The sequence below is a fragment of the Triticum aestivum genome, chromosome 3B (genome assembly GCF_018294505.1).
Source record: "Triticum aestivum cultivar Chinese Spring chromosome 3B, IWGSC CS RefSeq v2.1, whole genome shotgun sequence".
Taxonomy (NCBI): Eukaryota; Viridiplantae; Streptophyta; class Magnoliopsida; order Poales; family Poaceae; genus Triticum; species Triticum aestivum.
Window position 1 is genome coordinate 843611215 of NC_057801.1, and position 72089 is coordinate 843683303.

Consider the following 72089-nt stretch of genomic DNA (forward strand, 5'->3'; position numbering starts at 1 on the left):
ATGCGAGAGCGATGTATAAATAGAGACGGAGGGAGTGGTTTATTATGATAACAGGAATCGACGCACGTAAATATGCTATGCACGACGTGATACCAATCAATCATCCTCCCCGCATATATGACCAGTATATCATCTCTTCTCTCGCAAACTGACAAATAAACCACAAGATATAAAAACAGTTATTGCTGCGAGGAAGAAAGGAGCGTGATGGTTGTTTTCTATGACTCCTGCAGGGTATACGATCGATGCAGCTAGGCACCGGTATTGGGATCTCATGATGTTGGATCCGGCATGGGTTGTACCGATACTTAAGGCCTGTTCGTCAATCCACCGCTCCCAGAAATACTAGAATCTAGGGAGCATCTCTTTCTCCACTCCGTATTTTCAACTGAAGCTCAGGCCGCTCCGGGAGCGGAGTCGTGCGGAGCGGCGAGACTCCGAACAGACTCCGAACAGGCCCTTACTCATTGTCCTGGTCTTTACGGTGCGCACATATTGTGATGTTTAGGTTTGGCTAGTTCATTCTCCACTCCTAGTCCCCACCCATCAAGTTATCTGTCAGAGGGGCAAAGCATGCAACATGTATAAAACTGGCACATTCGTGCGGCTCTGAGCTCCTGGCCTGATTCACGTAAACTTTAGCTAGGGATGACGACAACCTCCACTTTCTGTTGCATCAAGTTCTGCATCCGTTGTCACCGAGTCGAGAAGACACCACGGGCACTGGCAATGACCACAGTGAAGCTTGAGCCAGCCTACACCTCGATGAATATCACCACACATCAGCTCGCCCACCTCCGCTTTGTCGTTGCTCGCCAGTGTTGTTCCTGCTGCCTTCATGCTCCTAGTCACTACAATCGAGATAGACACACATGAGAGACTTGAGAGAGGGTGGTACGTGGAAATGAGCGAGGGTTGATTCATGCGCCTCTTTGGTAGATGTTGGCTGGATTTGTTAGCACTAAAGTGCTCTGTCCCAAAAATCTGCAGCGCCATGGGCCAATTTTTTTTAACTAGATGATGCCCCGCACGTTGCTGCAGAATTGAATATATAGTTTCTAAATATTGCATAGAATACTAATTGAGTTCTTATGATATAAACTATGTGAGAAATTTCTGCACAAGCAAAACAATCTTAACATGAAAAGGTATGAACGTGACAAATAACTGCAATGTGATTTCAAACTCACATGGAATGGAGTAATACATGTTTTTTTTGTCCCTTTTGCCTTTTTGCTTGCCTTCCTGTACATATTAATTTACGAAGAAGTTTTTTTTACCGTCCGTTTCACTATAAGATAGGAGGGCGGTAGTAGAATGAAACCCAACCATAAATCTTGACGTGCAAGGCAGGTGCACTGCCGATTTTCCTTAAGAGAGAAAAAAATAGAAATACAGTGGCCATGTTTATAAGGGAAACTAGGCCGAAAAACCTTACAACACACGATAGAACATAGGACAATTGTGCAACAACCCAACCCTTGCCGATGTCAGCAATTCAAACTCCTCCACCAACATGCCTACAACCTGAAGAAGTGTGGGGACTCTTCGGAGATGCCTTCAAGAAGCATCGTCGCGGGTGTCCTTCGACCCCCATCGAACCAAGGCTTTTGCCTAGAGTCGTCCACAACAACCCCACCGGACCTTGGGAAAGTCTAGCTGGGGCATTTTTGTCTATGATGATTCTCTAGCGTAGGTCTGACTAAAATAAAGTTGTATGAGATATGACAACCTATTGGAATACCACCTGATGATGATGAATGATGTTACTCCACTTTAAAGGTGTGTTTAGTGTCTCACCTAAAACACCATGTACAAGTACTACGACCAAACCTTGTTGGTGTACGAGCTATACTCTGAGAGGTATTTTCTTGTGCATTAGCAATTGAGATGTCTCTGCCTTCATATAGTTTGCGAGGAGAAGAAGCTACCAAGGACAGTTGTGAAGCCATCAAGACAGTAATTATGTTGAGGAATAAAAACAGTTTTATTTATTGCTCTCCATGATTCTGCATCATTTCAAGGAAGTTACTGAATTTGGTGGCTTGGCAACTGTAGGCTGCAGGTGATATTTCAAAATACAAGCAAGAACGAGGACCAGATAGTTCATTAGCTTATTTGCTAAAGCACTGAGCACGTACAGCTTCAAGACAGAGCAGCCAATAACAAAGGAGTACTGTCGGTTTCAAGTTCAGTTCAGCTAAAGGCAATGGCAAGGTAATTCCAACACAGGGATGGCTAGGGCAAGGTCAAGTGATGCCTGCCTACCAAGACGAAATAGATCACACCGTGTCTTCCTACAAAAACTTCTGTTGCATCTGTCATTCTATGATTCATATTACTCCCTCCATTCAAGTAGATAGGGCCTAATATGTTTTTGAAATAGATAATTGATAAGAGTAATAATATATGAGATGTATGATATAAAAATTATATCATTAGAACGCCTTTCACAAGCGAATTTGACGGTAAACTTTGTGTAACATGCATGTCGTATATTATTAATCTTATCAATGGTCAAAGCCAACCTAAAAGAATGTATTAAGCTTCTGTTGAATGGAGGGGAGTAGCAGCTTTTCGATTTTTTTTTTTGCAATGACGCCTTTTTAGAAAACAGAAACTTTATTACCCTGGAAATCTGCATCAAGATGCATACAACCACAATTTATTACATTGTCTATTGGCAAATATAGCGGCATAGACTGAAATACACAAGTTTGAGTGGCAGGATACGAATACGAGACTTTGGCAGTCGCATGAACCGACCATAGTGTTTTGATGATTCTCTAGTGTAGGTCTGACTAAAATAAAGTTCTATGAGGTATGCCAACCAATTAGAATAGCATCTCATGATGACGAATGATATTACTCCACTTTAAAGGTTTGTTTAGTGTCTCACCTAAAACCCAATGTACAAGTACTACGAACCAAACCTTGTTGGTGTACGAGCTGTACTCCAAGAGGTTTTTTTGTTGTGCATTAGCAATTGATATGTCCCTGCCTTCATATAGTTTGTGAGGAGAAGAAGCTACCATGTACAGAAATACCAAGGACAGTTGCCAAGCCATCAAGATCTTAATTATGTTCAGGAACAAAAACACTTTTATTTATTACTCTCCATGACTCTGCATCGTTTCAAGGAAGTTATTGATCTTGGTGGGTTGGCAACTGTAGGCTGCGGGTGCTACATGTATCCAAATACAAGCAAGCATGATGACCAGTTAGTTCATTAGCTAATTTGCCAAAGTACTGAGCTCGTACAGCTTCAAGACAGAGCAGCTGATAGCAAAGAAGTAATGTCAGTTTCATGTTCAGTTCAGCAGTTGAGCTAAAGGCTCTCTGGTCGCTTGGTTTAATTAATTAAAGCAGCGATGGCTGGTAAGGTCTGGTGATGCCTGCCTACCAAGACTAAATCCATCACACCGTGCCTTCCTACAAAAGCTTCCATTGCACGTGTCATTCTACGATTCGTACTATCAACTTTTTTATTTCGGAAACGACTTTTTTTTCTAGAAGACGGAAACTTTATTACCCCGGAACTCTGCATCAAGATGCATATATAGAACCACAATCTATTACATTATCTGTTGGAAATTGAGAAATAAGTATAGACAAATCAATATGTGTGTTAGGCCACATTAAAAAGCCTATTACACGCACATAGTCCAGAATATGATATATATACACTCTCCGGTCAGCCATTGCAGCCTCTTGGCTGCCAAGCTCTCTATCGGCTTCCTGTGGTGCCACTTCTGTAGCAAAGCCCATAATCGCTGCTAGCGGGCAGGTACACACGAGTAACACCTGCATACAAGATTGAACTTTGTTATCAAACATGATTTCATTTCAATATATAATAAAATTGAAAAAGAACCGTGCAGCAAAACCCAGCCAAAATTAGCGATTCGGTATTTTCTCCTAGAGAAAGGTGGTAAAAAAAAAACCACCTAGCAAAGCAGTATTTTTCTCTTATGCTTCTCTGGTTTCAGAAAGAAATGATGGACCAATAAAAGTCAAGTCTCTTTGGATCGTTTTCAGGATTTTCAAATAGGACATCATGAAGATATCAACATCTAATTAAGCACTCACTTTTCTACAAGACAACGTTATCTCAAACCTAATGTATGTGCAATGAGTATATAGCTCAAATAATTTAATATTCTGTAATAATATACAAAGCTACAAATTTAACATTTTACTTTTATTAAGCTCCAATCATATCATTAACGTAGTTGCTTTACAATGCACTTTGGTGTTTTTTCCACTACGAATATGCTCTATGCACATAATTAATTAAGTAACTTTAGTAGGCAAGATGTCTCTATCATAGCATCTCTAGTCCCAGGGATATATTATAGTCTAACTAGAATTAACATGAAGCATGTGCTCATTTTTTAGGAGTCGATGGATATGTCCTTTCCAGTGTTTCACTACCCTCCGGGAGTGCAATGTCGTACTAAATGATAAATGTGCTCAAAGTTAAAGGATGGATAAATCTGGCTGATCGATACGTCGGGCCGAGCAATTTCTTGGTGAGATGTTGTGATTATCAATTAATGATCTGGAGTGTTGAATGAGCACGGTAGAGTACCAGGCGCCAAACAGTGACCGCTACTGGCATGGACAGTGACTCAACCTACATTTTTCCTTTTGGAAGTTTTGGCAAAACTCGTTTGGCAATGCAAGTCTACAAATGGACATGATATGTCGTCCGTGCATACTGATGCCAAAAGGTAATAACCTCCCTTTATGAAAGAAAAAAATCTAATAGGCAGAAGCCAAAAAATGTATATTCTGGGACTTCCATATGCCTTCACTCTTATTCCTTTTTCCATATGATCTCCTGATGACTCTTCAGCTGGAGTTTGGGTGCAATGACGGCACACAATAATTTATATGTTTGACAATTGTAGTTCAGTTTATTTTTTCGATTAAGTGTTACTACTAGAAGCTGTCAAGCGGGAACGGCCCCAGCGTCGTCGTGCGAGAGACTCAGGCGGTAGAATCTCCTCCGCCGCTTTATACATCATCTGCATCCCCCCCCCCCCCCCCCGCCCGCCGTCGTGCAGGGCTGCAGGGCAAAGCCCCTCGCGGCGGTGGGCGGCAGCGGGAGCTCTCCCTCACGGTGGTCTGCCTCGACTCAATCTCGCTGCCGATGCGTGGCTCGCGCCGCCATCGGCCTGGCTGGGCCTCCCCACAGCTCTTCACTTAGCTTGGTGCAGTCCGTCCTCGACATCCTGCCACGTGCAAGTGATCCCTACTGTCGGCTTGGTTGGGTGCCGATTCACCAGATCTGGACAACCCAGGACCAAGGCGGCACTTGTGGCTAGGGCTTCGGTCACCCCCGGTGGTACAACACTGTGGTGGTGCTAAGAAGCTCCATGGTTGTGCTGCGGTGGCCCCGTAGACGGGGATGGTGGCCGGGATTGATTGATTTGCCGAATCCGGCTTCTCCATCTTTGTCGGTCGTGGGCCTATGGCGCAACGTGTGACCACTCTGGACTGCAGCATCGACCTTACTGTAGAATCCGGTGGCCATCGAAAGATCTTCATGGGGGTTCCTCTCTCTAGATCGGCGAAAGATCTTCATAGGGGTTCCTCTCTCTAGATCGGCGGTGAGATGCCGTCGAAATATCTTCATTTATCGTTGCCTTCGGTGGTGAGATGCAATCTACAAACGACGACGGGTGCAAAGGTATGGTTGTAGAGCAGCGGTGGTCGGTTCTCTAGCCCAGCGCATGTAGCTGTCGGGATCGTTGAGAAGTGGCAGCGGCAACACATCATTGACTTCGACGAGCTCTGGGTTGAAAATCCGTGCCTGACCCAAGTTGATTATACCTGGCAATGTTGATGTTTTTACATCGTTACCTTGTTGAAGGCGTTCCTCAGATATGCTCAGATGGTTCTTTAGGATGAAACCTATAATCTGACCTTTGGTGGTTGGATCCGAGGACAACAGTGCTGGAACGTTGCTCTCTTTCTGAAGATATTGATATTTGATAACTTCGTTATCCTTGTGGTGTCATGAGATGGCTGGTGTGGATATGATGATAGTATTGGCATAGTTTTTGTCTTATATGACTTTGCTATGTGTTAGCGTGTTTTGTGAGAGAGAGAGAGAGAGAGCTCGTTGTTGGCTGTGTGCATCCAAACTATGCAAGGGCCGGGAGTATGCTCATTACGTTTGTATCCACTTGATGCTTCATTTTGAGTCAATAAAATCCATCGTTCTTCCATAAAAAAAACTAGGAGTTGTCAAGCAGTACGTGCACATGGATGGCGATGGATGTTGAATCTACAAGCACATTAAATAGTTTATTACAACTATTAACTGGACAGGGAAACAACAGAAATTTGCATTTGGTTGCCGTCTCGTATTCGTACGTGTGCATGGTGACTGCTCATATCATGGATGGATATGCACAAGGCAAGAAGCCACTCCCGTACGTACAGTGCCCTTGACAATCATAGCACGGAAGAACAGTGGTACCTGCAAACCACCTGGCTTGGTGAACACGTATTTGCTCATGCTGACGGCCCTGGAGCAATGGAAGAAGGGCCCTTCGTTTACTGCATACGAACATGCACGTAGCCAGGACCGGCCCTAAGCTAGCCCTACATTCATACATTCATAAATGTCTCGCGCAAATATGCATCATTTGATATTAGTTAGTGAATACACAAATTTTATCGCATTGTGTTTGTTTTAGGAGGATTTGTCACAAGTGCGTGAAGGTGAGGCCAAGTTGTATGTCTGGAATATGTACACAACAAGGTTTTGGATTCCGAGCATGCACGCAAGCAGGACCAGCTCTAAGAGAGGAGAAGATCAACAAAAAAGAATCATTTCTTTTCTTTTGTGCAGTAGCAATTGAGATGTGCCTGCCTTCATATAGTTTGTCAGACAAGAAGCTACCATGGGCAGAAATACACCAAGGACAGTTGCCAAGCCATCAAGATCTTAATTATGTTCAGGAATAAAAACACTTTTATTTATTACTCTACATGATTCTGCATCGTTTCAATGAAGTTGTTCATCTTGGTGGCTTGGAAACCGTAGGCTCCCTTGCACGAGTCATTCTATGGTTCATATTAGCAGCTTTTCTATTTCACTTCCGCTTCGGTAGACCCCCTGTAAACACAAGGAGGGCTGAGATTGCCCAATACCCCTTTATAACAAAGGGTAGGATGGGCATAAGATTGCCCCGCCGGCCCGCCCGCCCGCAAAAAAAAACAGACGGAGGTATACGTATATGAATACAGGCCGGCCGCCCGCCCGGGAGGGAAAAAAATTAAAGCGGCCGCTCGCAGTCAACGCGTTGTCGGTGGCGCCGCGCCGGCCCCACCCCCACGCCCGCCGGCCCCACGCAATCCCACACCCGCCGTGTGGCGTGTCGGCCGCCAATCACGGCACCCGAGGCGCGCATGCACGCAGGCGGTTCGACGCGCGTGCCTCCTTGCGTGCCGCGCCTGCCGGACGCCACCGCTGCCGCCTCCTCGCCTGCCGCGCCGCCTGCCGGACGCCACCGGTGCCGCCTCCTCGCCTGCCGCGCGACCGCTGACGCCTGCCGTCGCTGTCGGCTCCTCGGCTGCCACGCCGATGCTGCCACCCGACCGGCCCGCCGCCTGGCCTGCCCCCCGCCCGACGGTCAAACGCCGCCTCGCCTGCCAAGCGCATTAACGCGCCGGCGTTAATAACCACGGCGCCGCCTGCCCGCCTCCCTCCCTCCCCCCGCTATAAAACGGCACCGGCCCGATGGCTTTCTTCCGCCACCTCCCGCACCTCCCGCACCCTCCACCTCCACGCCACCTCCCGCACCCGATGGCTTTCTTCGGCGGCAGCAGCAGCACCGGTGGCGGCGCCGCTGACGACGCCCCCGGCGCATGGCCGACGAGCATCGGAGGGCCGGAGACGGAGGAGCTCCACCACTACTGCCTCCCCGTGCCGCCGGGCTGCCGTCTACCGCGCAACTGGAAGATCGACGCGGAGGGCTTTGCGACGTTGGGTCCCGGCGCGACGGAGGAGGAGCTCCGCAACCACAGCGGCGGCCGGCACAACATCGAAGGCCGAAAGCGGTTTTGGCGCGGGAAGGACTATTGGGAGGTGATGGCGGCCTTCCGCCTTGCCGCGGCCGGCGAGACCCCCGATCTGACGGGCCGCAGCGGCCGTCTTCGCGCACCGCCTCCACCGCAATATCGCCGCAGACGTGGCGGCGGCCACGGTGTGTACCCGGCACGGGCGCCCGCGCCGGCCGCCCCTCCCTCGCCGCCGGGTATCGAGTTGCCGCCGGAGCAGGTCATCCTCCGCGAGGACGGTGATCCGGATGACACGCCGGGGTACCACGTCGCCCTACGGGCGTCGGAGGCTGCAGCGGCGGCGGCGGAGGCGATGGAGGCCGCCGAGATTGCAGACGCAATCCAGGCGGCCGAGGAGGCGCAGCAGGCGGCCGAGGCGGCGCAGCAGGCGGCGATGGCGGCGCAGCAGGCGGCGATGGTGCCGCCGGAGTGGCAGCAGGTGCCGCCGGAGTGGCAGCAGGAGTGGCAGCAAGCGCCGGCGGCGGCGGAGGAGGAGGATTCCGACGACGATCCGATAGACTGGGACGACCTCGCGAACCGGTCCAGCAGCGACGATGACGGCGGCGACGGCCCGGCCGTCATTGACCTCGTCAATAGCGACGACGAGTAGTTTTTTTGTGTTTTTTATTTAATTTGGTTATGTCGTTGTAAGCCTAAGTAGTAGACTTTATGGGGTGAACTTTTAATCGTTGAGTTAGCCCGAGTATGTAAAATATTTTATCTATGTTGAATGAAATTTGAGTGAATTTAATTTTGTCCATTTCATTCGAGAGTTTTGATTTGATGATGCGTTTGTACATAAATACTTGCTAAAACGCTTAGTATGAGAGTACGTCCTACACGCACGATATGGACAAAAACAGAGAGGAAAGACACGTCGCGTCACGTTCGGACATCGGTGTAGGGTACCTTTTCCTTAAAAACCCCAGAAAATGCGTGGAGCGTCGAAAAAATACGCATGCATGCAACTGGGGCTACGTAGTTGGGAACCCCCTCCCCGGCAGACCGACAAGTAGCTGGTTGCACTGGGGCTACGTGATCGCATGCATGCAACTGCACCAAAGCGTGCGTACGTGTGGGCACGGCCAACGTAGGCCCCCACGAAAGGTTGGAATGAAAACGGACACAAAACGGACGTTGCGTCACGTCCGGGCAGTGTTTATGCGATTTTGGACCTGGAAAACCCTAGAAAATGCGTGGAGCGTCGGAAAAATACGCGAGTTGGCGTGGGTGCTGTGGATGGTGATGGCAACTTGTGGAAAAAGTGTCGCGAAGTTTGACGGAGTAGAAAAAAACCGGAGTTGGGAATCCCCTCCCCGGCAGACCGACAAGTAGCTGGTTGCACTGGGGCTACGTGATCGCATGCATGCAACTGCACCAAAGTGTGCGTACGTGTGGGCACGGCCAACGTAGGCCCCCACGCAAGGTTGGAACGAAAGCGGACACAAAACGGACGTTGCGTCACGTCCGGGCAGTGTTTTTGCGATTTTGGACCTGGAAAACCCTAGAAAATGCGTGGAGCGTCGGAAAAATACGGGAGTTGGCGTGGGTGCTGTGGATGGTGATGGCAACTTGTGGAAAAAGTGTCGCGAGGTTTGACGGAGTAAAAAAAACCGTAGTTGGGAACCCCCTCCCCGGCAGACCGACAAGTAGCTGGTTGCACTGGGGCTACGTGATCGCATGCATGCAACTGCACCAAAGTGTGCGTACGTGTGGGCACGGCCAACGTAGGCCCCCACGCAAGGTTGGAACAAAAACGGACACAAAACGGACGTTGCGTCACGTCCGGGCAGTGTTTATGCGATTTTGGACCTGGAAAACCCTAGAAAATGCGTGGAGCATCGGAAAAATACGCGAGTTGGCGTGGGTGCTGTGGATGGTGATGGCAACTTGTGGAAAAAGTGTCGCGAGGTTTGACGGAGTAGAAAAAAACCGGAGTTGGGAACCCCCTCCCCGGCAGACCGACAAGTAGCTGGTTGCACTGGGGCTACGTGATCGCATGCATGCAACTGCACCAAAGTGTGCGTACGTGTGGGCACGGCCAACGTAGGCCCCCACGCAAGGTTGGAACGAAAGCGGACACAAAACGGACGTTGCGTCACGTCCGGGCAGTGTTTTTGCGATTTTGGACCTGGAAAACCCTAGAAAATGCGTGGAGCATCGGAAAAATACGGGAGTTGGCGTGGGTGCTTTGGATGGTGATGGCAACTTGTGGAAAAAGTGTCGCGAGGTTTGACGGAGTAGAAAAAAACCGGAGTTGGGAACCCCCTCCCCGGCAGACCGACAAGTAGCTGGTTGCACTGGGGCTACGTGATCGCATGCATGCAACTGCACCAAAGTGTGCGTACGTGTGGGCACGGCCAACGTAGGCCCCCACGCAAGGTTGGAACGAAAACGGACACAAAACGGACGTTGCGTCACGTCCGGGCAGTGTTTATGCGATTTTGGACCTGGAAAACCCTAGAAAATGCGTGGAGCGTCGGAAAAATACGCGAGTTGGCGTGGGTGCTGTGGATGGTGATGGCAACTTGTGGAAAAAGTGTCGCGAGGTTTGACGGAGTAGAAAAAAACCGGAGTTGGGAACCCCCTCCCCGGCAGACCGACAAGTAGCTGGTTGCACTGGGGCTACGTGATCGCATGCATGCAACTGCACCAAAGTGTGCGTACGTGTGGGCACGGCCAACGTAGGCCCCCACGCAAGGTTGGAACGAAAGCGGACACAAAACGGACGTTGCGTCACGTCCGGGCAGTGTTTTTGCGATTTTGGACCTGGAAAACCCTAGAAAATGCGTGGAGCGTCGGAAAAATACACGAGTTGGCGTGGGTGCTGTGGATGGTGATGGCAACTTGTGGAAAAAGTGTCGCGAGGTTTGACGGAGTAGAAAAAAACCGGAGTTGGGAACCCCCTCCCCGGCAGACCGACAAGTAGCTGGTTGCACTGGGGCTACGTGATCGCATGCATGCAACTGCACCAAAGTGTGCGTACGTGTGGGCACGGCCAACGTAGGCCCCCACGCAAGGTTGGAACGAAAACGGACACAAAACGGACGTTGCGTCACGTCCGGGCAGTGTTTATGCGATTTTGGACCTGGAAAACCCTAGAAAATGCGTGGAGCGTCGGAAAAATACGCGAGTTGGCGTGGGTGCTGTGGATGGTGATGGCAACTTGTGAAAAAGTGTCGCGAGGTTTGACGGAGTAGAAAAAAACCGGAGTTGGGAACCCCCTCCCCGGCAGACCGACAAGTAGCTGGTTGCACTGGGGCTACGTGATCGCATGCATGCAACTGCACCAAAGTGTGCGTACGTGTGGGCACGGCCAACGTAGGCCCCCACGCAAGGTTGGAACGAAAGCGGACACAAAACGGACGTTGCGTCACGTCCGGGCAGTGTTTTTGCGATTTTGGACCTGGAAAACCCTAGAAAATTCGTGGAGCGTCGGAAAAATACACGAGTTGGCGTGGGTGCTGTGGATGGTGATGGCAACTTGTGGAAAAAGTGTCGCGAGGTTTGACGGAGTACAAAAAATAAATTATTTGGGAACCATATTTTGAAAAAAATTGTTTTCTGTTTGTATTTAAAAAAATAAAATAAATCATATTTAATATTGTGATGTGACTTTACCTAACTGCGCGGCAGTTCACTGTGAGACAGTGTACTACCTCGCAGTTATGTAGAGCCATATCATAATATAATATATGACCATGCATGGACTACCGGAGACGGCTATATAAACTGGTCGGGACATCCTTCGACGGCCGAGGTGGGACTAAATTTGAAGTGCAGCACGCCGACGCGAATCGCCGTGTCGTCTGGGGCCCGGCCTAATCATTGCGGACGGCAGTAGAGACACAGGAGACGCGGGCCCTCGAAGGTGTCCCGGCTATAGCCGACTCCAGCCGATCCGAGGAGGTCAAAGCCCTAGTGGACCTCGCCTCGATCGGGGGTCGAAGCCACGCCGCGTCCACGATCGCGAGTCCACGCCGCCTCCACGATCGCCACTAGTCGCCGCCTAACCCTAGCTGCCTGCGGCCCGCCGCCCCCGACGCCATCTGCGGCTGACGCCGCCACCGACGCCCCGACGCCGACGGCCCCGACGCCATCTGCCACCGACGCGCCTTCACACCGACGCCCCCTACGCCCCCGACGCCGACGCCCCCTACGCCCCCGACGCCACCTTCTAGCCGACGCCCTCGACGCCGACGCCCCCTACGCCACCGACGCCATTTGCCGCCGACGCGACCTCACGCCGACGCCCCTGACGCCACCTTCACGCCGACGCCCGACGCCCCCTACGACCTCGACGCCACCTTCGAGGTAACTCCCGAAACCTGCCCCCCGTCGCCGCCGTAGACGCGTTCTGACGCCGACGCCAACTTCCTAGAGTAATTAGAAAATATTTTTAGAGTAGGCCTAATATTTTTAGAGTTAAATAATTATGCATGCATGATAGCTTATATATGTATGAATTTTGTTTGTAGTTAGCAACGCCAGCGCGCCATCGTCCCCAAGGGCCGGCACCGATCTCATGGCACGAGGTACTATCCATTCATCATGTTTATCATGTACGCATACATAGTAGCTAACATTATTTTTGCTCCTATTCCTAGCGATGGAGGAGTACGGAGAGATTTTTTGTTCGGTTGAGAAGTGGTGTCTCTTGGTCAGCAAACTAAACTCTAGGCAGAAAACGCGGTTTGCGAGCACTAGTCTTGAAAAAATGTTGATGATTCCTAGTGTGCTGATGCGAAAATGTTTGCTCAAGTTTATTATTAAATCGTATGCAATGGACAGAAAAAGGTTCATCATGCCATCAAAAAACGGTGCGATTTCATTGCGCACCGAAGATGTGTATGACATTTTTGGGCTACAGAACAAGGGCAAAGATGCCATTAAAGCCCTAGGTAAAGGGGGGTTAAAGGCGAAGGTGAAGGTGCCTAGTCGTTTTGTAGATTCGAAAATGGGGCAAATGATGATAGACGATCTGATTGACAACATCGTTGCCAGTGGCACGTACGATGATGATTTCCTCCGTAGAATTGTTCTGGTTCTTCTGGGCACGGTTCTTGCACCGCAGTCCACCAGAGAAGTTCCTAATGCTTACTACAAGTTAGTGCACGATGTGGAGGCCATCAAATCATATAATTGGAACGCATTTACTTTACGCGTTTGCGTGGAAGGCATCACAAAGACCTTGTCAGATCTTGAAAAATTTACTTGGCCGATCGGAAACCTTGCCCTCATACAGGTAAACCTTATGTTATATTTGTTTATTTGAAACTAAAGTTTGTGAAAAGAATTTGCTGATATACTTCATGTTTGTGCAGTACATGTTTTGGGAGAAAGTGCAGCCACTGGATGAAGAGGCATTTGATCCACTAGCTCATGAGTATCCGTTGATGGTCAATTGGTCAGAAGATGAGGCTATGAAGCGTGACGCGTACGACACGGCATACGGCCGTGGTAATGGGACGGTAAGTTTTAATGGTTCCAACTGCATGCAATTATGTTGCTATTTATGTGTTGAGAAATTTATATTGATTTAATATGTAACAGATTGATGACGTGATAAGTGAGAAGTACAGACAGACATTAATTGCTCAGCAAGGAAGAAAGGCAGAGGAAGAATTAGAGCAAGAAGATGGAACAGATCGTGCCCAAAGAATGAAAGATAATAGAGACGAGGCTTCTTCCAGCAGGGATACTACATTAGATCAAGTGATGAAATGCATCAAAGATATGCAAAAAGAAATTAGACTGCTCCCTGAAAAATGTGCTGAGGTAAATACTGATGTGTATTTCAGTTTGCATGGGATTATTGATAATTTATGCATGTAATAAATAATTTCGATGTGTCATTGCAGATTGTAGTGCAGAAGCTAGAGAAGGAAGGTCTTGCCTTCAGGGGGTTTCGTGATGACATTGAGTTTGTGGAGCATAGTGAAGCGTGGATGGGGAAGTATGGTCCATCAAAATATAAATCAAAATATTGGACAGATGTAAAATCAACTCCCGCAAAAGAAGACATGGACAACAGGGTGGATGCATCCTTCACCACCGGGAACGGGAAGAAATTGGCGCGTGATAAAGGTGTGCATCACAACACACCTGGTACAGGAGATGAAGGCGACCCCTTCGTTATTTATGACAACGGTAATTCACCCGACCCATCTCTTGAGACGGTAGCCACGAATGAATTTCCACCTTTTACTTCAACCCCCAAGAATATGAATGAAGTGTCAGACGGGTCTAGCGCCGATAAATCTGAGGAGTTTAGTATGGATAGTCTGAACACCCGTATTAAAAATGCGATAGAAAGTGGCACTCAGAAGAGTGATGGGAAGGAGACTGATGAGAAGGAGAATGATGGGAAGGAGAATGATGGGAAGGAGAATGATGGGAAACGCAAGAGGAAACAGTCAAAATATTGCCTTTCACCTTACCAGCAGAACGGTGGACGTAAACGTGCAAAGAAAAGTAAGTGCTAAGTAGATTATTGAAGCAACATACTTCTGTCCTTGCATGCACACTTTATTAACTCATTGTTTCTTACTATTTTAGGTCTGTTTGGTATAAGAGCTGCTATGATTAATACTGATTACATTAATGAGGATCACATAGAGGCCGCAAAGATTTATATCCGGACACTGGCAGACTCGGAGAAGTTTCGCAGGAAAACTGTCGTGCACATGACGGGAATTGGTGGGGAAACATGTACACCTCATATGCTTGAAGCCATCATTTCGAAAAAATGGTTGCATGGCGGTGTAAGTATTAGCAATAAGTTATTAAGTTGGACATGTCATTTGCATATAAATTATCTAATAGGCGTATTGCTGTTATGTTATTTTGTAGGTCATCAATTGTTATTGCAACCATATGCAGACCCATAATCCTCGTGCTGACCGTCACATATTATCATCTTGGGTGTCCCACTGGCTTATTCTTCGTGCTGATGGAAAGGTTGTCAACTCTAAGAGTCATTTTATGGATCATTTCACAAACCAAACTAAAATGGTGTCTAGAGTTACTGAAGAGTATTTCATCAAAGATAAGGTACTTCAGTTTAGTATGATCATTCGTAGTATATCTGTGTGTACACCAACATGAATAAACTTTGTTGTAGGCATACTTTCCTTTTCATGTGGAAGAAAATCATTGGATAACAGTTCTTATGCACAACAAGAAAAAAGAGTTTCAAGTATTAAACTCTACTGGTAAATGCAGCAAAAGAGTTCTTGCAAAGATTGCTAAGCTGGTAAGCTTACAACGTTACATAAAACAATATATATTTCTTCGAAAAGTACTTCATATGGATTTGTCAATTTTATTTCAGAGGGCAGAGATAGCTATTGATACAAAGGAGGTGAATGCTCTTATTGAAACGGATCATCATGATGTATCTTCCTGGCCAATAAGGGAGTACAATATGCCGTCACAAAAAGACGGGTATGTTGCAAATGTTGAATTAGTATGTACTTGTATGATCCATCAATAACTGACTTGTGGTTTCTTGCAGAGTCTCTTGTGGTCTTTTCGTGGTGAAATGCGTTCAACACTGGGACGGAGATGGTTGGGCATTTGAGTTCGATCAAGATGAGGTTAATGCTTCAAGGGGACGCATTCTAGCTGAAATACTTTTTTCAGAGTGCAACACGAAGGAAGTAGTGAAAGAGAAGATCCTCAAGATCATGGAGACCAAATGAGTAGGAGGATGGGGTGTTGGCTATTATCTCCACTAAATAAATGTGCCGTTGTCGGTATCTTGATACAATTTACATATTAAGACATCTATATATTTGCAGTGCTTGGTATTTGCTACAATATTACTCTTATCTGCGGCATGGTTTAGCATGTTTCGCAACTAAATAAATGTGATGTGGTCTGCTACAATATCACTCTTACTTGCAGCATCGTGGGTGATGATTTTTGAACATGTTATGTACGCACTTTGTATTATGCACTGTTTGCCATTTGTCGCAACTAAATAAATGTGATGTGGTCAGTGCGGGCTGTTGTTTGCAGCCGCTATTTTCTGCCAAAATAAAGTGAAGTTTTTTTAAAAAAATGCCCGACCACCGCTGCTGGGCCCATAGTAGCTTACGGAAGCTACCCAAATCAAGCCTAAAGGCGACTCGGGCGGCCGATCGAGCCCACTAGCGGGCCCAGCAGCGGGGTCCAACGGGGCGCACGGGGATAATAAGAGAGGAGTTCGAAAGGGGGGGCGGCGGCAGCTATTTAAGCCGCTCCTGGCGCCCCCCCCGCTTCCGAGGTGGGACTAAAACTTGGGCGCTGCCCCGCGCGGGCGAGGGGAGGGGCGTGGGCCGAGGGAGGGGCGAGGGGAGGGGCTTGGGCCGGGGGAGGAGCCCGCGCGGGCGAGGGGAGAGGCCGTGGGCCGGGGGAGGAGCCCCGCGCGGGCGAGGGAGGGCCAGCACGTTTTTTTAATATTTTTTCTGGTTCGTTTTTTCTTTTTCTTTTTCTTTTTCTTTCATTGAAAGTTCACGGATTTGAATAAGTTAATGAAATTTTATAACTAGTTCAGGAAATACAAAATAGTTCAAGAAAAATAAAAATAGTTTTTTCAAATATAGTTCACGTATTTTATAAAAAGTTCAGCAAATTGAAATAAGTAAAGAAAAAGAAAAAGAAAAAATATATAAAAAAACGTGCTGGCCCTCCCTCGCCCGCGCGGGGCTCCTTCCCCGGCCCACGGCCTCTCCCCTCGCCCGCGCGGGGCTCCTCCCCCGGCCCAAGCCCCCCTCCCCTCGCCCCTCCCCCGGCCCACGCCCCCTCCCCTCGCCCGCGCGGGGCAGCGCCCAAGTTTTAGTCCCACCTCGGAAGCGGGGGGGCGCCAGGAGCGGCTTAAATAGCTGCCTGCCGCCCCCCCTTTCGAACTCCTCTCTTATTATCCCCGTGCGCCCCGTTGGACCCCGCTGCTGGGCCCGCTAGTGGGCTCGATCGGCCGCCCGAGTCGCCTTTAGGCTTGATTTGGGTAGCTTTCGTAAGCTACCATGGGCCCAGCAGCGGTGGTCGGGCATTTTTTTTAAAAAACTTCACTTTTTCAATTATTTTGGCAGAAAGTAGCGGCCAGAAACAACATCAAACAAAATCATCATCAGTACAACATATATGCCCACATAGCAAACAGCAAACAAAATCATCATCATGCCCAGGTAGTATAACATATGCAATGTCATCTCCAAATTTATTACATATATCTTTTATCAAAACACAAACAAATAACTTATCAAGTTTTCTTGCGGACACGTACGAATAAAAAACGACAAAGGTTCGTGCGACCACTTTTATTCTCCGTACAAACCAACCTGCATCTGTACCTACGCCCAGTTCCTGAACAAAACATAAAGAATTGGTGAGCAAATATAGTTGCTAAAATCAAAGTAGGAACATAACAACAATAAGAAGATAACATCTTACTTCTCGTTCAAATGACATGTAGCCTTATTATGACCTGCTTGACTACACAAACTGCACAAAGGACCACTTTTCTTCTCTGTAAAATCTTTTGGCCTACCATTCTTTGTAACGCCGGGGCCCCCCTTTGACCGCCCCTTCTTAGGTGCACCCTTCGTCGAAACTTTCTGAGGATCACCAATACCAGGCTCAACTTGTTGCACTTGACTTGCCTCCTTCTTCAGCATAGCATACCTTCTACTTCCTATAAGTTCCTCCTCTGAAATCTTTTTCTGTGCTATTATGTTGTCTAGACACTTCATCAACTCATCGAACAAGAAGGGATCATTTGCTGCAACATGAGCAGCTTGTGCGGTTTTAATGGATATTGCACTATACCGTTCTCTCTCCAATGGCCCTGACCAACCCCATCCAAACATATCACTCTTCCTCTGCACAGGCAACCCATCTCTTGCATGTTTGGACAACCGATGAAGGACACAACACTTTGGTATTTCAGTTAAATTCAGATGATGGAGAACAAACAGAATGTGTTTGCATGGCAGCCCTTTCCGAACCATCCTAAGACAACTGCATGTAATAGTTTCTTCTGAGTTACCTGGTTCATAAACAACATTATACCTAAACTTGTGGTTATCCTTCCATGTCACAATGAATGTCTCACGCCCAATTCCCACGAGCGTCTCAAATATCTCCAGCTGACCCATCTTATGCAAATCATCTTGCAAGATGTAGAAATTAGCAGGTGTGAATACTTTGGCGGCATGCTCCTCAAGGACTTTATATTCAGTAACAGACGGTGGTTCCTTCTGGAATGCCTCGCAGTCATCGTACGCCTCGTTCTCACGCAGGCGAACTATACAGTTCTCATAATGCACCACCAAATCAACAATTGTCATACCGTAGTCCAGGTGAAGGTGAAGGCAGGAGTTGAGGCTTTCACTCCTCTGGTTACTTCGCATACCAAGAAAAAAACCATCGGAAAGATATGAAGCTGCCCACAGTCTCCTCTTCCTGTACATCCTGTCAAGCCACTCTTCAGTTCTATCCGTCTTCCACTTATCATAGAAAGCTTTCCATCTCTGCTCAAAGTTCGCTTGAGAGGTGGCATAGTACAGGAGCGATCTGAACTCATCCAGTGACTTGTAATGCAGGTGCCTCTGCATATTTTTCTCGATATGCCACGAACAAAGACGATGGAAAACATCTGAAAGGACGGTCCGAATAGCCCGGATCATTGCAGCGTCACCGTCTGTGATTATTGACTTTGGCTTCACCTGACAGTTTGCCTTCATAAATGTCTGCAGCAGCCACACGTATGTCCCTTCCGTCTCGTCAGCAATGATGGCACAACCAAACACTGTGGTGCAACGGTGGTTGTTAACTCCTACAAAGGGGACGAACGGCATACCGTATCTGTTCATCTTATACGTGCTATCAAACACGACCACATCTCCGTAGTCCTGATAGTCCCTCCGCGACTGTGCATCGCACCAGAACATACTCTTCAGTCGCCCTTCCTTGTCACGCACATACTCAAAAAAAAACTCAGGGTCCTTCTCCTTCCTACTCCTCATAATGCCAACTGCCGTCTCTGCATCACCCTTTGCAATGAGCCTCATTTTTTCTCTGCAACAAAGATTGTAAATGTCCCTCCTGATAAGCCCGCACTTATCGTACGAACCGTATCTGCTGATGAAGTTGTCCATTATAATATGCTTTCTTATCCCGGCCGCTTCCATGGCCAATATCTCGGCCCTCTGCCCATCTCCAATCCGTCTGTGTGACCATAAAAAACAAACCTCGTCGGGCCGAGCCATCGCGTGGTTGTGATCATCCACGAATGATGCGACGAACCAAACGCCACGTTCTCTGTCCAGCTTCACCACCATATGTGCACCGCAGTCACAACGAGTCTCCGGTCTAAGCCTGCGCTTGCGGCCCTCCATGGTTATGAACTTGCTCTGCCTTCTCCCGGTACCGGATCATTCCCGAAGCACCTCGTTTCACCTTCTGTTTCCTTATGCTAAACCCGTGTTCTCTGGCGTGATTGTTGTAGAATATGTATGCATCCCCTTGCGACCGAAAGGTCATAGCCATGACCTTCCAATGTGTCTCAAGCATCTTCTGCTGCCTTTGAGCCTCCTCAATATCGATCTCTCCCTCATCGTGATCAACGCTCGGACCATCTGACTCCTCCTACAACATTCATTTCAAAATATATATGTCAATTATTATCATTTAAATCATACTATTGATCCATGTACAACATCTATCAACTAACCTGGCTCAAGTTATCTGCAAATGATTCCTGCCAACTATGTTGCACATTGTCAACATCCACATCTTCCTGGAAATTTGTACACAAAGATATACAGTTAGCCATGCCATACTTTGCAATTTCGAAAATAAAAAAAATATACGGCACTTACGTTTTCGCTATTTGCGCCATGTTCATTATTATCAAAATCCTCCGGAGGTAAGATATCATATGACGAGACGGAATCGTTGTCGCTGCTGTCATCATCTTCGTTCAAGTTATCGTTATTGGTCTTAGTCACCTTATCAGTACCATTCTCGTCCCTCCCGAATGCAGATTCTTCGTCCATGTCAACACGCCTAACTCACAGAACTGCAAAACATCGTGTGTTAGGTTTAGTACAATGCATCATGCCCAAAGCAACGCTAGTTCTGTAAATCATGCCCTAGTCCGTAGAGGAGGCGCTGCGGCGGGAGGTTTTGATGAACCCTAAACCCTAAATCCGTACATGCATGAACTAGCCCTCACTTCTATCCAGCGGCGAGTCTACTAGACAGGCTTAAACAGGCTCAAGCCTACCCTCCAGAAAAACAATTTTTTTAGTACTGCTATTACTACTTTCATTCCAGCTCATTACTACATCTATTATCCAGTAGAAAACACACAACACCACGCATGCGCAGTTACGGGCAGCACAAACGAATGACCAGTCTGCATCAACTGTGTAATTACTCGTTCATGTACTGTAAACGAATTTAGTGCCCAACGCAACTTATTTGCAAAAAAAGAAAAATAAAAAAATGGGTTTGCATGCATGTATTCCTCACGCGAAACCTGTATCTATCCCGCTAGGTTTAGATGACGGGCATGACAAACCTTGGCCTGCGGTGTAGACGTCGACGACGTTCGACGACAGTGCTGCGGAGGCGGCGTCAGACGTCGGGCCCTTCACGTCCCCGGCGTACAACGACGACGGTTAGATGTGGCGACGGACGACGTTGCGACGGCGAGGGCGGTGTCGGACGGGGTTCGGGCGGCGAGGGCAGCGTCAGACGTCGGGCCCTTCACGTCCGCGTCGTCGGGCGAAGTTGGGACGGGCGACGTTGGGACGGGCGACGTTGGGACGGTGAGATGCGGCGACGGGTGAAGTTGGGACGGTGAGATGCGGCGACGGGGGCGGCGGCGGGCGACGTCCAGACGCCGAGGGCGGCGACGGGCGACGTTGGGACGGCGAGGGTGGCCTCGCACGGGGTTCGGACGGCGGCGATCCGCTGCGGCGGCGATCGCCAACTCTGGAAATACCGTGATTAGCGGGTGGGCGACTAGATGGGCGGGCGAGAAGATGGGGGCGGGCCCAGATCATGGGTACTTTTTTTTCATGCGCGCGGTATACGTATGCCCGGCAGAGCTGTACAATACGAGGTGGGCATACGTTTCTTTCGTATGCCAATTCTGCCCTTCTACGTTTTGTTGGGGGGGGGGGGTCTACCGAAGCAAGCCCCTTTCTATTTTTGGCAGTGACGCCTTTTTAGAACACCGAAGCTTCATTACCCTGGAACTCTGCATCAAGATGCATACAACCATATTTTATTACATTGTCTATTGGCAAATCTACTGGCACAGACCGAAATACACATGTTTGATTGGCAGGATATGAATATGAGACTTCCGCAATGGCATGAACCCATTTTCCCGGAGTACAGCTTGTACAAGAAGGTTTCATCGTAGTACTTGTACATTGGGTTTTAGGTGAGACACTAGACAGACCTTTAAAGTGTACTAACATCATTCACCAGCATGAGGTGCTATTCTAATCGGTTTACATACATCATACAAATTTATTTTAGTCAGACTTACGCTAGAGAATCATCATAAAAAAGGGGAAAATTGGTTCATGCCACTGCCAAAATCTCATATTCGTATCTTGCCAATCAAACTTGTGTATTTCGATCTGTGCCAGTAGATTTGCCAATAGACGATGTAATAAAATATGGTTGTATGCATCTTGATGCAGCGTTTTAGGGTAAGAAAGTTTCCGTGTTCTAGAAAGGCGTCACTGCCAAAAAATAGAAAAGTTACTAATATGAATCATAGAATGACGCGTGCAATGGAGCCTATGGTTTCCAAGCCACAAAGATCAACAACTTCCTTGAAACGATGCAGAATCATGGTGAGTAATAAATAAAAGTGTTTTTATTCCTGAACATAATTAAGATCTTGATGGCTTGGCAACTGTCCTTGGTATATTTCTGCCCATGGTAGCTTCTTGTCCTCACAAACTATATGAAGACAGGGAAATCTCAATTGCTACTGCCCATGGTAGCTTCTTGTCCTCACAAACAAATAATATCTTTTCTTTTCTTTTCTGTTCTTTTTTGGTACATAAAAAAATCCACACACTCAATTTAAGGGATTAAAGTACTAATTTGACATAATAATGCATTAAAAGTTGTTACATTGGGGAAGAAAAGTCTACTAGTGACATTTTCCTGCTAATAAACTGGCATCTTGGGAGAAACACTAGTTACTTACCACCACACGACAATGAATACAGTGCACAAGCACATGCATATGTTATGAGTCCACTCATCGTCTACGCCCGGCGGTGTGACAGTCTGCCGACCTCATCTTCGTCTCATTCCTGCCGATGGACGTTGAGGTTGGGAAGGCCTAATATGGCGTGATTCGACCTATTGAATAACACCACGCGCAGGTCGATTGTGCGCCATCTGATGTGCTCCCGTCAAATCCACATATTTCTCCTCGTAATGGAGCCACTTGGTCCGGTCCCTCTTTGCTTTTAACACTTGCCCGACGGTTGTCTCGTTGAAGATTTCACCGGGGAAGATGGTCGAGGCGTAGACGGTGTAGCTCCCGTCCCATGCTTCCTTAACAGTGAGGCGAGGGAGAGCACGTTGTAACCGATATGACCTGTGCGTGTGAGTTCTCTCTTGCCCATACAGGATCTGCATGTACCCGTGCTCGACATCCAAAAGAAAACACTATGATTTCAAATCCAAATCCGGGAACTCGTTGAAGAGGGTGGGATCCTCCTGTGTGGCCTCCAGCACGTCACAACGATCCCACTCCTCCTCCTCGGTGATGAGGGATGACTCCTCCTCTGCATGCTTCTCGTCCAAGGATCCGTTCCTCCTCGAAGAGCGACACAAAGTCTGATCATAGGAGTCAGTGCTAAATCCAGCATATCTCGAGGTTTGGGTCCTAAGCTAGGGGTCTTAGAGCGATGCTAACATGGACACAAGATTTTACCCGGGTTCAAGCTCTCTCGAAGAGATAATACCCTATGCCATGTTTTTGATTGTATTGATATGGGGTATAGTACAAAGTAGATGTATCTACCACGAGGTTGTTGTATATGATTCTAATGAATATGAGATCATCTATTGACTAGCCTAGCCTCAGTTTATATAATGCACTAGAGGCCTAGGATTTAGAAGAGTCATAGTTTGTGGGCTAAATCTTTTGGAATCTTTCTTGTATACGCCATGGGCTGCCCAAAGTGGCCCATTAGTGAACCGCCATAGGGGTCCTCAGCCCGACCCACCTGGCCAGGAGACGATGTGTTGAGTACCCCCTAGTCCAGGACACCAATAGTAGCCCCCTTGGGCTGATCTTCAAGTTGGGGACGCTCATTGGTTCTTCTAAAATGTTCTTCGTCTTCTGTCGTCAGTCTTGAAAACTGGTTCAACAAATCTTCCCATGTCCGATCTTGAGGATCGCCGAGGTGTATCCGAGGAGCTCACATGTCGGGCATCCTAAGACCCCTTTAAGTTCTCGGCTCTTAACAATGCCTTGCTATTTTTACGCCACACCCCGGGTTCAAAGTTTTTCCCATTCGGCGGTGTCCTCTTGCAGTCGAGCTCCAACGCCGGACTGTAACCGAGGTGTCTTTTTGTAGCCGAGCTCCAATGCCAGATTTTATCTGAGGTGTCATAGATTACCTCGGTATTGAAAAAATTGAAGGAGTTCAGCCAAGCTTAATGCCGGGAACGTCCTCTAGGGAGCCAGCCACTTGCACCTGAGCTTTATGCTGGACTACTTTCGAGGTGGTGCACCACCTCGGCCTTGGGCTGGTTTTTTGTGGGTTTTTTTTGATTGGCACACTTTATTCTCTACCGAGATGTATAGCTAGTAGCCCTCAAGGTATGTGTTGGCCTAAAATCCGAAATGCACTTGAAGGATAACAAAAAACCATTGATCCCAGTAGACCCTAAGAATCAGACCGATTTGCAAAATCGGCCTAAGGATCAAGTCCTTGCTCGGCAACTTACATAGGAATGGAAATGCGGTGCATAATAGCTCCCGAGACTCAGGTTGGGTGCGGCCGACCAACCTAAGGATTGTAATCTCCTCGGTAACTGTTTTGCACTTTGATATTTTTGCATTGGATCGTCAAGGCAGTAGCCCCCAAGACTTGGGTTGGGCACATGGCCAACCCTAGTATCGTATCTTCTCGGGAACTTGATCAGTCTATGTTTGAGTGTCGCCATCACCGAGGTGCAGCTTAGTAGGAAACATGGCGACCTGCGGGTTGGAAAAGTTTTCCTGAACATATCCATCACGCAGGAGACCTCGATCAAGAGGATGTCCTGCCTCCTAAAAAAACATAAAAAAGGTTAAAGATGTCATAAGTTCGAAACCAAAAACTTATGTAAAAACTTTATGTCTGAATTAAATCAAGGTTTTTTGTTCCAATCCAAAATTGATCTTAAAAATTAATTTGTGCTTTCGTTGTTCTTTAACATGATACCTCCGATCTCCAAACTTCAAGCGGGTTAGCCTTCGGCTTCAACCTGCCTTTCCGAAGGCCGAGGGCTTCTTAGGGTAGTTTAGCGAACTAAACTTGAGCGGCTCTAGAGAGAAGGCTACTGACCACACTGTCGCATTGGGAAAAAGGAGTAGTAGAAAAAGACTTTGCAATGACTTAGAAGAAAACATTTATTATAAAATGACACATATGAATTTGAGAGCCCCATTTAACTTATGGAAAAGATGTTTTAACAATCAATGTTTTTAACAAACAAACTTTTTGTTTAAGACAAATATAACTTCTCATTGAACTGAAAAAAAATTGATTTTTTAAAAAAAAAATTGAGCATCAAAGCGACTTAGCTAGTTAATGTGCTCAGTGTTGATGACATGGTACGGGTTTGTGGCGGGACGAAGACGTCCATCAAACTTTTCCAGATCCATCGCGGTGCGTATTCCTCGGCCTAGCCGAGGTCCCAGCCCCCAAGACCGTCCCGAGGTGACCGAGCAAGGAGCTCGGCTTGGTGGTGGCGATGCAGCATGGTCGATGAGGCGAACCCCTGGTCCAGCTGCCGTAACGAAGTTGCTCAGTGGGGTGATGATGAAGCCCCTGGGGTATGTTGATGAAGAGATGGTGAAGCCCCCGGTCTAGCCGAGGTGACAGAGCAGGTTGGCGGCGTGACGCCGGAACCCCCACATCAGTCTACGTGTCAAAGCAGGTTAGCGTGGTGGTCGTCGCTTAAAGAAGTGACGGTGTAGGTCAGAATTTGTGATGCGGTCAATGTCGGCCTGATGAAGTGACTGCGCGGCGACGCCAGCGCGCCCGACCCAACAATAGGGGAAGAAACATGGAGGGGAGTGGCGGGTGTGGGTGGCGGTTATGTGAACTTTTTGGACAGGGAAACAATCATTTCATAGCCATGGGCAGTGATAAAATGTGGCATGTGGTAGGGATGGTCGCGGGCAGTTGGCACACAGCAACCACCATTAATAATTGGCACACTTCCTGATGCCATGAGTGTCTGTTGTCTACACCATTCGTAGTGCAAGGAGATGAGCCACGTGGGATGCTGAGCAGGGAGGTGAAACTTCTCTCCCACACGAGTGGGTACCAGATGGAATGCCCACAAAACCAATGCCCTACAACCTCCAAATATGGAGACTCATAGGCTTGAGATGGAGTGCCGTCAATAAATATGGCAATCCAGCACCATATGACAACTCTGCAAGAGGGGTCTTTAGGGCCAAAATCTCTATATAACTGGCTATTATGGAGACTCCGCAAAAGTTGCTCTAAGCTAGCGCAACAAAGGGCCTAGGAGGGTCCTATATGTATGCTAATGGGTGTTACCATAGTGGGAGGCTTAATCAATGTAGTAGAGTCATAGATTCCTAAGTGAATACACAAAGATTACCAGATTGGGTTTGTTTCGGGAGGGTTGGCAATGAGTAGGGGGGCGAGAGGGAAAGCCGCTAGTATCTCTGGAATAGGTTCACAATTTAGACATCCCGCATTTTTTGAGATAATTAAAGCAAAAAAATCTAGTGAACAACACTATACTTACAAAATTTTAGATTCTAAAAAATTATGCATACTATGCATGGGAGGAATCCATCATTTTTTCCTCCCATGTCTCTCTCATGTTCCCACCTCCCCCCATTGTTAGTCTCTAATTCTACTCAGGCTACTCTACATTTTCCCTCCAGCAATATAGCTAATCGGTTTAGGGATGGCAGGGCGGAATGGGGTGACGCTATAATGGGGTGACGCTATACATAGTAGTGCGAGGTTAGGGTTTGGACAGAAGGCATTTGGCTTAATGACAATTCGGAATTATGTTCTCGCGCTAGTGGGCGGCATGTGTCAGGTTGTTGCCGGCTCCCTCACACAACTTCTCCCCGTGGTGGATGCCGATTGTGGGAGTTGTATTGGGTAGAAGCTTCATCTCAATAATCCTGGTGGATAGCCATATCTTCCCAAAGCTGGTCAAATCTAACACTCTTATTAGGGCCAGCGTGGTTATAGTTTAGGAGAGGAGGATGGATTCATTTGTCGGTTGTCTCCAATCTAGGGTTCCATGGTAAATCTAAGTTGGTTTTGAAGCATCATCTCCTATCGTATCCATCTACTGTGTTCTCAGATGCTTGAGCTACAAATCAAACAACAACAAGTCTCCAACGAGCTTCATGAGTGGCTCATGTGGATCGGTGGCCACTGGTGGATAGGTTGGCAAATATCAATACCCCTTCTTCAACCTCCACATGGGAGGCCCTCTTCAGCTTGCACTATGATGGCAACAACATGACCAAAGATTGTGTCCAAGGAATCTCCGACAAGATTGCCGCTTGTCGGAGAACTCAATTGCTTTCAATTGCGTCCTTTGGGGTCCTGTTTGCAAATGACAAAGATTTGCTTATAATTTCAATTTACTTTAGAGTCCTGATGGCTCTATTTTGTATGCATTTTTACAGCTCATTTGTTCCATATTATCTCCATATATATTCCTACTAAACCAAGTACATGTCCATTATGCATGGTTTTCGGTTTTCACTCTTTCCAGTATCACTATTGCATAGTTTGTGTTTTATTTACTTTTATTAGTTTCCTTAGTTTCATTATGTCTATAGGTGTTTTATATCAACCATGGACCAAGCATGATGAAACAGCAAAGGTTGGGTTCAGTACAGAGGACTTCCAGGCACCAGACTTAGGTACTTCAGAGTGTAAAAATGACATTTTTTTTCAAAGTGCTCAAAATCAAGATGTAATACCACAGGTGCATTGATTTCGTTCATACTCCCTCCGTCCGAAAAAGCTTGTCCCTCAAATGTATGTATCTAGAACTAACTTGGTGCTAGATACATCCATTTGATGGACAAGCTTGCGACAAGCTTTTTTGGATGGAGGAAGTGCGATTCTAATGAGCCCAAGAACATCAAAATCCGAGTTCGGAATGACAATCATTCTCCGAAGAAGACCAGAACATTCGATGATGCACGGTACAACTATTCCATGCCCAGAAAAGCCCAAAATGGTTCAGACCAGATGGGATTCTTGGTGGATTTCATTCCTGTTTTTTCCTTCGACATCTTTGGCCATCAAAGGAAGTTTTGGCAGAGGATTTGGCTCATTTAGAGCCCTTGAACCAAAGGAGAAAAGATACATCTACCGATGAGGCTTTCATAGAGCCCTTATATACACATCTTCAAGCCTAGTCGCCTCCATCATCCATCATACATCCAAGATCAACCTCCATCATGTCTATTGCTACTCCAACACCACCTCGATAGAAGAAGGAACGAGATCAAGAGAATGAAAAGAAGGCTCTAGCACACACCGCATCGGCCTTCGGGGCGGTGCTTTCTCCACCATGCCACCGCTGACATCACTATCTCTACCACGCCATCACCATTGGTGCCGCCTCCACCAACGCCACCATGTGTTCTCCATTCCCCTATTCGATGCCGACTTGTAACTTGACTCTCTCCTTTATGTTACCCGGCTTTATGTTTGAGCAGTTGTACTTGTTCTTGGGTATATGGATGAACTCTTTATGATTAGAATTAAATTCAATTAGGCGAGCCAATATCTTTTGTTTATGTTGGAGTAGCTTTCATGTGTGTTGTGAGGAGTACGCACACAACATTGTCGCCTTGATTGGCTGTCAACCATATTACTGCTGCTGTTCTGGGTTAGGATGTTGAAGTAATTTGAGGTGCCGATAAAAAGCCTCTACCTTCGGCTTGTCCAATCCGTAGGGGAATAATAGAGAACCCTTGGTGAGGCTGCGTCTGTATGCGAAACCACCCACTTAAGCACATAAAGAGTAGTTTAGGGACAATTCATAGACCTATGCTCCGCACTTGTTGCATGGATCATATTAGTAGTGATGACTACGGAACACTCGAGTGACCTTATTGCTCAAGCACTGCCTATACTAACTTAGCATTTTCTTATTCCTATTTTTACCTTTAGTTCGTATTCTAGGTAAAGTCCTTTTTATTCCGTTTCTGCAGGGATTTATAGAATAGGCTATTTCCAAACTCCGGTTTGGGCGTGTACCAAATTTCATCGGTGAAAATGTAGTTACAGGGTTAGTAGTGCCTTAATTTTCTCTCCTTGCGGGTTCGACACTCTATTTGCCATGGAAATGCTACAACACCCTATGCTCTTGCTGTACATCAAGTCCTTTCGGTACTGATGTATAACTTTTGATATTATAAACACCGGTTTCGAGGATCTTCGTGTCCCTTGTCAAAAAAAATACATGGATTTGTACAAACTATAGAGTACGCATGTTGGCACGGCAAACTATTGTCCCACCTCACCAACCAAGAGCTAAGATGGAATTGGAGAACATACTTCTAGTTGATATCCATACAAGTGTAGAAGTATCTATTTGTTTAACAAGCAGGAGCTAGGATGGGATTGGTCTAGAAGTATCTATTTACAAACGGAGTACTCTCAAAACATTTGGACATTTATCTATAAGATGCATACATTACTCTTAAATACAGTAGCAAGTTTAATCGACATACGGTGACCTGCAAACAACATAATGTGGTAGTATTGGTTTATTGAGATTTACAAAGATATCCATTGTAACAACATAGTGGCTTAAACGCCCGAAACAAAATAGAAAACATTCTTTGTGACAAAATACAATTTATTTTTAGATCTGTAAAATATGTTTCTACTGATAAACATTAGAAGAGTATGAAAAATAAGTACCTAAGATGCAGGAGCTTGTGTATATTGTTCATTTTTCTTATTATTTATACAATAATATTTAGGCTAGTATGTTGAATAAAGAATATCAATAGAAACAATATATATCTTTACATCAAGATGAGTTATCACGAAGTAAAAAAGTTCAATATAAATAGGTGGTACTCCCTTTATTCTGGTAGCTAAGCCCAATTTTTACCGATGCATTAGCTGGAAATAATGACATCCGTTAAATCGGTTTTATTAATTGTGCTTATCTATTAATTTTCCTAAAATTAACTATTTTACGTAAATATTGTGACCAACAAAACATTCAAGCGTCACATCTTGATCTAACATCTCCGGTATGTATATACTTTATTAAACAATTAGCATGTAAGTAGAAGGAAATAAAATTACAAAATGTCATAAACACAAAATATTCTAAATATCTTTTCAAAATCCAAAATCATTTGAAATAAACATAAAATACTCTCAAAATAATATTAAAAAATATTCATAATTTATTTATGAGTTTTTACAAATTTCTCAATTTAATACTACTTCTAAATTTATTCACCTTTTTATATTTTCCTAGATTTTTTCATATTATGTTCTGTTTTGTGCCTGTCTTCTTGTTTGCAAAACGAGTGTCGCGTCACTAGTCATGCCACTTTCACTATGTCGGTGGTCAAATCATCAATCTTTATATATATTCGACTATATAATCACAAATAAACTCAACCCATTGTTACTTGATAAAAAACGAGTTTAGTCCCAAATTTGTCGTGGTCTCTTTTTCCTTTAGGACATCCACATCTCAACATGAAAATTGTACTAAGGTCCAACATTATAGGGCCTCCATGGAACCGTGGGATTACAAATAACACAGGTATTTTGAGATTAAATGTTTGCTTCATTGGAAGAAGACACATGCATGGTGCATTCAAAATTGAAGTGAACTTCCCCATGAGATGTTGGTTTCCTCCAAACTACTAGGAAAAAAAATTCAAAGCTGAGGTTTTATTTTCGTGTAATCCAAGTATCCAAAGTGTAGTTTTTTCTTCTTCTTTTGCTTAGGACTGCAATCCACCATTGTCCGCGCAAAAAAAATCTTATTGGTTTTTAAGGTTGGCTGAACTTGGAGTCTCAAAACAAAGTTAGTGAAACAAAATTACTAAAACACTAGTAGTATCATTTAACTCTATGGGCTGGTATTGACTATTATGTGGCTGCAAATCAACTATAGCAAGCTAGCTAATCAGTACGACATTAATTAATTATTGCAACTGTAGCTAGCAACACTGCATGCATCAGCAAGGTAGCATGGGTAGCCCCATCAGCACTCACCATGGAAAAAGCAAAAGTGTGTAAATAAAGGAAAACAACAACAAGATGATGTCCTCTCCCTCCTCCAAATCGCCACAAGCTAGAGAGAGAGAGAGAGAGAGCCTTCTCTCTCATCTCTTGGTTGTGCTGCTACCTGGCGCTCTCTCCTTTTTCTCTCTCCTCTTGGGTAGCTCTCGCTCCCTCTCAAAGCAGTCAAGAGCTAGACCCTCCTGTCTCCTCTAGCTTCCATTCCATTCCTTTCCTTGGTACTAGTACTCTGATTCCCTTTGATTTCCCCAGCTGCCGCAGCTGCCAAGTCTCTTCCCCCCACTATCTCTTCTCTCCAACCTCCAGCCCAGCCAGCCGCCCAAACACCTCTCTCCTCTCCCAACAACTCTCTCTGGAAGTCTAGATCGCCGGCCATGATCTTCCCTCCCGCCTTCCTCGACTCATCAAGCTGCTGGAACACCAACCACAACCAGCTTCAGGTATGCATCCTTGCGGTCAATTAATTCTTCTCTCAAGATTTTGTTCACGCAAGAAAAAGAGAGAGAGAGAGAATATGTTCTAGCTAAGCTAGGGTTTGCTGATGGCAGATATACATCCTCTGCTGATTGCTGCACTATGTATCTTGGAATATACTCAATATACACATCTTGGCTGACGCTTAATTCCTGACCACTTAATTTGCAGCTGCAGCAAATCGGCAGCAACAGTCATATCACTACTACTCCTTCGCCTGCTGGCCATGGTCCTGGAGACGGAGGAGGCGGAAACAACAACAATCATGGTCAGCAGGAAGGATTAATGGCCACGGCCGGGGCGGGAGGAGGTGGTGGTGATGGTGGCGGCGGCGGCGGTGGGGATGGTGACAGCGCTGGCGGCGGGAACAACAAGCCGATGTCGATGTCGGAGCGAGCGCGGCTGGCTCGGGTGCCGCAGCCGGAGCCGGGGCTCAACTGCCCGCGCTGCGACTCCACCAACACCAAGTTCTGCTACTTCAACAACTACTCCCTCACCCAGCCCCGCCACTTCTGCCGGGCCTGCCGCCGCTACTGGACCCGCGGCGGCGCGCTCCGCAACGTCCCCGTCGGCGGCGGGTACCGTCGCCACGCCAAGCGCAGCACCAAGCCCAAGGCCGGGTCGGCTGGATCCGGAACCGCCGCGGCAGGGACATCGTCTGCGACGTCGACGACGCCCAGCACCACTGCTTGCACCACCGGCACTGCCACTGCGCCGCCTGCTCTGCAGTACTCCATGTTCGGCAGCGCGCCGCCGCACGGCAGCCGGTTCGCCGATAGCTTCGACCCGGCGAGCCTCGGCCTCAGCTTCCCCGCCAGGCTGCTCTTCCCCGACAATGGCGCCTATGCGGCCGACGGTGGCGCGCAGCAGCACCACCACCACCAGGGGAACGGGAACGGCATGGAGCAGTGGGCGGCTGCGCACATGCAGAGCTTCCCGTTCCTGCACGCCATGGACCACCAGATGTCCGGGAATCCTCAATCAGCTTCGGCAATGCCAACCACAATGGCGGCGATGCAGGGCATGTTCCACCTAGGGCTACAGAGCGGCGGCGGCGGCGGTAATGGCGACGATGGGGGAAACCACCAGTTCCACCACCAGCCGGCCAAGAGGGACTACAACCAGCAGCAGCAGCAGGATTACCCAAGCAGCAGGGGCATGTACGGGGACGTGGTCAATGGCAATGGCGGCGGCTTCAATTTCTATTCCAGCACTAGCAATGCAGCTGGTAATTAGCTAGCTAGATCTAGCTAGCTTTGTTCTTGCAAACCTAGATTGATGCATGGTGAAATGGGGCCGGGGATGTATAAAATCTTCATCACTACAATATGTGTTACAAGAACTCGATCGATCTCGTCCATCGAGATCTCTAGAGGAGGGGGGATATGAATGCATACACAAGAATGTTAACCTTTTGTCTTTTGAGTGTTTGATCACTATGGCCTTAATTTGTAGTACTATTGTTTAATTGTTGTTTAGTATACTTAGCAGCTAAATGTAGTGTGTTGGTAGCCCCTGCATATGCAGGCTCTGGGATCTTTCCAATTGAGTTTCATTACCTTTTTCATGCACTAATTTGTGGGTGTGTACCATGTCCCACTTCTACACTGTGCTAGTTTCATGAAACTCTTGATGATTTATATATGTCAGATTCTCTTTGTATCAGGGATCTCCTTCGCGTGTTTGCGTGAAGGTTTTTCATAATGGTTTTACTGAGTCTCGGATGACTGGTCTTTTTCAATTAAGTCACGGTCGACATTGAGAATTGTCAATATGACTGTGAGATGCGTGCAAAACTTAACATTTTTTCGGCTATGAGAATAAACAATGCAACTTTTTGCACTAGATGAACAAAAACCACAACACAGTGACTATTTTCTTAAATTTGTATGAACAATTTTGTAAAACAGGTTGAGACATAAGAAAATCTCATTTGACAGTCCACCGTCGTCTTAGTTGTAGCCTTTTCATATTCAATTTTGTGGCTAGTTTGTTGCAATCAAAAGTTCTACTCCGTTAAGGTGTGGTTCATTGTTTTGTTTGAAAATGCACAAGGCGTACATATATACTTATGTATGCAGTAAGGCTAGTTACTCTAATGTGTCATGTTGTTGGATGTATCGTGTATATGCTAAGAGCATCTCTAACCGATCTCCTAAAATTTGAAGGAGGATACGGCTGAGTATCCTTTAGTGGAGAATATTTGCTCCTCTAAACAAGTGCCGTTTCTAACCTATCTACTAAATTTAACAGAGTAAAAAAATCAACACAAATTCGGTGCAAATTTAGACTAGATTCAAAATTGATTCTGCACAAAATTGATTCGAAATAGAAATACATAACAAATTTACAAAAAATAAATGAAATTTAAAACATGATTGCATGAAAACTAATTAAACTACTAGCTATTAGTCTCATTCTCGATCCTCACCAACTCCGATTCGGTGAGCCCTCCGATGAGCAGTCATGTCCCTCATCGCTGTCGGCGTCATTGTAGAGGTCGATGACCTCTGTCCTCCCGGCCACGTACTGCTTGTATACTGCCGACGCTCTACCTTGACGCGCTCCGGGTAGTAGCCGCGAGCTCCACCAGGTAGGCCTCGCCGGCTTGCTCTACCTCAAGGCACTCGCGGGCCTATCGGTCTTTCCGCATATCTCGTCGGGCGGCCACTTGGGGGTTGACCGACTCCAACCGCGGCAGGCCGTGGGAGAAGTTGCCTCGGGCGGCGGCACCGTGGAGATTGACTGACTTGATGTCATATATGTGTACAACATGCACCGCGGAATGGAAGGAGCCAAGCCTATGCCGCTTGCCGGTGTCGTAGTTGTATATATCTGTGACCCATGTCCCCCACTGGCGCTACCACAAGCCAATGTAATTTGGTGGCTGCGGCGGCGGAGGCGGCAGGTTGGGAGGCAGGATGCGCCGGCGACACTCATGGCAACGTAGATCCGCGGGCCGAATACCGAGGATGTGCTACGAGGAGCGGTGGTGGGTGGATCCGGCCATTTTCGGTGGTGGGTCGGCGGTGGAGTGGCTGTGGGTTATGGTGGGGCGCACCGGCGTGGATTGCATAAAGGGGCCAGTGGGAGGTGAGCGAAGTGCGGTGGAGGATTTTACTCCATGGCCGCTCCAGCCGAGTACATTTGTGGGCGGCTCGGAGCAAAAAAACCTCCCCTAACATTTTTTGGGGTTCGGTTAGTTCGTAGTTAGTGGAGGAAAACCAGATTCATCCTCCTCTACCCGGTTATTGGGGATTGGTTAGGGATTCTCTAAGTTCTTAGTTGTATTGTTCTCTTTCTAAAATAAAAGGTGGAGTTATTTTCCTCTGTAGTAATTAAGTAGTGAAAAGGGGGTACTGGGAACAAAAAATTCGGGAAATAATAGCTTAATTTAATGTAATTACCCCCCCCCCCCTTCTTTTGATATTTTACTGTTGCACGTAACGACAAGTATGTGTGTAGATACATTCAACTTAAAGCGAGAGAGAAAGATACTAGCTAGAGTGCATGTGTTGACCATGACATTATACATACAACTTTGTAGTCCTTTACACTTGCGTGGTCATGGCAATATTTATCTGTGCAAGGGATATGATAAATTAATTAGCAATCCATGAAAAGATTGTGCAAATTAAATATCTCCTGAATAACCAATGGTATGTCGATAAGAGCTGGTTGTATACTACTAGTAGGGCCGGCATGTGATCGAATCCCCAAGCACACGAGACCATGATGCAAACTCAAAAAAGTGGCAAGAGCATATAAGCAGCGATGTATGTGAACATATGGACTTTGTTAGAGGCAAAAAGGAGTTCAAACGTTAGGTGTCTTTTTTCTGTTTTCGTGTTGGGTTTTCACTCGTTTTCCCCTAATTAAGCAGGGAATGTTAGGTTTTTTCGTTTGGTTTTCCTTATAAACTGGATCATCTCTATTTTTCTTAATAAAATGCAGTAATAACACCTGCCCCTGCATTGAGGTTCTTCTAGAAAAAAGTGAAGTCCAAATATATAGTTTTAGAAAAAAAAAATGCACAGATGTGATTTTTGAAATTACGATGCATGGCATGAGTGAACAAAAGTGATTTCTTGTTCTCATCTGATTATCAGCTGCTGGCAGGCGTTCAATGATTGGTGGCCTTATAGGTTGAATATATATCGTGCATGAAAATTGGTGGAGAAGTACACAGCCGGCCGGATCGATGGGACTAGCAGCAGCTAGCTAGCTCTCACAAAACCATATCATGTACGGATGTGGCGCATGATGAGCATATTATCCATGGCATATTGCATGGAAGTTCGCGTCAGATCGACCACATAAATTACAGCATCGATGCAAGCATATATGGACGACTAAAGAAGCTAGGCAAGGCAGAGGGGCATGCATGATGATGATGAGGAATTATAGCGGGGTGTGCCCAAAAGCACAGTGGGGTGGGGTGGGGTGGGGAGGCAAAACTGTCACAAAAAGCGAAAGGGGGGTTGGCTAGCTAGGGTTTTGTTTGGAATGGTCCAAGATCCTGCCTGAATTCTTGGTACGCGCGAGCATGGCCATGGCCAGCATGTTCAGGGGAATCTGATTCTCCCCCTACCTTTGGCTCGCTTTCATGCCAGGCATTTCCTTTGCTTTGCTTTCTCCAATGCCTAGGTGGCAGCAGGCCAGTCTCCTCCTCCCCCTCTTGCTGTGCTTCTTCACCCCCCCCCCCCCCCCCCCTCCCCTTTGGGGGATAAAGCTTGCTAGCACATGCACCATTATTGTTAGTTTTCTTCCCTCCAGATCTATGTGTGCTTCTCTCTCGCCTCTCTCTAGGTAGGGGGTCTTTCATTAGCTAGCCATTGGATGGGAGGGGTTGTTTATCTTGGTCCTTCCTCCTTTTTCTTCTGACAGAACATGATCTTTGCTTTTACTCATGTTTTGATCTTGCCATGCATGGATGGATGGATGCTTGTTTTACCCCAGTCGATGTAATCAACGCAGGGGTTACTAGCTACCTAGCTTCACGTCCTTAACGAATCTCCTCGCCTAGAGATTGCTGGGTGGGTACGATTGTCGATATCGTCGCCTTTCGACAGCATTGTCCAATCGATGTAACAATGCAATGTATGTAAATCATTACCGGTATTTGCATCCTCTCGTGTAAATATTCACCTAGACTGCATTCGTTGTTCACTGAAACTGGTACAGTAAAAGAAGATGGCCTAGGGAAGAGAAGTATGTGCACACAACACATGTTTGTTACAGTTTCTCTCAAACCTGCAACGGACAGTGCAATAGACTATATATATGCAACTGCGTTTTTTGGTCCCTCGACTTTTGTCAAAGTCTGAGTTTGGTCATTTATCTCTTGCATTGAAGTTCTTGGTCCCGCAAGTGTTATAAGAATGACAGGTTCAACTAGGCTTCACCTTAGAGAGGGTTTTGGTGACAACGTGCCAACAATTTCACACACATGCATGCCAATATTTGAGGCCTTCATCCCTTCTTTAAGGCACGGAGCCCATTCTCAAAGATATATACTAGCAGGAGATGGTGCGCTTCTTATTTTTGTTGACAAAACAATATTACATGATACCTGTTGTTTTCTCTTATAGAGATTATCTTTGGTTAAAATGAAACCCTTAAATGGGGATTTAATGACAAAAAATTCTCTCAACAAACCCACACATCACTAACAAGTATGCCCTCAAGCCATCCGTCAATATAAAACGTGACGAGACCTTTTATCCAGAGTGAAATGTTAATATTGTCCCAACATCGAAAGTAGGGGCTAGGCGAGGGAATTCAGTCTTTTGTCAAGGAGCAAAGACAAGACATTTTGTCAACATAACCCGGCCCTTAGATAGATAACTCAAGACAAATATATTCTTTGTTAAGAGGTATGTTCTGATTTTTCAAGTGCATACCGAAATAGGGATCCTAGCTAGAGCTTTTATGACAATTGTTTCTCGAACAGTTTTTGTAGAAATCACACGAACCCCACCCTTGATGTCTTCCACGATGCTTGACATTTTCCGTTCGTCCCGTGGTGCGGTTTCTGATGACCATGTACTCACTTTGGTTTGTCAGACACCAATGGATTCCTGGGTCATCAATTTGGCCAACGAGACATAACTTCCACTCTATTGGTGAAATTCATGATCTAGAAATATGTGTTTGCTTTATAAACTGAAAAGGAGGAGTACTCGATATTGTTCCTGTTCCGGCACTGCATTTTTCCAGTTCCCATGTGGTCAAACGACTGGCATCATGCATGATTTGTGTTCCCCTCTGCCCCTCCAGAAGATCACTCGATCGGCGAGAACTAGGGGTCGATGATGTCTGTAAATAAAATGTACATTATTAAATTCCGGACGGAAATCACCTCATGTATGTTTACATACGCGCGGTCCTAACATCATAATATGCTACTCCCTCCGTCTCTATTTACATATCGTCTTTTATGTCGTCGTGATTTAACTTTGACCAATGATTTCATCAAGTAATACCTGAGCTGCGTGCCATAAATATCGCAGCATTGGAAACTATTTTCCAAAACAAATTCAAATGGTATAATTTAGGTGGCATATAACCCAGGATTTTCGGTGAAAGCGAAAGTCAAACTTAAACCTCGAAACGGGTTCCATGCGGACCAGGATGACGGAAGGAGAAGTACATTCCATTCCATGCTCAATGTAGCATCATGATATTCCAGTGCTGATGCCTAGCAAGCTGGAACGATCGTATATCCTGCAGTCGCAGTCGCAGATATAACCATCAGGTTCCTTCGTATATTCTACAGATCCTTCCTTTTTCTCTCTCTGTTTGTTTGTGCTGCGATAGCACAGATGGTACATGGACGAAGGATTTTGTGCTGGCAAGAAACATTAGTGAGGTCACAAGTCACATCGAACCTTGTCAGTTCTGGCACTGCATCTGCATGCATGTTCAGGGTTCAGAAACCGATCTTCTCACATGTTGCTGACGGTTTCTGTATTCCCATCACAGTCTAAGCGTTAAATTTGTCTAATTTCATGATCTAAGAAGTGAAACTACAATCAATAGTTGAGCACTGAGGTTAAGTCCGTGCTAAATATGATGGTTATGGGCAATGTACGTAGCCGGACATATACGTGCCTTGGAATGTGGGTGAAGTACGTATGTACGGCAGTGGCATCTTTTTTCCGATAAAGGACACTTTTACAAACACGAAATGTAGCATCAAGTTGATACAATTTATGAGGAACAACACCTGACCTCTGCATAGCTAAGATGTCCACAGCCAAAAACAAGCAGTCTGAAAAGGTAAAAATATGAAAATGGACATATCGGCACCAGTAGAGTCAAATAGGACCGTCACTATGCCTATATCGAAAGAGGTTATGGACCAATACGGAGGTTATGATACAACCCATGTTGAGAAAAAACTTCCATGGCTCCAATCGCGTACACACCGCCTTGAACGGCGGTTGATACTGCGTATGGTGAAGCATAGACCACATGGCGAGTGCGTACAACGAAAAATAATCTGCAAAGGAGAAGATTTTTTGTCCTTAAAAACCAAATCATTTCTACATAAAACAAAAAGACGATAATAAGACATACGCTCCCAGCTTTAATACTAGCGTTTTGAACCTATAATAGAACGGCAGTGTCTTCTTGCCTTCTTCCCATCGATGATACGAAACAGTCACCATGCACGTACGAGTACGAGTACGAGACAGCAACCAAATGCAAATTTCAGAGTCCAGTATGCTATATACGCACGTACTGCCTGAGTACACTAACAAAGCTACACAAATGTTTTTCTTTTTTGAAAAGAAGAAGGGCCCCCAAGGACCCAGACCACCATTTACGACACTTTCAATGCTGACCCGCAAACCGGACACCACATCCATCCACGGACCAACGGGACCAGTTCGCGGACATAGATGAGGGAGCCCGCCATTCAAAGCTAGCTGAATACTATCCGCCAATAAAGTAAATTTGAAATTCAATCTGTCTGAGGAAGCACGCACTGGATCTCACAGCAGTGGTGGACCACATCATTGCATGATCACAACAAAGAAGAAACAAGCATGCTTAGTTTAATCTGACACCGTGCAATCCGAGCTTCCATGCTGAATCTGCCGTCGCCACCATCTCGGCTGACTCCACGCCGCCATCTCCAACTCATTGTCCTGCCACGGCAACATCTTAAAACGAACGGCTTGCACAATAATCCCTGCGTCCTCATCCAAATCTTCCATCTTCAAGGTGACCATATACTCTAGCTTATTTTCATAACTAATTTAGTATTTTATATACTCTAGCTTATTGCATAATGGTTGTTGGAAAATTAGTTGTTCATAAAGAGAACAATTGTTTTTCGTTGTTATGCATAGTGAAGGGCCATACTCTTCTTATGTAGTATGTATGTTATGAATATTGACAATAAAATTAAACATCCATAACATTGGCGCTAAATATCATAGCACTAAATGAATATCACAAGTGTGTGTGGCACTGCATTTAGTCACATTGTAGAAAAACACATGGAGAAATTCTATAGTTATGAATTTTAGAGTCATCTGATTACGTATCATCTGACACTTGCAACTTTCACCCAAATAGTGGAGTAACTAAAATATCGTTCACGGGCATTAGGAACAAGCAACAAAAATGATAGAAGCATACATGCTGATGTGTGTAATTCAGTAAGAGTTGTTGCAAGCGGTGGATTTATCTCTCTTCAAGAATGACTCAAGTAGATATATGGATTTTTTCTTGTTGGGACATAAGTCTAGATCCTTTAAAATAGTTAAACAGATTTTCAGAATGAAGTAGAAATTATTATAACAAGATAAATTATGTTTTTGCAATTAGACTTAAAAGAGGAAATTTTGAGTTACAAGTTTAATGAATATATGATGATTTGTGAAAAGAGCTTCATAACTTGCACCTCCCGGAACAACACTAAGAGTGGAGTATCCAAGAAGATGTAATCAAATCATGTGTGACATGGTGAGATCAAAGACAACACAAATCAATTTTCCATTATACTTTTAAAATCTCATGCTTTAGAGACTGCGACATTTATAGAGTGCTATCAAATCTATTGAAAAATGACGCCATATAAGGTATGGTATGGTATGTCAAACCATTTTGTCTTTTCTTAACATTTGGGAATATGAGACATATGTAAAAGTGTTTACAAGCTGATGAGCTCATATCCCAAGCCGGATTAGTGCTACTTTGTTAGTTATCCCAAAAGATCGTATTCCTCTATCACTACACCGAGGCAAAGTATTTTTCCATAGAGTGCGGTGAATTTAGAAGAAAACGTTTCTTGCAAAAGAATGAGTGGGAGGACAGTGCAACTCGAGAGATGACAGAATCTTCATAACCAGGTCAAAGGGAAGAAGCGTTAGAAGTATTTCCAAAATTTCCTACTTTGACTGATACGCAAGCCTCTACATGAGACATAGACTTCGATCGAATTTGCAGCTAAGCCACATGGGTTAGGCAAAACTCATACAGGCCCGTGTGGTATGCAGACGACAAAAAATTAATCTATGTACACAAAGAAGCATTGATGAGACCTGACTCTGAATTGGTTATATGTCAAAGTAATCCAAGACATTATCCATACATGATTCCAGTTTAGAACTTGATGAACCCTCCAAAAGACTTAGAGTTTCACGTATAATAAAGGATATGTAAACCGACAAAGATAAAAATGTTTTATAAAGTTGGACTTGTTTCGAATAGTATATGACAAGTTCACATACTTGACTACGAGAAGATTGTCTCATTGTACTGATGCTTAAAGTCACTTTCGGTTAAACTAGCAATTACTACATATTTGAATTATGAGATAAAAAATATGGACGCCAAAAGGATTTTCATGAGAAGGGAGTAGATCCAAGGAGATTTTGTCGATCAAGAGGATGCTAATAACTGTGCAAACTTCAGAGATCCAAGAGTGGACTGAAGCAATCATAATGGAGTTGGACTCTTCGTTCTGATGAATGCTCAAGGAGTTGGATTTCACTGGGGAAAGTGAAGATACTTGTGTTTACAAGAAGTGGGATCTTAATAATATTTTTCCCTTTTCGAGGAGCACATATGTGTGCCTCCACGAGATGCAAATACGCACTTCTCGTGGAAGCACAAAAATAAAATCTTGGAACAAATTCCATTTCCGAAGAAGCACAATCGTGCTTCTCGTGGAAGCAAATATGTGCCTCCTTGGGAAGCACATATTTACAAAAAGGAAAAGTAACTTCACTAAGAAAGATTGCTTCTCGCAGAAGTAAGTCTATGCCTCCACGAGAATCAAATATGTGTTTTGTGAAGAAGAAGAAAATTTGCGTAGAAAAATCATTTTCCCTTTCCGACAAGCACAAATTTCTGAGAAGCAAATATGTGCCTCCACAAAAAGGAAATCCGTGCTTCTTGTGAAAGCAAAAAAGAAAATCACAGGAAAAACATTTCATGATTTTTTCTCTCTCCAAAACATAGGGAAAAACCAGGCGCAAACTGAAAATCCAAAAAAGAAAAAACAAAAATCCCATCAAAAATACAAAAACATGTATGGAAAAATAAAAACCGGAAAACTGAGGGACCGCCTACCACGTGACATGTGAGAGCGGTTGGACGTACCACTTGGTGCACTCTCGGCCCACAAAAGTGATGCTTGCGGGGCTCCCGCATGGGGTACCCCTTGACTACTTGCTCTCACCAAATAAGAGGACCTGCTCGGAACGGCGAACTGTCCATAATTTGCTCACGCAGGGATGCCAGCGGCAAAGACATGGGCCAGCCCACTTGCAAAGCCATACGCAGTGCGGTCAACCTGTTAGACATTACTGGTCTCTTTTGTTTTTTTTTCTTAAATTTTGTTTTCATTTTTCTTCGTCGTTTTTTGCTTCTTGTTTCTTATTTCTTTCTTCATTTGCTTTAGTTTTTCAATTTTTTTGCATAAAATATTTCAAAAAATGTTCACAACTTACAAAACATGTTCATGTTCTTCATAATATGTTTGAGAGTTTCAAAAACAGTTCCCGTAAAAAAAAGTCTCAGCAAATTAAAAAAACGTGCATGTTTTAAAAATATTGTTCCAAACTTTATGAAAACTTTCCTGTTTATAAAAAATATTCAGGCTTAGTTTTCTTATTTTTTATTTAAAAATATGTGCATGTTTTGGAAAAATATTGGGAGTGTCAATAAATGTTCCATAAATGTGCGTGTTGTCAATAAATGTTGCATTTGGAAAAAATATTTGACTATTTTAAATATATTTTCCGAAATTATAAATGTGCTTTCTTAAAAAAATCTAGAGGGATCAAACCCAAGATTTTCCACAGCCAGTAGTTCAGAATTTGAAGAAATCTTTGGACCTGCACTTGAATTTGTTCTTAAAGGGTTTTCTGAACGTGATCACTTGTCAAATATCTTTGGATTTGATTCCTCCAAGAATTATTTTTGGGCATGGACAATTTTCAAATTTGTGAATAAATTTTGAAAGATTTATAATATTTTCTATAAAATGTAAACCTTTTTAAAGATCATGATCTTTGTAAGAGGAACATTTATTGTAACTTCCGATTATTTTTGAAAATGTGAACATTTTTCAGAATCCGGATATTTCTTGAAATTCCAAACAAAATTTTGAAACATAAATAATTTTTTAATACATGAAAATATTGAAACTCCGGAGCACTATTTGGAAACCACAAACATTTTCTTAATTTTGGGAACAATTTTTAAAAGGGAACACTTTTTGATATCCCCACTCAAAATTTGCGGAACAGGAATATTATTTTGAAATATGCGACCTAATTTTGAAACTACTGGCCAAAATTTGAAAACAAGAGCGTTTTATGAGATTTTGAACTTTTTAACACGAATGTTTTGCAATTGCTCATTTGCAAAAGTGCAATCATTTTTTGAAAAAGAAAAACCAACTTGAAAAAAAGGAAAACAAAAAAGAAACAAAAAATGAAAATGAAACAAAAACAAAAACGAAAAATAAGAAAAAAACCAATATATGAAAAAAGAAAAAAAAGAAAAAACAAACAAAAGAGACCGTAAAACAAACAAAAAAAAGGGTTCGGGGAAGAAGTTTTTTTAGTGTTGTTTGCGGGGCCTTACTGTGAGTATACCGTTTGATCCGCCGGGACATGTCTCGCTTGGATCGCTATCTTTGCGAGTTACCGATAGTTCTCTGCAGAGCGAGCGGCAAGGCAAATGTCGTGAATGCTATATATCGTGTCAATCGAGTTGCAAGGTTCTCTCGCTTAAGCATCTACAATGATGGGCCGGCCCATTAGCTTATATACATAAAAGAGAAAATGAGAAGGAAAAAACAGAAGTACCGGGATTTGATCATGGGACCTCCATGATAACAGACAGCGCATATAAATTAGGTTAGCTATCATTTCCTGTCAAACAGTAGGGGCCCGACATATGAGAGTAAATAACATCCGGTTTTTCAATGGTTTTCCTGGGTTTTTTCAACAGGTTTTTTCTATCTTTTCTTTCTCCATTTTCTTCGGTTTTATTCAGTTTTCTTCAGGTGAATTTTATTTTGTCGTTTCTTTTCTTTTATCTTGTCTGTTTTTATCATTTTCTTCATTTGTTTCTTTGGTTTTATTTCCATTTTCTTTGTTCTTTTGGTTTATTTTGTTTCTTTTACGGTTTCCATTTTTTGGTTTTCGGTGTTTCTTTTGATTTTCATTCTACATTTTTTTATATGTCAACAACATTTTTTCTAATACAAGCTTACCATTTTTCCAATACAAATTTAACATTTTTCAATACATGGTCTACATCTTTTGTATACACATCTTAACATTTTTCAATGCTTGATTAACATTTTTTAAATACACCATTATTTTTTTCCAATGCACAATTATAAAAAAAATCAAATGATTGACTAACATTTTCTAATTCCTGGTCAACATTTTTTATGCACATTTGAACATTTGTCAGATGCTTGATTAACATTTTTTAAAATGCAATAGTAACATATTTTTAAAACATGGTGAATAGTTTTTCTAAACACATTTTACCTTTTTCAAATACTTGTTTCAAAATTTTCAAGTGCTTGATTAACACAAACACACACACACACACACACACACACACACACACACACACACACACACACACACACATGAGAAAATTTGTTTCATTGTTTTTAGAATATATGGTCAATGTTTTATCTATACACATTTATCCTTTTCCAAGCGCTTGCTTAACATTTTTCAAACACTTGTCAACATTTTTTCGGATACTTGATATTTTCTAAATAGATATAAAAAAGTATTTTGTGCACAGTTTATTTTTATATACATTTTTTGTATATGTGATAAATATTTTCTCCATACATATTTAACATTTTTATAATGATTGGTCAACATTTTTCAAAGGTTTTAATGTAGAGTGGTTTTGGTAATATACTTATTTTTAATATTTGAAATTATAAAAAGCATAAGAAGAAAGCAAAAACGAAAACTAAAAACGTGAAAAAAAGAGAAACAGATAACGTGGCTGTTGGTTCCCTCACGCCAGGGCGGCCCTACTGGTGGCTACCTTCAGCGAGACATAGGGGCGCCCGTTTACGATGGTTGCATGCTCGCCTACTTATTACACCCTTCATGGCCGGCCCACTACAGTCTGTAGGTTTCTCTATAGTCTTCACGTAATTTCATAATAATAATGATATGTTAAAAACATTCAAGCCATAAAAATTGTTCAGATGTGAAAAACAATTTCATGACTTTAATCAATATTAGTATCATTCAAAGATGCTTATGACATTTTAAACTGATTTTATCATGTATATTAAGAAATGATGATCATGCATTAAAACAAATTCATATTGTATTTTAAAATTACTTTGCTCTCTGTATGAATATACAATGCTTTTTTTGAAAATTATTCTTAATATATTTAGAAAATGCACGCTGTGTTTTAAAAATTATTCTTCATGTATATAGAAAATGTTCATAACACATAAAGATGCTAGCCGTTTAAATATATTTCATGAAATAATTTAGAAATATTCAATTTGTGTGAAATTATATTTTTATGTTTTTGAAAAAAAAACTTATGTGCATTTAACAGTTGTTCATGCATTCTATTGTTCATTATTTTTTTGATATAGCTCACCATTCATTCCAAATGGTAAATGTTCATGTTTTCAGATAAATGTTAATCCTGTATTTGATAATGTTTACCACGTATCTTCAAAATGTTCAACATATATACGATTTTTGTTTCAACGTTTATTTAAAAGGTATGATGTATTTGAAAACCAAAAACACAAAACTGGTAAAAACCAATAAATGAACGTTTAAGAAATGAAAGAACTGATTCTAACTTTCCCAAAACCAATAAGAACTGTACTTACAAGCTTGCAAAATTAATTCTATCTGGTTAACACATCAAACGAATTATTGGAGCGATGCGATACTAAGCGAAATATAGTACTGCCACCTTTTATTTCTGAGAAACTGTACTGCCGCCCATTTCCAACATCACAGTGATCCGTAATGGGCCATGCCATGTACCAGGTTTTGTAAGCATACACCAGTTTCGGGATGCTTCCAGGTGGCTTTTTCTATTTCAGTTTCATGCTTTTTTGGTCAATTTTTTATTTTTACTATTTTTTGTTTGCCCATCCTCTTTCTTTCTTACTTTGATTTTAAATCATTTTTTAATAATTTCCTGAACATTGTTGAAATTCATGAACATTTCTTTGAAAGCAGTAATAATTTTTGAATTCATAAATACCCCCTCACTTTCTTTTTACTCTGCGTACAAAATTGGTTTGAAATCAAACTACGTAAAGTTTAAACAAATTTATCCTACAAAATATCAACTTTTACAATGATGCATCTAATGATATTGATCAATATGAAAATTCTTTTCATGATGCATCTAATGATATTGATTTCATATTGTGAATGTTGAATTTTTTTTCTTATATAGTTGGTCAAACTTTTAAAATTTGACTTTAGGCAATTTTTAAATGCATACTAAAAGAAACGGAGGGAGTACTTTCTTGAATTTGTTACTATTTTTAAATTAGCAAACATTCTTTTGAATTCACCGACATCCTTCTCTATTAGTGAATATGTTTAACTTTTTTTAACATTTTCAAAATAAGTGACCACTTTTATATCCGTGATATTTTGAAAATCTATGGAGTTTTAGAAATTTCTTAACAAGTTCTAAAGTAGATGAATATTTATTATATTCATATAATAATTAAATTCATAAAAAATCAAATCATTTGACATATTTTATAGTATTGGACATTTTGTAATAATAGTGAAGACACAGAGCTATTTGTTCCATGCGGTGAACTGGTTTCCTAGTTTTTTACGTGTTGAACCAGTTCATCCATTAATATGGAAATGTACACCTACGGAAGTAAAGCGAACCTATGTCTCCAAATGGGCCGGTGTGAGTCCTCTCATGCTCCTATATGGAGAATTCCCCACTTAAAGCAGGCAATAGGACCGACGCCTCCTATTTCACGCGGTCTCCGTCTATTTGTCGTCGAATCTCACATAGGAATGGGATATTGTCCAGCCCATGAGGGCCTACGTGGAGTGCTCAACTGAAGCGATTTTTTACCTTTGGTTTGCCTATGAAAAAAGTGACTGCTTCTTCGAAAATTTATTGCATCATATAAAAATGATTTATTCTAGATAGTGAATTTTTACAAGGTGAACACTTATAAATATTTGAGAACAATAGTTGAAAAACGTTCACATTTTCAAAATATACTGAATAATTTTTTGAAAAGACATGCAGATTTTTTGTAACTTGTGTTTGCAGACCACTAAAAATACAAACATATTTGAATAAATGAAAATTGAAACATTTAAAAAAAATTATATGCTTTTTTAAAGAGGAATGTTTCAAAAAAAAGTGTGAACATTTGGTGAAAACAAAAAAAAACTAAAAAGGAAAAAGGGGGGGGGGATACTAAAACCAGTAAAAGCAATAAAAGAGAGAAAATACAACCCTTGAGTGTTGCTCAGTTTCTTTGTTGTGCTGCTCATGCGCTGGGATGGCTAATAGTCACCTAAGTCTACCCAAGATTGGTGGCAGACCATGCGTCCCTAACCCTAGTAGTAGCCGCCAAAGCTTGCCCACATGCTGCTGCATTGGTGAAAGGATCGAGATGTACCTAGAGAGAGGGGGGGTGAATAGGTACAATTACAAATTTTAATTATTACTTAGCAATTTTAGGCAATAATACAGAATATGAAGGTGAGCCTAACAATTGCAAGTGTAGTACTAAGTGCTAAGCAAGATAAACAAGTGGCACAAATATATGAGAAGCAAGCACAATATGATAAATGTAAGTGCAAGAGACAAGTAACCACAAGTAGGGAGTTAGGGTTAGGAATAACCGCAACTCCGAGAGACGAGGATGTATGCCGATGTTCACTTCCTTGGAGGGAAGCTACGTCACCGTTTAGAGAGGTGGATGTTACCACGAAGGTACACCAACGCCATGAAGGCTCACCCTATTCTCTCTTTGAGACAACACCACGAAGGCGTTTCTCAACCACTAGTGGTAGACCTTGGGGTGGTCTCCAAACCCTCACAAACTTTCCGGGGGTAATAATCACAATGGTTGATTCCTCACCGAATGACTCCTACCGCCTAGGAGTCTCCAACCTACAAGAGTAACAAGATCCAAGGGGAAAGACTCAGGACTTGCTCAAACCACGATTTGCTTTGGTCACAAGAAGGAGAGGGAGAAGATCTTTCTTTTGATTGGAACAACTCTTCGAAACTCTCAAGAATCAAGCCGGGATCTAGGATTTAGTATATGAGCAAGAGAGGGGGAGCACATGTGTTCTTGAGGCATGTTTGTGTGAAGTGTTCCACCTTATCTCGAAAAGGTAAGGGACTATTTATACCACGTCCAAAATTGAGCCGTTTGGACAGAAGTTGACCGGCCCGGATGATCTGGGACACCACCCGGATGATCTGGACATTGTCCGGATTAATCTGGCTGAAGGCCCGAATGCAGATGGTAGCAGCAGAGCTGCGAGTAGCCCGGACAGACCGGATGTCACCCCAGACGATCCGGACATATCCCGGATGATCCGGATGCCTGGCCGGACGATCCGGCTACAACTATCTGGGTTTTGTGAAAAACAGGGGCAAGATTTCTCGGATGATCCGGAACAGGATCCGGACGATCCGGGGCACAACACGGATGATACGGAAGAACGGTTGGACGATCCGGCTTCATCCGGCTTCATCCACACCGTTCTGTGATGAAAACCGCATATTATCCGGATGATCCGGAGCAATGTCTGGCTGATCCGGGTTTAGCCCGGATGATCTGGAGAGCTGTCCGGATGATCCGGCTAGGAGAAGTGGTAGGTTTTGGCTAAGGGGTTTTACTAGGGATTTTGGTCTTTTGTGAAAAATTGTTTGTGAGACAAAATGTGAGCAAGTCTTGAACCTACACCTCGGATCCCCTCTTAATAGTGCGAGATTCCTATTACTCAAGAAATATAAAAGAGCACAATGCTTCATCTTCGTTTTCTCCTTTCCTCATTGATAATTTGCTTGAGTAAAATCTCATATGATGTGATCATGATGCTCATTAGAAAAAAAACACCAGAGGACTGACGGCCTGTGTATATACTTAGCAAACATGGTTAGTCCCCTATATGTAGATTTGTCATCAATATCAAAAATATTCTTTAAGAGCAAGATTGCACTTTCAATCTCCCCCTTTTTTGGTAGTTGATGACAAACTACATATAGCACTCAACAAGTGAAATGTGACGCGAATAATTCTAGGAGAATAGTCTGGTATGTGTTTTAGGAAGAGCTCCCCCTTAATGTATGCATAGGTATGTGTTTTAGGAAGAGCTCCCCCTTAATGTATGCATAGGGATGTGTTTTAGGGAGAGATCCCCCTTAATGTATGCATGGAATAAAGTGATAAAAATACAAAAACATGCACATATGGAGTTGATGCCCTCATTCGGAATATAGTGTTGTAACAGTAGTGTAGACATACACCATTAAAATCAACATAATCAATGATAAGCAACGAATGAAGACAACATACTTAAGCACTTGCATGGTGACATAGACTCATAACTCATAAACTCGTACAAGGTATCATAACACATGACCATAGTACCATAGTACCATTACAATAATAATAACGAGTCCACTTAACTAGAGCTCTAAGCATACTAGACACACACTCATACTCCTCCTAAGAATTACATCTCCCCCTTGACAGCAAGTACCGAAAAAGGGAAAGACGGCTGAGAAAGTAGGAGGATCACTCAGCATCCTCCTCATCATCATCATCACCATCACTCAGATCAGCAGGTGCAAGGAAGAACTCGGGAAAATCAGCGGCAGAAGGAAAGTCAACCTCTGGAAGAGGAAGCCGATCAGGAATAGGCTCATCAGGCTCGACAGGACTGCCAGGACGCGCATGGAGGCGTGCCCTAAGAGCATTTGCCTCAGAGATGCGGCGAACCTCCTCGGTAGCAATGTGAGTAGCGGTGTAGCGGCAGGTGTCAAAGTTAGCTTTATGGGACTTCCTAATAAAGCGAGCAAGGCGGTCAAACGGCTTGACGAAAGGTTTGGTGTGGCAAGAAGAGCTCTCACCACACGAAGGAGCAGGAGCCTTGCCCCTAGAAGTCTCATCACGCGGATTCCACATGGAGTGAATGTTGGTCTTATTGATGGGGAAAGTGAAGACAGGGTCAATGACGGTCTGAATGAAAGGAGCATGTGGAAGAGTACGAACCTTCAGACAACTAGCCATGCGAATTTCATGCCAAAGAAAATCTGCCATATCAATGGGACGAGTGGGATTCTTCCGTGAGTAGTACATCAAATCAATGTTGTAGGCCCGATCCATCCCACGATCCCCTTTCTTGGGAGCAATGGAGTTTAGGATACACCGAAAAAGCCACCGGTATTTGAGACGGAAGATACTGACATCATTAAGCTCCTTGCTTTGCTGCACTATGGATAGCTGAGTGGTGGGCATGGTGAGACAACTACAAGCACTGATGTGCATAGCCTCAAACTTGGGGTTCATCTCATGGATCCGAAAAAGAGAGGCCTCAGATTCGGGCATGCCCAAGGCAGCAGCAAACTCCTCAAAAGAGACAATGAACTGAGAATGGTGAGTTATGCAAGTGATAGAACGATCCGGATGGAAGAAACACGTGGCATAGAATTGCCGAATGGCAGCCTCATTCCAATCACAGTGAAGATTCATAGCACGACGCAGCCCCATGTCCTCAATCTTCTCTAACACACCATCGAACTTGGTTGGATTTTTCTCAATGTAATCCAAGTTCACATAATGCTGAGGAGAGAACCCTAGACGAGCAATGACTGATTGATAGATGTCCTGTTGAACCAAGGTGCGAAACCAAGGATCGGTTGCATTGGCCGAGGGGGCAAATTGGTTGACATCACTCCTTAACGCAGCATACTCAGAGGTGTCCATGGACTGATAGTTGATAGTACGACGGCCACGGTTGGTGGGGTTGGCCATGGATAAGATGAGACCAGTAGGTGTGGCAGACTGCGAGCTTGAGGCAGAAACCGCTTTCTTCTTCTTTTGCTTTGGTCGTGGGGCGAACCGGCACGAGCTCTTCCTCATGGAGTTCGTCCTCATAGTCAGGGTTGTCCTGCCCAGCATAGGACGGACGAGCACGACCCGACGCTTTCTTGAGTGGACGAGCAGCCTCTTCGGAGTCCGTTGATGCTTGGCGACGTGGTTCTGCGCACACGCATTGGAAAGAAAAGGGGGGCAACTAGATGAACAACTAAACCTAGATGAGTAATAGGGGAAAAAGAGGAGAGAAGCAGATGAGATACCATGAGAGGGGCCCGAAGATGTCGACTTGAAGCTCCGGCCAGTACCACCACGGCCGACCACCATGGCGGAGTTGGGGACAGAGGCCGAGATTGTGGAGGATGCAATCGGCCCCGGGGAAAACAGCGTAAGGAGGGAGTAGATCGAGGCGATGACAACACGTGAGGGCGAGATCCACACAGTTGGCTGGCCAGACTGGCGGGGCGGCCCAACGAGTAGCCGCCGGAGGCAGGGGTGAGAGGATGGGGTCGAGAGGGAAACAGGGGAATAACCCCCTGTGCCCACACGGCCCGATATGTTACTGGGCAGTGCGAAGACCCACCTGGATGTCCGGAAGGATCCCCGGATGATCCGGACGGGTCCAGATGTCCGGGTATGAGCTCGAATATCCGGGCAGACAGGGGAGCATAGACCGGACGTCCGGACGGACATCCGGATGATCCGGCCAGCCAGAGTGCCGAGAGCTAGTTCTGATGTTGTGAAGAGTGATGAGGTGATGACGTTTATATATATATATATATATATATATATATATATATATATATATATATATATATATATAAGTAGCTTTAGTCACAACAATATCTGAAACCCATATAAACAACTAAAAAGAGTTGTAGGCTAAGTCACCATGTTTGAGTATACATAACTTGGGAGACTAAAAATTTGAACTTTTGGACCCATGATTATTACTCCATCATTTTAAAGTACTATGAACACAAAATAAGTGTCATAGTGACTTTGAGAGTGTTGGTTCTATTTATGCATTATGTAGGGTGAGAGTACTCATGAATTGAGTGTCTCCTCCTAAGAATATGCCTACATCAAGACAAAACATCATGAAAATGCATGCATGGGTACTAGATTTTACATAATGTTGTCAAGCTCCAAGATACCAAGTTCACGCCTAAGTCGACAAAACCTTGCTTCATCCAATGGTTTGGTGAAAATATCTGCAAGTTGCAAATCTGTACCAACATGATCGATGTGAATATCACCCTTTTCCACATGATCTCTCAAGAAGTGATACCTAATATCAATGTGCTTGGTGCGGAGATGATCCTTGGGGTTCTCAACAATAGTGATGGCACTTGCATTATCACATAGGAGAGGCACATGTCTATAAGTGATACCATAATCCTTCAAGGTTTGTCTCATCCATAGTAATTGAGTTGCACAACTGCCGGCTGCAATGTATTCAGCTTCTGCGGTAGAGAGGGCAATACAATTTTGTTTCTTCGAGGACCAACTTACCAAGGGGCGAACAAGAAATTGACAAGCACCGGAGGTGGACTTACGATCCACTTTGTATCCAGCCCAATCCACATCTGTGTACCCAATGAGATCAAACTTAGCATCCTTGGGGTACCATAGACCCAACTTTGGGGTGTGAACAAGGTATCTAAGAATATGCTTAACCGCCTTATGATGACTTTCCCTAGGGGAATCTTGAAATCTATCACACATGCATACACTAAACATGATGTGTGGTCTAGATGCACAAAGATAAAGCAATGAACCAATCATAGAGTGGTATTTAGATGGGTCGAAAGGGATACTGTTGGTGTCTTCAGTGAGTAAAATTTTGATTGGCATGGGTGTCTTACATGGACTAGCATCAGTCATGCCGAACTTATCTAGGATATCCTTGAGGTATTTTTCTTGAGACAAGAAAATTCCTTCTTGAAATTGTTGAATTTGAAATCCAAGAAAGAACTTCAAATCCGTATTGAGTGACATTTCGAAATTCTTGGTCATGGAGTCCGCAAACTTCTTGCACAAATGAATGTTAGGAGAACCAAAAATTATATCATCTACATAGATTTGGCATAAGATCAAATCACCCTTGTCCCTCTTAGTAAAAAGAGTGGGATCGATCACCCCTCTCACAAAACCATCATCGAGTAAAAACTTCTGAAGATGATCATACCAAACACGAGGTGCTTGTTTGAGGCCATACAGAGTCTTATGAAGTTTATACACATAGTCTTTGTGATCGGAATCAACGAACCCAGGTGGTTGTGACACATATACTTCTTCTTGTAGAGGACCGTTAAGGAAAGCACTCTTTACATCCATTTGATGCAATGTAAATCCATTGAAAGCAGCATAAGCAAGTAAGATGCGAATGGATTCAAGACGGGCAACGGGGGCAAAGGTCTCACCAAAGTCCAAACCTTCAACTTGTGAGTACCCTTGTGCCACTAACCTTGCCTTGTTGCGGATGATTATACCATTCTCATCTTGCTTGTTCTTGAAAATCCATTTTGTTCCAATGACATTGTGTTCCGTAGTTGGCCTCTTGACTAATGACCACACTTGGTTGCGTTCAAAACTGTTCAACTCTTCTTGCATAGCAACGAGCCAATCGTTGTCCATCAATGCATCTTGTACCTTGAGAGGTTCAACACTAGACACAAACGAGAAGTGAGCACAAAAGTTAGTCAACTGTTTACGAGTGACTCTACCTTCCGATATGCCGGTGAGAATTTTGTCAACATCAACACGACCGGCCACTCGAGGCATGATGGAGGTTAGAGTTTCTCGAGGTTCAACTTCATGTCCATCATCCACGTCCTCAACATATGGATCATTAATGTGTGGAGGAAGATCTTCTTGTTCATATTGCATTTGTTGAGGTTCATCATCAATGATTGGACTTTCTTGTTCTTGCCCTTGATGATGATCTTGTTCTTGAAGATTATCATGAAGAGGAACTTGATCATCTTCTTCTACTTGGGCTAAGGGCATCGGTTGAGCAATAGGAACTTGTGATGGTATGGGTGTTGAAGTAGTTTGATGATGTGTGAAGCTTCCATCTTCTTCTTCATCATCATGAGGTTCTTGTTCCATAGGAAGAAGTGCACCAACACCCATGGTCAAAATATCTTGAGAAGAATCTTCTTCACCTACATCACTTAGATCAACTTGCTCCCCACGGGAGCCATTAAATTCATCAAACACCACGTCACAAGTTTCTACAACACATCCATTGGATTTGTTGTAGACTCTATAGGCGTGAGAGTTTGATCCATAGCCAACAAATATGCCCTCAATTGTTTTGGATTGAAATTTTCCTAACCGTTCTCTTTTGTTGAGGATGAAACATTTGCACCCAAATACACGAAAGTACTTGACATTTGGCTTGTTCCCAGTTAGGAGCTCATATGGAGTCTTTTCCAATATTGTGCGGAGGAAGAGCTGGTTTGATGCATGGCATGCAGTGTTAACTGCCTCGGCCCAAAAACATTGTGCTGACTTGTATTCATCCAACATGGACCTTGCCATCTCCACAAGTGTATGGTTCTTCCTTTCGGCTACACCATTTTGCTGAGGAGTGTATGGAGCTGAATATTGATGCTCAATCCCTTCATCACTAAGGAATTCTTCCAAGGTATAGTTCTTGAACTCAGAGCCATTGTCACTTCTTATTGCCAAGATTTCTTTGTCAAACTTGCGTTGTTCTTGCTTGGCAAAATCGATGAAGGTGATCTTCATCTCGTCCTTGGACTTGAGGAAAAACACCCATGTATATCTTGAGTAATCATCAACAATGACATGTCCATACTTTTTCCCACCAAGACTATCCCATGAAGGAGGCCCAAAAAGATCCACATGAAGGAGCTCCAGGGGCCTTGAAGTAGACACAATGTTCTTGGGTGGGTGCTTTGATTGATGTTGCTTCCCGGCTATGCATGCACTACACACACGATCTTTCTCAAAAGAGACATTGGTTAGTCCAAGGATGTGATTCCCCTTTAAGAGATCTTGAAGATTTCTCATGCCGACATGGGCTAGCCGGCGATGCCATAGCCACCCCTTGTCGGCCTTGGCCATTAGACAAGTTGCATGGAATGTGCTCTCTTTCGAGAAATCAACCGTGTAAAGGTTGCCATCCAACTCTCCAACAAAGGCCACTTCGAGAGTATCTCTCTTAAAGACTTTCACATCCGTTAGTCCAAAGAGTGTATCATAACCAACAGAAGCCAATTGGCGAACAGAAAGCAAATGGTATTTAAGGGATTGGACAAGCATGACATTTGCAAGAGACATGTCATTTGTGATAGCCACCTTGCCCAACCCGAGTACCTGTCCTTTTGAACCTCCACCAAACATAATGCTCATGAATGGTTGAATAGCTTCCATGAAATCGTAGAGCAATTTGCTATCTCCGGTCATATGATTGGTACATCCACTATCAATCACCCATTTTACTCCACCGGAGAAGGCAACCTACACACAATTATGACTTGGTTAGAGGCACCCATTTTGCAATGGGACCTCTCAAGTTAGTCACAAGGGTCTTAGGGACCCAAATAGCATAGAATCGGAATGCATTTCGAGGACCAACAAATTTTGCATAAACTTCTCCATCCTTAGTCTTACGAAGTACATAGGATGGAGGCATGAACTCTTTTGGCTTGTTGAGAGTGGGCATGCCCCTTGTGGCCTTCCCACTAACAACCTTACCTTTCTCCTTGTGCCCTTCTCGTACAAATGTTTCCTTTAGAGGGGTTGTGCACTTTTGAGAGGACGTCTTGTTCTTGCTTGTGCTTGGTCAAACCCGAGTCCCTCTTTGAAAAACACCTCATTGTGTTGGCTCAATACCTTATTAAGGTTCTTTTGCCCTTGAGCACATGTCATGAGACCTTTCTCGATTTGAGCCTTGAGAAAGCGATTTTCCTCAAGAATAGATGCTAGATCACTACTAGAGTTAGTAGTACAAGCATCAACATTGATAATAGGAGAAGAGTAAGCCTTTCCTAGAGTTTCAAGATAAGTAAGTTTGAGCGTCTCAAAACTCTTTGTAAGAAGGGTGAGCTCTTCTTCCTTAGTCTTGAGGGACACAGATAGAAGCTCACAATCCTTAGAGAGAGAAGCATGAGACTTCAACAAGCTTACTTTTATCATTCATCAACTCTTCGCAAGAGTCAATAGCCTTTTTCAAGGAGGCAAGATCTTTAGTATGAACATCAATGTTTGCACCAATTTTTAAGCATAGTTCATCATTTCGTGCTTCCTCATATTGGACTTTCCGCTCAAGGATTTCACATTTTTCCTTTTCCTCGGTGACGAGGGTTTCGAGTTCCTTAATGGTGATGGTGTGCTTACTCACCATCTCCATAAGCATACGAAACATAGTGAGCTTCTTTCCTTTGAGGGAGCACATGAACTTATTAAGTTTAGCAAGCATAGGATCATCTAGATCATCATCCTCATAACTATCCTCCGCATCAAGATACTCATCACTAGGAGTAGAAGGAGTGAAAAGAGGAGGATTTGATCGTGGAGTTACCTTGACCTTGTCAGGAGAGCTTTGGTCCTCTCCATCTTCTACCACGGCCTTTGCCATTAGGCACTTGTGAGCGTTGCCCTTGTAGTCTTTCATGTAGTTGTAGGTGACCACATCACCACTCTTGTTTACTAACCTCAAAGTGTTTTGAGAGTCTTGAGCAACTCCGGCAACACCACTAACATCATCTAGATCGGATTCTTCTTGAGCAACCATTGCTTTCCCATCTCTCTTTTTGAGCTTGGAGTTCAAAGGATTTGGCAACTTCTTCTTGGGAAAGGTCTTGGGAAACCTTGGTTTATCCTCTCTCTTCTCATAAGGGCACTCCTTGGAGAAGTGGTTGGTTTCTTCATAGTTGTAGCATTTTCTTACTTTCTTCTTTTGAAATCTTCCATTGAATTTTCCCACGCTAAACTTCTTCATGTCTTCATATGAAGGGCCCTCATCGGATTCAATCTCATCACCATCTTCATCATCATCATCTTATTCTTCCTCATCACTTTGCTCATCTTCACATACATGCTTGGCCTTCAATGCATGATTGATCTTTCATGATGGGGTACCATGCATGGCAAGATGTTTTGTGGCATTAGCTTTGACTCTTCAAATAGTTGGAAGGTGGATATGATGTCATCTGTAGTCATTTCCTTGAAGGCATGGTGTTGTCTTATGTCCCACACCATTTGATGGTGATATGGGGAAGCAACTTATCCACAAGGAATCGCTTAGTCATGTTGAATCCATCTTGTGTCTTGTCACACTCACACGGCTCAATGTCGGCAGTGAGGGTCATGAGACGCTCATGGAGTTGATTGGGGGTTTCACCTTTCTCCATACAAAAGTTTTGCAATTGCCCCTTGGCAATTTCATAATGAGCACTCCGGAGGGTAGAGGTGCCAGTCTAGGATCTTATAATACTTTCCCATAGTTCCTTGGCACTTGTGATGTGTATGAATGGTCTCCTTTGCTTGTCATCCATACCTCTCCTTATACACATGATTGTAGTATCATTGATATTCTTGTCATAGATTTCTCTTGGTGTAGGGTTCTTTGGATCAACCACATGATAACCATACTCCATGATCTCCAGCATCTCATCGTTTCCATGTCGAAGATGATCCTGCATAGCAACTCTCCACAAGGCAAAATCGGAAGTGGCACTATAAGTAAAGGAGGTTTGCCTTGAGGATTATATCTCGGTTTCTCAACCTGAGGTCTTGCATAAAGCCAAGGAACACTGGAGTGTTCATTGCTAGGAGGTTGTTGACCAAGTGACGGAGCAGGCAAAGTTGGCCTCGAAGCCGCACCACCCGAGAGTGGTGCAAGCACCGTGGACAACGTGGCTAATCTCATTTGGACCAAGGCCTCAAGAGAAGCATCATGCTCCTCTTTTTGCTTAGCAAGGGCCCGTTCCGGATCCTCAGACGTAAAGGACTTGACTTCAGAAGAAGCCTCGCCTTTATCCTTCGGATCTGCAACCAAGGGAGTCCCATCTGGGTTCATCTCGCTCTAAGGCGGTTAAGCCACAAGAATAGAGCACGAGGCTCTGATACCAATTGAAAGGATCGAGATGGACCTAGAGGGGGGTGGGGTGAATAGGTACAATTACAAATTTTAATTATTACTTAGCAATTTTAGGCAATTATGCGGAATATGAAGGTGAGCCTAACAATTGCAAGTGTAGTACTAAGTGCTAAGCAAGATAAACAAGTGGCACAAATATATGAGAAGCAAGCACAATATGATAAATGTAAGTGCAAGAGACAAATAACCACAAGTAGGGAGTTAGGGTTAGGAATAACCGCAACTCCGAGAGACGAGGATGTATGCTGATGTTCACTTCCTTGGAGGGAAGCTACGTCACCGTTTAGAGAGGTGGATGTTACCACGAAGGCACACCAACGCCACGAAGGCTCACCCTATTCTCTCTTTGAGACAACACCACGAAGGCGTTTCTCAACCACTAGTGGTAGACCTTGGGGTGGTCTCCAAAGCCTCACAAACTTTTCGGGGGTAATCACAATGGTTGATTCCTCACCAAGTGACTCCTACTGCCTAGGAGTCTCCAACCTCCAAGAGTAACAAGATCCAAGAGGAAAGACACAAGACTTGCTCAAACCACGATTTGCTTTGGTCACAAGAAGGAGAGGGAGAAGATCTTTCTTTTGATTGGAACAACTCTTCGAAACTCTCAAGAATCAAGCCGTGATCTAGGATTTAGTATATGAGCAAGAGAGGGGGAGCACTGGTGTTCTTGAGGCGTGTTTGTGTGAAGTTTTCCACCTTATCTCGAAGAGGTAAGGGACTATTTATACCACGTCCAGAATTGAGCCGTTTGGACAGAAGTTGGCCAGCCCGGATGATCTGGGACACCACCCAGATGATCTGGACATTGTCCGGATTAATATGGCTGAAGGCCCGGATGCAGATGGTAGCAGCAGAGCTGCGAGCAGCCCGGACAGACCGGAGGTCGCCCCGGACGATCCGTACATATCCCGGATGATCCGGATGCCTGGCCGGACGATCCGGCTACAACTATCTGGGTTCTGTGAAAAACAGGGGCAAGATTTCCCGGATGATCCAGAACAGGATCTGGAAGATCCGGGGCATAGCCCGGATGATCCGGAAGAACGGCCGGACGATCCGGCTTCATCCGGCTTCAGCCACACCGTTCTGTGATGAAAACCGCATATTATCCGGATGATCCGGAACAAGGTCCGGCTGATCCGGGTTTAGCCCGGATGATCTGGGGAGCCGTCCGGATGATCCAGCTAGGAGAAGTCGTAGGTTTTGGCTAAGGGGTTTTGCTAGGGATTTTGGTCTTTTGTGAAAAATTGTTTGTGAGACAAAATGTGAGCAAGTCTTGAACCTACACCTCGAATCCCCTCTTAATAGTGCGGGATTGCTATTACTCAAGAAATATAAAAGAGCACAATGCTTCATCTTTGTTTGCTCCTTTCCTCATTGATAATTTGCTTGAGTAAAATCTCATATGATGTGATCATGATGCTCGTTAGAAAAAAAACTAGAGGACTGACGACCTGTGTATATACTTAGCAAACATGGTTAGTCCCCTATATGTAGATTTGTCATCAATATCAAAAATATTCTTTAAGAACAAGATTGCACTTTTAATTGGTAGCCCTACTCTTCCCTGCCTAGCAACCCACCGGTGAAGAGGGGAGTGGCATCCCACCTGTGTGTTTCATTTTTTATCCTTAGGTTTTATATTACACGGTGAAAACGATGTGGTGGCGGCGGCGATGACGGAGTGCTAAAATAAGAACTCTTCGCTCTCTTCCCACCTCGACACCGTCCAATCAGAAACCAACGAAGGGCATGTGAGAGTTCGTGTCCCCGGATCTGGGGGCTCACTTCGGATCTAAATAGTTGATGTGTGGTTCCTCTGCAAGATGGTTATGCTCTTCTTCCTTCCCAATGGTTGCGGGCGACAATTTCTTTCTACACCAATGCAGATGTTGTAGATCTAAGGACTTCGCCGTCACGGTCAACGTGCATTCATCAGTTTCTGATCCCGGACAGCAGGGGCGGAGCTTAGTTGGGGCAAACCTGGGCCATGGCCCGCCCAGGATTTGGGCAAAATATAAAATAATACCTGTGCTTTTTAGCCCACTCCAGTAACCATGCACACGTCTGTTCGGGATAGTACTCGTCGATCCAAGCCAGCAGCGTCACAGCGAGTAGCGTTCCAGCCGGTGACCCAGGTAACAAGCAATCGTGCACTGCATCTTCAATTCCCGAGTAATTTGCATCGGCAAGCCTTCTTCTTGTTTTACAAAAAAAAGCGAAACCTCCAGAGTAATTTGTCGGGTCACCTGCTATAGGGTACGAGTATAAGCAAATACTATGCTCACATAGGCCAAAAACCATACAGAAAAGCAACAATGAAAAAGTCATGGGTAGTTGCAGACTGGATAGTTGTGCTTTTCTTTGAGTTGGCCCGCCCAGCATTTTCTTCGAAGCTCCGCCACTGCCGGACAGCCCAGGTAGCTCGAGCGGGTTAAAACACCTCAGAAAGGACTCCCTTGGTGGAGTGTTCATCGTGGCGCCAATGGTTCCATGCTGCATTATGCTTTACTCGACAATGGAAACCGTCGGTGTTAGGGCTTGTTGTTTTTCTATCTTGCAAAGTTTGTTATGTAAAATTGTAGTTGTACCGTTATTATATGAATAAAGCCGTTTGTGTTCAAAATAACATACGCTATTCTATTTTGATAGATGGCACACCACACGTATGCACATGTTCTAAGCACCACACGTATGTACATTGATCAATCGATCTCTTCCATCGTAGTGGCTAGTAGGGAGCATGCACAAGTAGGCAGTCCTGTGTTCGATTCCCAACCATAGAGCTCTGCTTTTCTGTGAGGGCCGGCCCAATCGGCGGACTGCGAACGACGTGCCAATACTAAAGCGCAGCAATTTAACGCAGAAAGCATCACATAGGAACTCCTCACCGAGCGGCAAGGCAAATTGGGTTTATGATGGTGGCATGCTCGCCTACTGTGACACCCTTCACCATTCATTCCAAATTGGTAAATGTACCTGTTTTCAGATAAATGTCCATCTTTTGTATTTGATAATGTTTAGCGCGTATCTTAAAAATGTTCAATGTATATACGAATTTTGTTTCAACAATTATTAAAAAGGTGATGTATTTGAAAACCAATAAATGAACGTTTAAGAAAAGAAAAACCAGATTCGAACCTTCCCAAAACCGATAGGAACTATACTTTGAAGTTTACAAAACTAATTCTACCGGGTTAACACATCAAACAATGGACTGCCACCTTTTTGCCAAATATAGTACTGCCACCTTTTTTTTCCAGAGACTGTACTGACGCCTATTTCCAACATGCCATGTACCAGGTTCTGGGAGCATCCACCAGTTTTGGGATGCTTCTAGGTGGCTTTTTCTATGTCAGTTTCATGAGTTTTTGATCAATTTTTCATTTTTACTATTCGGGTTGTTAATTTTTGCTTGCCCCTCCTTATTCTTTCTTGCTTCGATTTAAAATCCATTAATTTTTTTACTAATGTCGTGAACATTTTTAAAATTCAAGAACATTTCTTTGAAATAAGTAATAATTTTTGAATTGATTAACCCTCCCTCCATTTCGTTTTACTCTCTGTATAAAATTTGTTTGAAGTCAAACTATGTAAAGTTTCACCAAATTAATCTTCAAAAATGTCAACATTTATAATACAAAAATTATATAGGATGAAAATTAATTTCAAGATGCATCTAATTATATTGATTTCATATTGTGAATTTTGAATGTTTTTTATATATAGTTGGTCAAACTTTACGAAGTTTGAGTTTAGGAAAATTTTATATGCAGACTAAAAGAAACGGAGGGAGTACTTTCTCGAATTTGTTAATATTTTTAAATTGGCAAACATTCTTTTGAATACACTGACATCCATTTTAATTAGTGAATACGTTTTAAAATTGTATAACAGTTTCTAAATACATGACCACTTTTATATCCGTGACATTTTTTTAATCTATGAAGTTTTAAAAATTTCTTAACAACTCTTCAAATTGATAAATATTTCTTATATTCAGAAAAATTTTAAATTCATAAAAAATTCAAATCCTTTGATATATTTTATAGTATTGAACATTTTGTAAAAACAGTAAATACACAGAGAAATTTTTGTCCTTGAGGTGAACCGGTTTTCTAATATTTAGGGGGTGAACCGGTTTTCTAGTGTACTGGAGGAAGCAGTTCTTTATGTTCATTCATTAATATGGAACATGTACACCTACTGAAGTGAAGAGAACATGTACACCCGCGAGTCCTCTCAGGCTGCTGTACGGAGAATTCCCGACTTAAAGCAGGCAATAGGACCGGCAAACCCTTAATGGCGCCTTAAGCGCCCGTTAATCGGTTGTTTCCCAAACAGCGCACATCCCTCTTGCTTCTTTTCGATTTGAATGGTCCGACCCATCTACGTTTTCTTCTGTATTTAAAAGGGTAAAAGAAATACGGGAGAAGCATGAATCAAACGTGAAACAACCCATTCGAGGCTCGCCACACTGACCACCCCGCCATCGAACAAACTACATACATATTTCTTATCCTTTTGTCCACCTACTTTCCTTTTTCTTTTTTTCCCTTTATTCCTGGTTCAGTGAACGTTTTCATTTTTTCGTGAGCTTTCTCCGCAAAATCAATGAACTTTTTCTTAAACTTGATGAAGTTTTTTTAAATTCGATGAACTTTTTCTTAATTTTTGATGAAGTTTTTCCAGATTCAATGAACATTTTCCAACTTGGATAAACTTTTTTCAAAACTTTTTTTCGAAATTTGATGAACTTTTTTCAAATATGATAAAAAAATTCAAAGTCGATGAACTATTTTCAAATTTGATGAACTTTTTTTTAAAATTCGTTGAACTATTTTTAAATTCAATGAACTTTTTTCAAATTCGATGACCTTTTTCCTATTCAATGATTTTTTTTTAAAATTTGTTACCTTTTTGAATCAATGAACTTTTTACATATTTGTGTACTTTTCTAAATTAAAACGCCGGAGGCCTTTTTTTTCCTGAACCAATAGCATAATACAGCAAAAAAAAAAGCGAGCTGAGCTGATCGTGCGAACGGACAGAAGCTAAAAGGGAGCGAAGCGAGGAGCCGATCTTATAATAGGCCAGCCCATGAAGGTGCCTGCATAGGCGCCGGTTGCTCCATGTGGCGCTTAAGGCGCCACTTAGGAGCCCCCAATAGGACCAACGCCTCCTATTTCACGCGTTCTCCGTCTATTTGTCGTCGAAGCTCAAATAGGAATGGGATATTGGCCAGCCCACAAGGGTCTTCATAGAGCGCTCCACTGTAGTGATTTTTTTTCCTTTGGTTTGCCTATGAAAAAACTAATTGCAGATATAACATCAACCACCTTCATAATGCAATGTATCAATTCCTAGATATTTTATTTAGGCTTGTCATGTTGACATGGTTGCTACGTGTGCAAAGTCTCCGTCATGTTTCTTTTTAAAGAAAAAAACTAAGTGGGAGGGGGCACTCCCCACCTGAAAAATATCCATTGATTTTTGATGTAGCCAAACAAGCATAGTTCATAGTAGAAGAGATTCAGAAAGTACCCTCTCAAATAGGGTCAAACTTGTCTAATTTCAAAATCTAGGAGGCAAAACTACAATCGATAGTTAAATAGGTCTGGTGGGCAACGGATTTTTCATCCACTTTTATAACAAGGTAGAAGTTTCTCTCGAACCTGAGCTAGTTGGCAACCTTCATCAATCGACTCCGATTAGACTTCCATGGCTAATACACATAACAGTGTTCTTAGTTGTGTGCATTCTAGAGTGGAGAGAGCAAACTAATAGCACCTATTTTATCACTCGAGGGCCGATCATTGGTGTGAACAAATAAGTGTTTAATTGAAGTCACGTGGTTTGCATGTACCAATGTATGTAGTTGGACATATACGTACTCTTGTCATCTCTTCATATCCATCCATGATATAAATAGTCACCGTGAATACGGGATGACAACTAAATTTCTCTCGCATCAATTTTTCTTTTGTGTTAATAGTTCAAAAACTGACGCACGTGCATATATAATATCAACCGCCTTCATAATGTAATGTATCAATTCCTAGATATTTTATTTAGGCTTGTCATGTTGACATGGTTGCTACGTGTGCAAAGCCTCCATCATATTTCTTTCTAAAGAAAAAAACTAAGGAGGGAGGGGGCACTCCCCACCTGAAAAATATTCATTGATTTTTGATGTAGCCAAACAAGCATAGTTCATAGTAGAAGAGATTCAGAAAGTACCCTCTCAAATTGAGGTAAACCAGTTTCGCCATAACATGGCACTGGATTTAAGCTCGATAGATCACAGTCAGTGAGACCTGAGGGTTAAGCATAGATGTTTTGGATGACTTCGGGAGCAGTAGTGTCAAAGTTGTCTGAAATTTTTTGCATCACGAATGTCCCATATCTTCCAGAGGATGATGAGCACAATAAACATTGTGAGGGAGGCTGGCAACCCAGCCGGTGGTGTGCCTAGTACCAGATGTCCACGAAGGGTGAGCTCGAGGGTGTGAAAGCCAATGGCAGCCGAAATATTGGATGTTGTGGGGCAGGAGAAAAACAGGTGCAGGTGGACTGGTCGCATTGTCTTGCAGGATCTTCCGGTGTAAGTTCGACTTGGTGTAAAGCCAGTTTAAGTAGAATCACTATCTGAATATCCTGACATTGGCCGGCATAGGCGAGGCTCTTTGGTGAGTCAACCGGCTGGGTCGAGAAGGCAAAGTATGCCCCTTTGGTGCAGAACCATTCCCCATTGAGCATGTTATCAACCATACCGATTTGAATAGGGTCAAAGCCCAAATCCTCTCACTGCCAGATGTTAGGATAAAATAAATCTAGTTTCAAAATCTACGAGACAAATTAAACTACTTTTTCACCATGTTTTGGACTTTTGATTGCTCACCACATGGTAACAAATCAAACTACAACCACCAGTTGAGGCAGTTGTTCTGGGCTACCAGTTTTTCCTCTCCAATTTCAAATCGAGATAGAAAGTAATGACGTGCAATTGAGTGAGTCCGATTCAACTTCTTTGGTCAATAAGCACGACAGTGTTTTTGGTTGTGTGAATGCTCGGGGTGCAGAGATCTCTTCTTCTATCACTCGAGGCTCGATTGTCCACGTGAGCAAATAAGTGTTTATTTGAAGCCAGGTGTTGCAAGTATCATTGTCAATCCATGCTATGATAGTTGCAGGTACTGTACATAGCGGGACATATATGTACTACAGTTGGTACTGTATGTATGTACGTCCCTGACTTCTTGCATTCTTCATAACGGTCGATGACATGATACAGTCACTCCGAATACAAGACAACAATTGGTTTTCTCTCTCGTCAATTTTTCTGTTGCGATAGCAGTCAAACAACTATTGCATGTACACATATTACACTGATTACCTTCCATGATACAATGTATTACTATATGCACGTACTGCTTGACAGCTATTCTCTTTGTAAACTAATATAAGATCTTTAGGATCACTAATTTAGTGATATAAAAGATCTTATATTAATTTACAGAGGGGGTACTACAATACAAACTACACTAATGTCCACTCACGGTTGTTCATCAAGCTAGCTACCATACATGTAAACTCTTAGGAAAATTAGACTTATTTACAATGCCAAATGTTAAAATTATTGTGTGCCACATATATTTCATTGAAATAAGGGAACATGCACCGGAATTAGTTCGAGCTAGTTGTATATCAGGGAAACTCCAACGAGGATCAGCAAACGGACGACACTAAATATCCGTGGACGCGTGGTGTCGGCCATCCAACTGTAGTCATGAAATTTTGACAGTGGGCTATGACAAACGGTGGGCCGGACGGACTAAGAGGAAAAATAGGCGAGTGGACACAGGACACATGTGTGGTGGGAAGAAGTTGTCCAACATACAGTGGCCCAGACGGACGTCGGACCCCTCTCCCACCAGTTTGGTGCCGTTTCAGGCGTTTTGGATGTCCGGACTGGTCCGAACAAATTTGATGACTTTTGTTGGATGGATTAAAAAAATTGGACCGTACTATCCGGATATTTACGGGCCATTAGATGATCCGCGTTGTAGTTTCCCTCAAAAGATCTTAAATAGTACTCCCTCCGTTCCAAATTATTCGTCGTGGTTTTAGTTCACGACAAGTAATTTGAACTAAAACCACGACGAGTAATTTGAAATGGAGGGAGTATGAAGAAAGGAGTAAGAAGAGTGAAGGCATTTGGAAGTCTTGTAATATGAAAAATAAGAATATAGCTTAGAATGGAGTTTTCCATATAGATATATTTGGTTCACACTGAGTCGATTTGTAGACTTGCATTGCAAAATGAATTTTACGAAAACTGACAAAAATGAAAATATAATTAAGTTGGGTCATTGTTCATGCCTGTAGTGTCCACTATTGACACCTGGTACACATAAATAGCGGGCTATGCCTCTTAGCGGCGGACCTCTTCTAAATGTTACAACACGCTATTTAAAATGTTTATGTATGTGTTTGTACCAACGTCTCTTAGTGCAGGTTCACTTCTAAACGCTATAGTGTGCTATTTAAAACCATGTGCAACTCATTCACGACTAAAAATATTAATCGACAATCACAACATCTCACCAAGAAATTGCACCATCCAAACATACTGATCGGACAGATTTATCCATCCTTTTATTTCATGACCACATAATCTTTGGCAATTGAAAATATCTTACCATACTAACATGTGCATTAGAAAGGTAATGGCAAATTAAGATGTGTTTCGTAGGTTATGCTCATAGCTAAAAATAAGATCCATTTACGGATGGAGTGAGTAATTATCAGTAGAATTTTGTGCTCCCAACGTGTAGTTATTAAACATTGGAAAGAACATGTCTATGGAGTACTACGAAAATGAGTACATGCTTCATGTTGATTCCCAGACTAAAAATGTTATGATGGAGACATCTTACCTAATAAAGACAATTAATTAATTCTGTGTACGTAGCATATGCACTAGAAAAGTTACAGATGCGAGCTCTGTACTCATTGCGTGTACATTTGGATCGATGCAATTTTCTATGCAAAAACACATGCTTAATTACTACAAACATCGTGAGAGGACAGTGCGTTTATGATGAGAGACTTCTCCGTTTTTGTTGGCAAACATCGTGAGAGGACAATGTGTTCCAACATTTCATATAAGTCGGATTGGCCTGATTTATGAAGAAAATTGACCAAAAAAAAGGTACAAACTAAACACTTCCAAAAACAAACTAGATCATGGGGACAGGATTCTACACTAGCTGAAGATAAAGAATAGGAATACCAGAGAACATCGTTTAAGGTTGATATGAGAGCGCCGAAGCCAAACATCTTTGAACGGGTCTCATATTCAACAACAGCAATCCCCACCACCCCGGGAAAGCTCATACAGCTGGATGATCATCGCTGTCTCGCTTTCCGAGCACACCAGATGGTCCTCGACCTGTGCTGTGAAAAGTACCGCCCGCCCAAACACCAGAAAATTGAATTCCAATGCATGCCTAATTGCCTGTATGACAAGATGATATGATCTCGAAGGGTTGGCAACAGTCCTTCATGCTCCTGTTCATGGTAGCCTCCTCTCCTCATAAACTACATGAAGTTTGGAAGGCACATCACGAGCGCTGGAGCACAATGAAATACGTACCCCTCAAAGTATACAGCTCCTGCACAAGCAAGGTTGGTCAACATACTAGGGATTTAGGTGAGGTCGATACTAAACACACCCTTAAACTGGATTCATGGGTGTGGACTTGTCAAGTAGCCCACCTGAGACGCTCTCCAGGCAGGAGCTGCGAACTCACCATTAGGGCATGCCAATGCTCTCGCACAAGGCAATAATGCCCAATTGCTAGTTTAAACGTACATGGACAGTTAGTTGCATGCATGTGTAATGTGCTACATTTATACATATAACATGGTTTCAGACGAACATATAGATAAGTTCAGCGCATTTCTCTGACAATTTAGACAGACGACACTGATTCTGATCTTTACTTTGAACCAAGAGAAATAGAAATATTGTTCTCTTGGCTTGTAAATTCTAGCAAATATGTCACCGGTACAACAAGTCAGAGTGCACATATGTCGCGAAGATGAGGCTTGGGTGGGTGGGGGGGGGGGGGGGGGGGGGGGAGGTCCAGCCCCTGTCAACTTCACGGGCGGCGAGACGGGGCCATAGAAGTACATCACCATAAGTTACATCAAATTTAATTTCCAATGCAAAAAACCTCACATCATTTCGAGTTGTGAGTCAAAGGTTCTAGCTAATCTCGTGGAAGGTGTCCAGGCAGTCAAGACTTCGCGAATTTCCGAGGAGCTCTCCAACAACTTCCAAAGTTGACTGCTTATTCCCACAAGGAAGCCATGCAAACGTTCTTACTTTTGAAACCATTTTCACACCTAGCTAAGGGGCATAGTCCCTGCTATAAAACCCATCTCCCCATCCTCAAAAAAACCTTTTGTCAAAACCATTCAGCTACAAGCTTATGCAGCAAGACTGCTAGAGAGATCCGAGAGATCTTGCTACCTTTGCTCTTGTGAGTTCATACAGATTCGCAAGAAGGAGCCTCTGGTCCCCCCTAGTTCATGCTCTAAGGTTCTGGCCGTTTTGTGTGGATTAGTCCCGGTTTGTGGTTCTGCGATTGTTCGGACAGCGGGTTGGAGTTCATGTAGCTTCGGTTAGCCATCCTCAACGTACGGGTTGCATCCAACCTTGGCAGGTATAAAGCTAGTTATCCCGGCTGCTTGCAGTTAGTTATCCATCCCGATTCGATCCTACGACATGAAGATTGGGCCACCCTCGAGCGTGAACTCGTTCATCGGGTTCTCACCTATCATCTGACATCAGAGCCTTCGTTGACACGGTAGGATCTTTTATCCATGTTTATCTTTCTATCATCCCTTTAGATCGAGTGTTTTTGATGCTATATTTTCTGTCCTAGAAGTCCAAAGCCCCACCAAAAATAAATCCAAGCCTTGTTGGTAGTGAGATCTTGTTGTTGCATACCTTGCATGTTCTTCATCTTTTAGATCTGCACCAAGTTCATCTTCATAATTGCTTTCAGATTTGGTTGTTGTGCTTTGGAAAAAGAGAAAAAAAGAGTGGCAAAAAAACTCAAAGAGAGAAAAAAAGGGTGGCAAAAAAAAGTCAAGAGAGAAAAAAAGAAAGTTATGCGTAAGATTCAAAAGTTTTAGCTTGGTAGAAAAATTTCAGAAGCTTGTGTGTTGTGTGTTTTTCAATCTTGGTGCAAAGGTGCAGCAGATCTATCCCCATATTTTCTTGGTTTGCATCAACTTGATTTCAAAACAAGCCCCTTTTTGCTTACCCCACCAAGCTCCACCAAAAACCGAAGCTAGTTCTTTGATCCCTGTCTTTCAATCGCTTTAACACATCTGGGAGAAGCACAATCTGATGTGAACTCATAAGAACTTTGGTGAGTAAGAGGTGAGGTTGTGTGATTCCACAAAATTGTCCTATTCCACTTTTGGCCTTACTAACATGGCAGGATCTAGATCGAGTGTTCATGGAGAAAAACATGGGGGAGAAGATGCCCCGGTCACACGTGCTGATTTTCAGGAATTGGTTCGAAACCTTGGAAGGATGTTTCATGAGCAACCTCTAGCAGCTGGCGATAGGGTTCGACACCAACAACACCCTATTGACCCACTTGAGGAAGTTGGGGATGAGAATTCCCTGATGCTGCTGTTGACGGTGCCTTGGAGGATGATAACAACAGCTATGGTGGACATGTGGCTGCTGCTCGTGGGTGTGGTGCTGCTGCTCATGGAGGGCAGCGAGGAGGACAACTTCGAGGGCGAGGCCATGGTCCTCGTGGACACTACTATGACCCTCATGAGCGTGTTCCTCATGGTCATGGAGATCATTTTTAGGATTATGATGGTGTCCCATACCGTCATGCTGTTGAAGATGGGCACCATGCAATACATCGTGACCGAGTTAGACGAGATGACATAGCAATAATCAAGTTGCACGTCCCCAAGTTCACAGGAAGGGAAGACCCCGATGCATATTTTGATTGGGAAGAGCAGTGTGATCAGATTTTTCATATCCATAACCTTGCTGATCCGAGAGAGTAAACCTTGCTTGTGTTGAGTTTTCTGGTTATGCACTCACTTGGTGGAATCAACTACAATAAAATCAGTTGCTGCTAGGCCGTGACCACATTGACACTCGGGAAGAGATGAAACAAGCCATGAGGCAAAGGTTTGTTCTTTCACAATATCAAAGAGATCTCCGGAACAGATTGCAGTGCCTTAGCCAAGGTACACGAACAGTGGATGAGTACTATAAAGAGATGGAAATACTGCTCGTTCGTGCTCGTATTCATGAGGATGAGGAGTCAAAGATGGCGAGATTTCTGCATGGTCTCAACAATGAAATTTCTGATTTTGTGGAGATGTTTCTGAAGGAAATATGCCCAAGAGGCAATAATAAAGTTATTATTTATTTCCTCATATCATGATAAATGTTTATTATTCATGCTAGAATTGTATTAACCGGAAACATGATACATGTGTGAATACATAGACAAACATAGTGTCACTAGTATGCCTCTACTTGAACTAGCTCATTGATCAAAGATGGTTATGTTTCCTAACCATAGACATGTGTTGTCATTTGATTAATGGGATCACATCATTAGGAGAATGATGTGATTGACTTGACCCATTCTCGTTAGCTTAGCACTTGATCGTTTAGTATGTTGCTATTGCTTCCTTCATGACTTATACATGTTCCTATGACTATGAGATTACGCAACTCCCGTTTACCGGAGGAACACTTTGTGTGCTACCAAACGTCACAACGTAACTGGGTGATTATAAAGGTGCTCTACAGGTGTCTCCGAAGGTACATGTTGGGTTGGCGTAATTCGAGATTAGGTTTTGTCACTCCGATTGTCGGAGAGGTATCTCTGGGCCCTCTCGGTAATAATCATCACCTAAGCCTTGCAAGCATTGCAACTAATGAATTAGTTATGAGATGATGTATTACAGAACGAGTAAAGAGACTTGCCGGTAACGAGATTGAACTAGGTATTGGATACCGACGATCGAATCTCGGGCAAGTAACATACCGATGACAAAGGGAACAACGTATGTTGTTATGCGGTTTGACCGATAAAGATCTTCGTAGAATATGTGGGAACCAATATGAACATCCAGGTTCCGCTATTGGTTATTGACCGAGAATAGTTCTAGGTCATGTCTACATAGTTCTCGAACCCGTAGGGTCCGCACGCTTAACGTTACGATGACAGTTTTATTATGAGTTTATAAGTTTTGATGTACCGAAGGTTGTTCGGAGTCCCGGATGTGATCACGGACATGACGAGGAGTCTCGAAATGGTCGAGACATAAAGATTGATATATTGGATGACTATATTCGGACACCGGAAGTGTTCCGGGTGTTTTCGGAGAAAACCGGAGTACCGGAGGGTTACCGGAACCCCCCCGGGAAGTAATGGGTCTTGATGGGCCCTAGTGGAGAGAGAGAGGGGCCGGCCAGGGCAAGAGGCGCGCCCCCTCCCCTTGAGTCCGAATAGGACAAGGAAGGGGGGGGGCGCCCCCCTTGCCTTCCCCCTCTCCCACTCCTTCCTTCCCCCTCCTTCTTGGAATAGGAAAGGGAGGGGGCAAACCTACTTGGAGTAGGTTTCCCCCTCCTAGGGCGCGCCTCCCCTTAGGCCGGCCTCCTCCTCCTCTCCCCCTTTATATACGGGGGAGGGGGGCACCCCATAGACACACAAGTTGATCTACGGATCGTTCCTTAGCCGTATGCGGTGCCCCCCTCCACCATATTCCACCTCGGTCATATCATCGCGGAGTTTAGGCGAAGCCCTGCGCCGGTAGAACATCATCATCGTCACCACGCCGTCATGCTGACGGAACTCATCCCCGACGCTTAGCTGGATTGGAGCCCGGGGAACGTCATCGAGCTGAACGTGTGCTGAACACGGAGGTGCCGTACGTTCGGTGCTTGGATCGGTCGATTCGTGAAGACGTACGACTACATCAACCGCGTTGTCATAACGCTTCCGCTTAACGGTCTACGAGGGTACGTAGACAACACTCTCCCCTCTCGTTGCTATGCCATCACCATGATCTTGCATGTGCGTAGGAATTTTTTTGAAATTACTACGTTCCCCAACAGTGGTATCAGAGCCTAGGTTTTATGCGTTGATGTTATATGCACGAGTAGAACACAAGTGAGTTGTGG

The 72089-nt window shown here is 43.8% G+C and overlaps 2 protein-coding genes across 2 annotated transcripts; one reads left to right on the forward strand and one right to left on the reverse strand.

The window, feature by feature from the left end:
- Nucleotides 1-17386: 17386 nt before the first annotated feature.
- Nucleotides 17387-18720, reverse strand: LOC123067037 (protein FAR1-RELATED SEQUENCE 12-like). Its single transcript, XM_044489996.1, has 2 exons — nt 17512-18720; nt 17387-17424 (listed from the first exon to the last, which is right to left on the reverse strand). Exons 1-2 carry the CDS (start codon nt 18672-18674, stop codon nt 17412-17414), a joined length of 1176 nt encoding a protein of 391 aa, XP_044345931.1. The 5' UTR covers nt 18675-18720; the 3' UTR covers nt 17387-17411.
- A 12000-nt stretch (nt 18721-30720) lies between these two features.
- LOC123067038 (dof zinc finger protein DOF3.6) lies at nt 30721-32573 on the forward strand. Its single transcript, XM_044489998.1, has 2 exons — nt 30721-31063; nt 31269-32573. The coding sequence occupies exons 1-2, from the start codon at nt 30998-31000 to the stop codon at nt 32331-32333; spliced, it is 1131 nt and encodes a 376-aa protein (XP_044345933.1). The 5' UTR covers nt 30721-30997; the 3' UTR covers nt 32334-32573.
- Nucleotides 32574-72089: the final 39516 nt, after the last annotated feature.

Bases quoted from the DNA above. Each gene is read 5' to 3' on its own strand.
- LOC123067037 (XM_044489996.1), bottom strand. From the start codon at position 18,674: ATGCAGAGGCACCTGCATTACAAGTCACTGGATGAGTTCAGATCGCTC.
- LOC123067038 (XM_044489998.1), top strand. From the start codon at position 30,998: ATGATCTTCCCTCCCGCCTTCCTCGACTCATCAAGCTGCTGGAACACC. The intron at 31,064-31,268 runs GTATGCATCCTT...CTTAATTTGCAG, and splicing joins CCAACCACAACCAGCTTCAG to CTGCAGCAAATCGGCAGCAA.